The sequence below is a fragment of the Protopterus annectens genome, chromosome 9.part0, assembly GCF_019279795.1.
Source record: "Protopterus annectens isolate FY-2018-M chromosome 9.part0, PAN1.0, whole genome shotgun sequence".
In the NCBI taxonomy this organism is placed as follows: Eukaryota; Metazoa; Chordata; order Ceratodontiformes; family Protopteridae; genus Protopterus; species Protopterus annectens.
Window position 1 is genome coordinate 408,120,391 of NC_056743.1, and position 72,089 is coordinate 408,192,479.

The window sequence follows — 72,089 nt, forward strand, 5'->3', positions numbered from 1 at the left end:
GAACAAACACTTCCCATAATGTAGCGTCACTGCATAAGTGCGGAGTCGACATATTCACATTCACGCTTATGTACATTTGCTATTCTAAAGTTTTTGCTTCGTGCACTCAAAATGCTGAAATTCGAGATTTCAGTATTTCGAGTATATGAAGTGAAACCATGTGTGTGTGTGTGTGTATATATATATATATATATATATATATATATATATATATATATATAGGATATATTATATACAAAAACACACACACCACCATACCTCCTCATCCCTCTCATCAAAAGGAAGCCACGTTCTGTATACCCCTCTGATGTCAGACTGGGACAAAACTGAAACAGAAGATAAAACGTAGTAACGTATTTCAACCTGCTGCTGTTAGATATTTACAAACAGAATGCCTACTTACCCCTACTACCAAAAGATAGCCATTTGTGTACACATCCAATTTGTGTGAGGAAAGTGAAAAATATAATGATCATAATAATGTATTCCAGCATGTTAATGCTAGACGGTATATTGCTCCCCATCCAAGCTATTGTGACCTTCTTTGCACATATCTGAAGTCTGTAAGAGAAGTAAAATAATCATCCCACTGTCTGCAGCCCCAGCACAAGCTACAGAGACCTTTTATACACATCTCTGAGATTGTGTGGAAAGTTAGCAAAGTAATGACCATACTCTCCTCGGGCCCTACTCAAGCTATAAGCAGCTTTTGCACACAGCTGAGGTTTGTAAAGAAAATTAATGAAATAATGACCATAGCCATCTCTAGCCCTTACACAAGCTACAGAAATAATTTGTACACACACCTTTGAGCAGGACTGGTTTTAGAATGGGTGGGACTGAGGGCAGAGGCCACCACTAAGTCCGTCAAAATCCATTTATACAGTCTGGGCAGTCGGCAGTGAGGGTCACCAGACACCTAGAAATTTTAAGAATCTAGATGTTATTGATGTATTTTATTCCTTTTTTTTTTTGAAAGATAATGACTTGTCAAAACTACATTTTTTTACTGTTACCTAGAAGAATTATGTATGTACTCAGCATTACTGTGTCTATTCTCAGACAAACGTTTTTAGAAATACTGAACTACCACGCACCACCTAGAATTATCAGAGTCAAAGCCAACCACGCATCATAGCTAACTAAAGAAAATAAATCCATACTCAAGGCCAGGGATACAGCTTGGGAACAATTTCACAAATACAAAACCCAAATAACAAGGCAAAAATTCTTAGAATGCCAAAACAAAGCTAAGAAACTAGTATAATTAGACAAGAAAAACTACTATCTTAACATCCAGACAAAGTATGCTAAAAACCCTCAAAACATATGGACTGCAGTTAATACCATACTACAGCCAGGTAAATCAGCTACTCCCACACCAGCAATGGTAAACAATTCAGATAACATTCCCACCTAATTCAATAAATATTTCACAGAAGTAATTCAAGCACTTGCTGACTCCCAAAGTAATGCAACGTGTTCCAACCAATCTACAATGCAACACAGCACAAACTCCCAAAATAACACTTTCCACTTTTACTTCATACCTGGTATCTGTCAAATCTATTACAAAACTTCTCTAAAAACTCAAACCAACCACCCTGGCCACTGATTGCCTACCCACATGATTTCTACAGTTAGCAGCTGAAGAAATAGCCTATCCTGTAGCCATACTCATAAAGAGATCAATATCTGAGAACAAGGTCCCTGTTATTTGGAAAACATCCCACATTCTACCACTTCACAAGGGAGGTAACTCCACTGAACTCACTAAATTACCATCCAATTGCCATCCTATCTCCCTTATCTAAAATCTTAGAGAGAGTTGTCCATACCCAACTAATGGACTACCTACTCAAAAACAAACTACTAACACCCAACATGGTTTTAGACCCTTCCACAACACCACCACAGCTCTAATGTCCTTTACTAACACAGTTAACCACTACAGAAATAGTGGACAATTTGTCTCTACCATATTTCTGGACTTATCCAAAGCCTTTGATATGGTTAACCATAATAAACTTATCAATATTCTCTCCAGTCTAAACCTTAGTTCCGCCACTATCACATTGTTCCAAAGCTACCTATCAGGACGTCAGCATGCAGTCCAATGGCAACACCAACTTTCTCCTCTTCTTCCAGTTGCCTTAGGGGTTCCTCAAGGCTCCATCCTTGGGCCATTACTATTCTCTCTTTTCACTAACCAGCTCTCTACCTCCACACCAAATGCCTCAGCAGTACAATATGCTGATGACTCCACCCTAATATGTGCAGCTCCTACACTAAAAGACCTCTACATCTTAACCCAAGACTCCTTTCTGTCGAAACATGGCTCACAAACTTCCAACTCATTCTTAACCCCAACAAAACAAAACTACTTCTCTTCAAGCCCATCAAAATTTCCCCCACTATACCACTCCTTTAACATCTTGTCTAAAAATAAAACAGTGATCACTCCAGCAACCCACACCAAACTACTAGGAGTCGAAATTGACAGTAACCTGAAATTCGATATTCACACAGCACAAACTATCAAGAAGGTCCACAAAAAACTAGGTCTCCTGTATTGGAACAAGCAATTTCTCACAAAACACACAAAAACCACAATAGCTCAGACACACCTCTTATCAACCCTTCTCTATGCCTCCCCAGTTCTAACCAATCTCCGCAAGACAGACTTCAACTGGAATCTTGCTACAATAAAATGGCCAGGTTCGCAACATAGGCCCCATGTAGGACTCCTCACTGTACATCTCTCAAACAGCTAAACGGCCTTGAACTTCCTCACTTGCTACAATTTAATTAACTAACTTTGCACATAAAATATTCTATCACCCTGAGAAAATTCCAGCTCTCCAAAATATAATTCAACCATACACCATTAATAGAACTTTACGCTCCAGTAATCAAAACCTTCCAAATACCACAAAAACCAATAATGATGCTAGAAAGTCTTTCTTCTACAATTCTATCTCTAAAATATGGAATAAGCTATAAACCCCCACTGACCTCCAACTGTTCTACTACACAATTTAAAAAACTCCTTAAGTCACACTTTGTGGCCACTTGGTTATGCTCTAGTTACTCTCCTGTGTACGCACTTCCATCAATTCACTAAAATTGATCTTATAAGAATATTAAAATTCACAATGAATCTATCATCATCTGCATTAAGCTAACTTGTTAGTATCTTGTACTGTATATTACACCTTTACTTAACTGGCCTTCTCACTCAATTATGCTTGTTACTAATTTGTTGATTTGTTATTCACGTAATCGTTGTCACTATATATATATATATATATATATATATATATATATATATATAACATTTGTAACTTAATCTCGGTGTACTCACAGAATGCTGTAACACTGAAATGTTTGTTAATTTTGATATGTCTGTAATCTGGAGCTTTTCTCTCCGGGCCTCCGTGGAAAATGGACAAGTGTCCAGTTGGACTTTCCCAGTAAACAAATGAAAAATAAATCAAACAGTTATATTCTACACTTACACACACACAGCCAATAAAAAGCCAGGCTATCACAAGATACACAAAAACAAACACATAGTGCTCTTCACTATATTTGTTCTGGATTTATCAAGAAGCATGGAGAACATGGTTAACTTTTTTTGTTGCTAACAGAAAAGTACAGAGTTGAAGATCCATTCTAAATGAAATGGAAAAGAATAGAGGAGTGGTCTACAAAATGGCAACTTAAACATCAACCAGTTTAGGGTACTCCACAAGTGAATGCTATAAAAAAAGATCTGAGTAAGAGCCTGTGGGTAGTGGTAAGACCTGCATTGTATGACAAGGTAAAGTAAGAAGGCAGCACTGAAAACATATATCCTGAGAAGAGCAGACTATGGGCACCTGGAGGTCCATACACCCATGTTCCAGGGTAATGCTGAGGCCACAGCTGGAGCAGTACATAGAGTTCTTCACACCCTACAGGGACAAGAAGACTGAACTATTAGACAGGACAGAGAGGAAGGGGACAAAAGTGGTAAGGGGAGTAAAATATTTATTGATACAAGGCTAGAAAGATTAGAACCCTGCAGCCTAGAAATGAGGAAGAACAGAAGATGCAAGATTTGTGAACATAAGCATTTAAAGGGGGCATGATTTACTAATCTAAGGAAGTGGGGAGTAGTAAGGCGTGACACCCACAGAATGAGATAATTCACCCTGGATCTGAGAAAGATCAAACAGTTGGTCTAGATGCATGGGTGGGCAGCAGGAGCAGAAAGCACTGAGAATAGCCAGAGAAAATAAGGGAAGTTGGGGCAGAAAGGCCTGCAGGGTCAGCCCAATGGCTTCCTCTTCCTGCACCAAATTGGCCTACCAGTTCCTCCTTTGGGAGGCAGCCAGACATTACTGACCAGAATGAGAATACTATGATGCATTTGCTCTGCACAAGCCTAATCAGACCATTGATTTGCTTAGAAGGAGAAGGACTGGTGCTCAGGAGGACAGTTTGCTCATCCTGCAGATTGTCCAATCTCCTTTCCATTCACTGGCTTGAATGCTCTAAAATGCTGTCTTCCATGAGGCACATGTGTACCATCACACACGTACAGTCTTCTGGCCAAATAGTACATGACTGAGCAGTATGAGCACGTTAGACTGAGGTGTTTCCAGTATAGAAAAATTGAGGAACTTGGCTCCCTCCTTACTCAGGGCAGACAAGTCAATGTTGGCTGATCTTACCATCCTCCCTCACCTGCTCCATCCAGCAGCCTTGCTGCTAACTTAACATGGGTCATCTAGGGGCATCAGGATGTTATCCCTGTACACCATGGGGCCAGGGTGGAGGATTGAATTTTATCTCATCTAGACTTGCTTGTTTGATACTATCACCCTGCTTAGTTCTTCATAGATCCCAAGCCTGATTATTACACTTATTAAGCTAGTCATCAAGTCATTGGAATGAACTAAAAGACAGAAGTCAGTTTTTTTTTTTTTAACTGGAGAGAAGAAAGCCTAAATGTGTTGTGTAATATGAATGCACTCAAAATGAAAATGTGCAAAAAGAAAATAGGCAAGGAATACATACATCTGCCTGCAAATTAACAGTAAAAAAAAAAATACGTATTTAGCTAAATACGGTTTCCAAACATGCATGCATGCTGGGGACATGAAATACAGTCTCCAAAGTGTAGCATATGCTTTTTTTGTATGGAGAGGAAGGTCAAACAACTTTTCACATATACAGGGGAGACTCAAGGACTTGTCTGTTGTTTAAGGAAGGCTCTGTCACTCTGACAGCATGAGAACCTATGATACAAATACAGCTATAAATTTAACCTACATTCAAGAACATAGTCTTTGTCATTTCTGATTATGTTGATACACGAGATGTAAACATTTTTTCTTGGGTTTATAATGGGAAGGACTGACTTAGTTACATTTTGTTATTACCTTGATCCTCTGCTACTGCGCTAGTGATGATTCCAAGGTCAGGCGTCTCACATTAAACAGACAATGTACTTGTATGCTTACAAAGACTTCAAAGTTAGTATATTTAGAATTTGAGTGTGTGGAGACAAAGCCTCCATAATTTGTGGTGCAGGGTGTGCAATTCCCCTCCAAAAATGTTTCTGAATTTCTTATGATGATATGAGGCACAAAACATTTTAGTTATGATGTTTAGACTTTTCTTAAATGAACCTTGGCACAGTGAGACTTACTGTTTTATTCTGAACTTACACATGCATGTTGGTTATAAAGAATATGCATGTGTACTCAGAATATAGGCTGCAGTATGGACTGTGGGATTATTTTCACAGCATTTAACTAGGTAACAATATTTAATTAACAATGAAGGAATTAGCCTAAACGCAGCAAAGCAAGAAGTTAATTCCTCATCAACAGAGCCATCTAAACTGAGACGCTAGAAGTGTGGTATGAGAATTCAGTCTTGGCCAACTTATAGAAAGTGCCTTTGTAAAGACATGATTAAAGAGATTTGTGGTTCGCCAAGAAGAGCCCTACAGCCTTAGACATTTTTTTACAGCAGCTAGCTGTGTGGATTGTGAAATTTGACTGAATATAGTCTCATGTACTGTGAAGTTTTGTTAGATTCTACAAAGCCAGCTATGGCTTTTACTTATGAACCTATAATTAATTATGAACTTGCTTTAATCTCAAAAACTAAGCTTATAGTTTTTACACAGTACTTCCTCAGATGTTTTTTTTAGATTTGTTCTTCTGGTGTTGGCAAGGACAACCGGGCCAGGGGCTTGACAGTGTTTAGTTCCTTTAGTACCTCTTACGGCCAAGTGCAAGAAATATGGTGAGCTACAAATTCCCTACAGCACTGTGAATGTGGTGTTCCTGGCATGGTTAACTGGTGACACAACAAAGCAGCAAGGAAAAAAATTGCAGAATCATAGGTGGGCAGACTAAAAGCCGCAGATAACCACAGCAACAACTACTTGTGTGGACTCTAACCTCGCTGCCAACACCAAGACTATAACATCTATGAATAAAACTAACCAGGGAAGATACTTAGAATCTTATTTAGTGGTACTTGAGCAGTGTGTCACCACAGAGAACTGGAGCTGAACATCTTGGGTAAAAATCCTGTCATCCCAGCTGACAGGAAAGACACTGATAACATACGTGGGCATGGAGGAAACTGCTTGAAAATGACAGACATGAGACCTTTTTCTTATGGCTACATAAATCCATGAGGAGCAAGAAATACAACTTCGTAACTGGATTTGCAATATAGCTAAACTAGTAGGTATACATATTCATGATTTAAAGCACATTTCAAACCTTTGGCTTGAACATGACAGCAACAACAAAGCAAAAAGTGTTAAATTTTAACAGTACACAAGTTTAAAACAGATTGCATAATAAAATAAGAAAATTGTCCCATGATCACTAATAAACTAGTAACTCTAGATGCATGTTTACTAGTTAATGACAAAATGTTTAAAATCAACTGTCTGATTGCAAAGATAACTCTGCAATAAGAAATGTACCTTCTCAGAAAAAAACAGCAAGTTGTATGTTAAACTGTTACAAATATAGGGTGGGGGTGTCGCACTGCTAACACTGAAATGAATTATACTGACAAAAATGGGGAAATCAGGTACCAAGTGCTCTCTACAGAAAACACATGTTTAGCCAAATGGCAGGAACTGTTGGAGGTGATAGAAAGCATAAATGTATCAAACTATAAGATTAGACAGGCAGGAAACAGAAGGGTAGAGCCAATTTATCACATTAACAGAAGGGTAGAGCCAATTTATCACATTACTGTTTTAAGTATTGGAATGAGCAGAGTATTTTGCAGAAACGGATAGAGCATTTCATACACTAAAAAGGATTCTATATTCTGAGCCTGTGTTTATAACTCCTTATTTCAATAAAGTGTTTGTATTAAGTGCTGATATGTCAGAGTAGATCGGTGGAATAATGTTACATCAGGGTAGATCTGTGGGGTAATGCAATGTCAGGGTAGATCTGTGGAGTAATACTACGTCAGGGTAGATCTGTGGGTTAATGCTCCATCGGGGTAGATCTCTGAGTTAATGATACATCGGGGTAGATCTCTGAGTTAATGATACATCAGGGTAGATCTGTGGGGTAATACTACATCAGGGTAGATCTGTGGAGCAATACTACATCAGGGTAGATCTGTGGGTTAATGCTCCATCGGGGTAGATTTCTGAGTTAATACTACGTCAGGGTAGATCTGGTGGGTAATACTACGTCAGAGTAGATCTGTGAGTTAATGCTCCATCGGGGTAGATCTCTGAGTTAAAGATACGTCAGGGTAGATCTGTGGGGTAATGCTATTCCAGGGTAGATCTCTGAGTTAATGATATGTCAGGGTAGATCTGTGGATTAATACTACGTCAGGGTAGATCTGTGGGGTAATGCTCCGTCGGGGTAGATCTCTGAGTTAATGATACGTCAGGGTAGATCTGTGGGGTAATGCTATGTCAGGGTAGATCTGTGGGGTAATCCTACTATAATATATTCAAGGTGAGGAGCGCCCTGTATGCTTTATCAGCAGGAAGCTGAGCAATGCATTAAGGAGATACTCAGCTACTGAAAGTTTGTACCTTGCTATAAAAATGGTCTTTCTATACCTTGAAATACTATGGATTTAGCAAGTACTTCAGTTTGGTTACAGATCATGTCTCATTGAAATGGCTGAATAAGCAAACAGATTGGAATCCAAAGCTGTGGTGGGCAGTATCCTTTTAGTATACAGTGACCAACAAACCCAGCCTAGCAAACAAATACTGGTGTGTTAACTAGGGTCTACAACCCACTTTATGATTCCAACAACCTTGGTTTTGTGCTCGGAGAGGGTGGTTGTGACACAATGGTTATGTAGACTGTAGATGCACCTTTAAATGTGTACTCTGCATGTATACCACAATACCGAGTGTTGAAATATTCTCACGCCATTTGGCTAGATAACGAGGGTTTAATTGGAATATGTAAGGAGGTTGCCTGAAAGTCTGAAACACAAAGTCAATTCCTCATGTACAGGATTATCTGAAGCTGGAATGTCCAACATTTTTGGTAAGGCAGAGCTGGAAGTTGTACCTGGGAGAGGTCTGCAGCCTTGACATTTCATTTACAGAGAGCATGCATCGTGAAAGGAACAGGTAAAGTGTGAAATCTGAGTAGATATCTAAACTACCTTTGCAGTTTTGTTTGCTATGAAAAGGGAAGTGGGCAATGGTTTTGACTTGCTTTCATTTGTGAAAATAGGCTTGTATTTTTGAAATATAGCCCTGCCTCCAGTATCCCTTTAGACTTGCTATATTATCTATAAATCCCCTTGGCAAATCACACCACCTCAGAGGCACTGGACGCTGTTGAAAACTTGGGGGGGTGCAGATGGTGATCTTAAAAGGGCAATTTTTAAAACCATTTACTATCGCAACATAGGTTCACTTGGAGGACATTTTAAGCTTAGCTAATTTCCATTTTGGTGCTTGAATTAACATTTTCTGATTGGTCTTAGCTATCCCCATGGCTGATAACTGTAGATTAGCCCTAGTGAGAATAAATGTGATCATACTATAGATAATTTGAGGGGACCCATGAAAGGGATGCAGCATTTAGGAACTGCCTGTATCCCTTAGTGGTACGAGGGACAATCCTGAAGTACATTTTCTATTACCCATCCTTAGATCCAAGTTGTATTTGAATATGGACAGGGATGAGCTTTGTTTTACTTGAATGGATAGTCTGTTCTGGATATATATCCATCTTTCCACAATATTCAGTTTAGATACCTGAACTGATTACTTCTCATGCCATTGGACTTGCTGATGTTTAGTAGGTCCATCTGTATTAGGTTGGAGGATGCCTTGTATGCCAGACATGTCACCTCTAAGCACTCTGTAGGATACTGAGTATAGTGATAAATCTTTGAGATGGTCCATGCAAGACCTTTTGTTTAGGACTTGTATCCTTTTAGTAAGGTATCTCTATGGGTATTCCAATTGTTGCATGGGTCTGGACAGATACATGCCAAAGTGGGTATTATACAAAATGATTGACCTAATAAGGGATTTCTAAAGTGGGACAATAACATCTCTAGATCTAGTCAAAATCAATTTGTTTATAAGCTCTGCAATACAGAAAGACTTTCTTATGACTCTGGGCACATGTTGGTCAAAGGTTAGGTCACTGTACACACAAGTTCCCAAATGTCAAACAACTGGGTCAGTCCTCATGGCGCATTGTCATTATGGCAGTTCCCTGTAGTAGATGACTTCCCAAAGGATATTATAATGCATTTGTTGGAGTTTAGTTTCAATTCATGATTCTGGCACCAGTTATTGTTTTGGACAAACCTTCCTGCATGATGGTTAAGTAATTTGGGGATTCAATAACTGCTCCTAGCTTGCAGTCATCTCAGACTTAGTCGGCCAAAGCCCTTTGGTATTTCCTTTTACTTTTGAGATGTATATGCCAAACAGAAAAAGTCTCAGCACCGAACCCTGGGAGATACCAATGATGACTGGTTGACTGGTCTCTTTCCGTATTTTGATCTCCTGCATCCTGTGAGGAAACATACATGTAAATGTTATTTTATTCATCTTCCTGATTGTATTAAGTTATATATTCCTTGTATAACACAGCACCACTTGTTAGAATGTGTTTTAAATTTGTAGTTTGGAACAGTCTTCTGGTAAGCAATGAAACTAAATTTATGAACCAATAATGACAAAACTATCCATTTCAGAAAATTTCAGCCATAAAAGGCCACTCAGACTTCTGTCATTACAATCCACCACTATAAGTAAATATACAAAATCGCTGCAGAAGTAAAAGTCATCTAAATAATTCCACATTAAAGAGATCTGTAACTAATGAAGAGGTTGCTGCTAGCAAACAACTTTATACTTCATTGTTTCATCTACAAATAAAGTACCTGTTGCCCTTGAAGAATAAATTGCCTATGCTACATTAAAAAATGATATGCTAGTAATTTCGCAATGGGGAATGGATGGCAAACTGAAAACGGGTTCATAGTTACTAGGTAACATCTGCAGCATCCACCCCCATTAAAGTACAACACAGTACAGTATCAGCAATCCATCTGCCAAACAGCTTAGCATAAGTAGCATTAAACTTCTCTTCCCCTGAATTTCTCAGCTCCGTGTAAAATCCACTTGACGATCAACTAAATCTCTCAACTTTGCAGCACAAGAAATCTGGAAAAAGCCAAAATTTATACCGTGTGGGAAGGGGGTTGGGGGGCAAAGGCCCAAAACTAGGGACACATTTTAAATATTGCATGTTTAATCTTAGAAAGTTAATAAAATAAAGTATTTTATGTTAACATCCGTTTCCTGAAAGATAGGAAGACTGAAACTTAAACAGCTATCATTATTTAGGGAATTCAGTTCTCACGGATTGGCAGAAAAATACAAATTTTAAGAGGAACATCCAAAAGTATGAGCCAAATATTCCGTGAAAATTTGGACAGTGGAGAGCTATGGACTCATCTCCCTGAATCACAAGTGTGGTATGGGTAGTGACTTCAGGCTCTTGTTTGAGCCTGAGTAACACACACACACACACACACACACACACACACACACACACACACACACACACACACACACACAGCATAACTCCCTCAAATAAAAGATCAAAACTCTTCTTACAGGCATGACTCTGGCAGCACCAATGGAACAGCGGCAACATAACTCCTGTAATACAAAGCAATAAGAGAACAAGAACGGCACAGTGATGCAGCGGTGCAGCAGTAGCGTTGTTGCCTCACAGCAAGAGGTTCTCCAGTTCGATTCTCTACTGGGGTGCCTTGTGTGTGGAGTCTGCATGTCCTCCCTGAGTTTGTGTGGGTTTCCTCTGGGTGCTCCGATTTCCTCCCACATTACAAAGACATACGTCCAGAGCATTTCTCCCCAGGTCTCCGCTGAAAATTGGCTTCTTTCCAAGTCGGACTTTCCCGGTTAACAAATGATAAATAAACAGTTAGTTTAACTTCCGTGCACGAATCCACGTTAGCATGAAAACTCCACTTCATTCATTTTTCCCGACAGATCTTGCAGCTGTAAAAGTGGGGGGCCTCCCCCCTCCCCCTGGCTCTATAGTTCCGGCACCCATGCACCAACTTCCATCTTATTTATTTTTTTCTATTCTTATTTAATATCTATTGTCTCCTTTACTGCTTCCTGCCACTGTGACTCTCTCTCTTGAACGTATTACATTTAACCACCATAACACCACACTGTAACCTCTCCATGAATTACCTCCTCCTGTCTGCATCAGTGAATTATCTTGGTAGTATATTCACTGTGCTATGCTCCTTTCCACACACACCACCATCATTTCTTATACTGCATCTGCACCCATGCACCCAGCCAAACCAGGTTCTGGATGTTCTTTCCTATGGAAGGTGCACCCATGCACCCAGCAGACCAGATTCCAGATAGACTGCCATAAGGAAGGAAGTTATCACTATATGACAGCCTACCACAGAGCATTTATGGCTGAAGGTACTGTTACCTCCCAGAATTAAGAAGTATTAAAGTCATTTATAAGAAGGAGCTTCCTCTTTACTCAGCATCTTAACTTTGCCTCTGGAAGCTCAGTTCCTTAGGTGAAGGCCCGCAATTACCTATAAGCTACTCCATTCACATGACTGCCCCTCCCCTCCCACAGTGGTTCAGCCACACCCACTGCCCCCATGGTGGTCCAGCCACATAAAGGCAATATCCTTTTCATTGCTTTACAGCTTTCCTAGTACCTAGTAAAAAGCACAGCCTTTCAGGACACTAACAGTTTGACTTTATACTATGCTTGCGCAGGTAGCCCAGTACCTAGTACTCAGCAGAGTCTTTCAGGACACTAACAATTTGACTTTACACTACATTCACGCAGGTAGCCCAGTACCTAGTACTCAACAGAGCCTTTCAGGACACTAACAGTTTGACTTTATACTATGCTCATGCTGGTAGCCCAGTACCTAGTAATAAGCACAGCTTTTCAGGACACTAACAGTTTGACTTTATACTATGCTTATGCTGGTAGCCCAGTACCTAGTAATAAGCACAGCTTTTCAGGACACTAACAGTTTGACTTTATACTATGCTCATGCTGGTTGCCCAGTACCTAGTGATCAGCAGAGTCTTTCAGGACACTAACAGTTTGACTTTATACTATGCTCATGCTGGTAGCCCAGTACCTAATGATCAGCAGAGCCTTTCAGGACACTAACAGTTTGACTTTATACTATGCTCATGCTGGTAGTAGCCCAGTACCTAGTGATCAGCAGAGTCTTTCAGGACACTAACAGTTTGACTTTATACTATGCTCACACAGGTAGCCCAGTACCTAGTGATCAGCAGAGCGTTTCAGGACACTAACAGTTTGACTTTATACTATGCTCATGCTGGTAGCCCAGTACCTAGTGATCAGCAGAGCGTTTCAGGACACTAACAGTTTGACTTTATACTATGCTCATGCTGGTAGCCCAGTACCTAGTGATCAGCAGAGCGTTTCAGGACACTAACAGTTTGACTTTATACTATGCTCATGCTGGTAGCCCAGTACCTAGTGATCAGCAGAGCGTTTCAGGACACTAACAGTTTGACTTTATACTATGCTCATGCTGGTAGCCCAGTACCTAGTGATCAGCAGAGTCTTTCAGGACACTAACAGTTTGACTTTATACTATGCTCATGCTGGTAGCCCAGTACCTAGTGATCAGCAGAGCGTTTCAGTACACTAACAGTTTGACTTTATACTATGCTCATGCTGGTAGCCCAGTACCTAGTGATCAGCAGAGTCTTTCAGGACAATAACAGTTTGACTTTATACTATGCTCACACAGGTAGCCCAGTACCTAGTGATCAGCAGAGCGTTTCAGGACACTAACAGTTTGACTTTATACTATGCTCATGCTGGTAGCCCAGTACCTAGTGATCAGCAGACTTTCAGGACACTAACAGTTTGACTTTATACTATGCTCATGCTGGTAGCCCAGTACCTAGTAATAAGCACAGCCTTTCAGGACACTAACAGTTTGACTTTATACTATGCTCACGCAGGTAGCCCAGTACCTAGTAATAAGCACAGCCTTTCAGGACACTAACAGTTTGACTTTATACTATGCTCATGCTGGTTGCCCAGTACCTAGTGATAAGCAGAGCTTTTCAGGACACTAACAGTTTGACTTTATACTATGCTCACGCAGGTAGCCCAGTACCTAGTAATAAGCACAGCCTTTCAAGACACTAACAGTTTAACTTTATACTATGCTCCTGCTGGTAGCCCAGTACCTAGTGATCAGCAGAGCCTTTCAGGACACTAACAGTTTGACTTTATACTATGCTCATGCTGGTAGCCCAGTACCTAGTAATAAGCACAGCTTTTCAGGACACTAACAGTTTGACTTTATACTATGCTCATGCTGGTAGCCCAGTACCTAGCAATAAGCACAGCCTTTCAGGACACTAACAGTTTGACTTTATACTATGCACATGCTGGTAGCCCAGTACCCAGTGATCAGCAGAGCCTTTCAGGACACTAACAGTTTGACTTTATACTATGCTCATGCTGGTAGCCCAGTACCTAGTAATAAGCACAGCCTTTCAGGACACTAACAGTTTGACTTTATACTATGCTCATGCTGGTAGCCCAGTACCTAGTGATTAGCACAGCCTTTAGGACACTAACAGTTTGATTTTATACTATGCTAATGCTGGTAGCCCAGTACCTAGTGATCAGCAGAGTCTTTCAGGACACTAACAGTTTGACTTTCTACTATGCTCATGCTGGTAGCCCAGTACCTAATGATTAGCAGAGCCTTTCAGGACACTAACAGTTTGACTTTATACTATGCTCACGCAGGTAGCCCAGTACCTAGTAATAAGCACAGCCTTTCAGGACACTAAGAGTTTGACTTTATACTATGATCATGCTGGTAGCCCAGTACCTAGTGATCAGCAGAGCCTTTCAGGAAACTAACAGTTTGACTTTATACTATGCTCACACAGGTAGCCCAGTACCTAGTGATCAGCAGAGCGTTTCAGGACACTAACAGTTTGACTTTATACTATGCTCATGCTGGTAGCCCAGTACCTAGTGATCAGCAGAGCGTTACAGGGCACTAACAGTTTGACTTTATACTATGCTCACACAGGTAGCCCAGTACCTAGTGATCAGCAGAGCGTTTCAGGACACAAACAGTTTGACTTTATACTATGCTCATGCTGGTAGCCCAGTACCTAGTGATCAGCAGAGCGTTTCAGGACACTAACAGTTTGACTTTATACTATACTATGCTCATGCTGGTAGTCCAGTACCTAGTGATCAGCAGAGTCTTTCAGGACACTAACAGTTTGACTTTATACTATGCTCATGCTGGTAGCCCAGTACCTAGTGATCAGCAGAGTCTTTCAGGACACTAACAGTTTGACTTTATACTATGCTCATGCTGGTAGCCCAGTACCTAGTGATCAGCAGAGACTTTCAGGACACTAACAGTTTGACTTTATACTATGCTCAAGCTGGTAGCCCAGTACCTAGTGATCAGCACAGCCTTTTAGGACACTAACAGTTTGAATTTATACTATGCTCATGCTGGTAGCCCAGTACCTAGTGATCCGCAGAGTCTTTCAGGACACTAACAGTTTGACTTTATACTATGCACATGCTGGTAGCCCAGTACCTAGTGATCAGCAGAGCGTTTCAGGACACTAACAGTTTGACTTTATACTATGCTCATGCTAGTAGCCCAGTACCTAGTGATCAGCAGAGTCTTTCAGGACACTAACAGTTTGACTTTATACTATGCTCATGCTGGTAGCCCAGTACCTAGTGATCAGCAGAGCGTTTCAGTACACTAACAGTTTGACTTTATACTATGCTCATGCTGGTAGCCCAGTACCTAGTGATCAGCAGAGTCTTTCAGGACAATAACAGTTTGACTTTATACTATGCTCACACAGGTAGCCCAGTACCTAGTGATCAGCAGAGCGTTTCAGGACACTAACAGTTTGACTTTATACTATGCTCATGCTGGTAGCCCAGTACCTAGTGATCAGCAGACTTTCAGGACACTAACAGTTTGACTTTATACTATGCTCATGCTGGTAGCCCAGTACCTAGTAATAAGCACAGCCTTTCAGGACACTAACAGTTTGACTTTATACTATGCTCATGCTGGTAGCCCAGTACCTAGTGATTAGCACAGCCTTTTAGGACACTAACAGTTTGATTTTATACTATGCTAATGCTGGTAGCCCAGTACCTAGTGATCAGCAGAGTCTTTCAGGACACTAACAGTTTGACTTTATACTATGCTCACGCAGGTAGCCCAGTACCTAGTAATAAGCACAGCCTTTCAAGACACTAACAGTTTAACTTTATACTATGCTCCTGCTGGTAGCCCAGTACCTAGTGATCAGCAGAGCCTTTCAGGACACTAACAGTTTGACTTTATACTATGCTCATGCTGGTAGCCCAGTACCTAGTAATAAGCACAGCTTTTCAGGACACTAACAGTTTGACTTTATACTATGCTCATGCTGGTAGCCCAGTACCTAGCAATAAGCACAGCCTTTCAGGACACTAACAGTTTGACTTTATACTATGCACATGCTGGTAGCCCAGTACCCAGTGATCAGCAGAGCCTTTCAGGACACTAACAGTTTGACTTTATACTATGCTCATGCTGGTAGCCCAGTACCTAGTAATAAGCACAGCCTTTCAGGACACTAACAGTTTGACTTTATACTATGCTCATGCTGGTAGCCCAGTACCTAGTGATTAGCACAGCCTTTTAGGACACTAACAGTTTGATTTTATACTATGCTAATGCTGGTTGCCCAGTACCTAGTGATCAGCAGAGTCTTTCAGGACACTAACAGTTTGACTTTATACTATGCTCATGCTGGTAGCCCAGTACCTAATGATTAGCAGAGCCTTTCAGGACACTAACAGTATGACTTTATACTATGCTCACGCAGGTAGCCCAGTACCTAGTAATAAGCACAGCCTTTCAGGACACTAAGAGTTTGACTTTATACTATGATCATGCTGGTAGCCCAGTACCTAGTGATCAGCAGAGCCTTTCAGGAAACTAACAGTTTGACTTTATACTATGCTCACACAGGTAGCCCAGTACCTAGTGATCAGCAGAGCGTTTCAGGACACTAACAGTTTGACTTTATACTATGCTCATGCTGGTAGCCCAGTACCTAGTGATCAGCAGAGCGTTTCAGGGCACTAACAGTTTGACTTTATACTATGCTCAGACAGGTAGCCCAGTACCTAGTGATCAGCAGAGCGTTTCAGGACACTAACAGTTTGACTTTATACTATACTATGCTCATGCTGGTAGCCCAGTACCTAGTGATCAGCAGAGTCTTTCAGGACACTAACAGTTTGACTTTATACTATGCTCATGCTGGTAGCCCAGTACCTAGTGATCAGCAGAGTCTTTCAGGACACTAACAGTTTGACTTTATACTATGCTCATGCTGGTAGCCCAGTACCTAGTGATCAGCAGAGACTTTCAGGACACTAACAGTTTGACTTTATACTATGCTCATGCTGGTAGCCCAGTACCTAGTGATCAGCACAGCCTTTTAGGACACTAACAGTTTGAATTTATACTATGCTCATGCTGGTAGCCCAGTACCTAGTGATCCGCAGAGTCTTTCAGGACACTAACAGTTTGACTTTATACTATGCACATGCTGGTAGCCCAGTACCTAGTGATCAGCAGAGCGTTTCAGGACACTAACAGTTTGACTTTATACTATGCTCATGCTAGTAGCCCAGTACCTAGTGATCAGCAGAGTCTTTCAGGACACTAACAGTTTGACTTTATACTATGCTCATGCTGGTAGCCCAGTACCTAGTGATCAGCAGAGCGTTTCAGTACACTAACAGTTTGACTTTATACTATGCTCATGCTGGTAGCCCAGTACCTAGTGATCAGCAGAGTCTTTCAGGACAATAACAGTTTGACTTTATACTATGCTCACACAGGTAGCCCAGTACCTAGTGATCAGCAGAGCGTTTCAGGACACTAACAGTTTGACTTTATACTATGCTCATGCTGGTAGCCCAGTACCTAGTGATCAGCAGACTTTCAGGACACTAACAGTTTGACTTTATACTATGCTCATGCTGGTAGCCCAGTACCTAGTAATAAGCACAGCCTTTCAGGACACTAACAGTTTGACTTTATACTATGCTCATGCTGGTAGCCCAGTACCTAGTGATTAGCACAGCCTTTTAGGACACTAACAGTTTGATTTTATACTATGCTAATGCTGGTAGCCCAGTACCTAGTGATCAGCAGAGTCTTTCAGGACACTAACAGTTTGACTTTATACTATGCTCACACAGGTAGCCCAGTACCTAGTGATCAGCAGAGTCTTTCAGGACACTAACAGTTTGACTTTATACTATGCTCATGCTGGTAGCCCAGTACCTAATGATCAGCAGAGCCTTTCAGGACACTAACAGTTTGACTTTATACTATGCTCACGCAGGTAGCCCAGTACCTAGTAATAAGCACAGCCTTTCAGGACACTAACAGTTTGACTTTATACTATGCTCATGCTGGTAGCCCAGTACCTAGTGATCAGCAGAGCCTTTCAGGAAACTAACAGTTTGACTTTATACTATGCTCACACAGGTAGCCCAGTACCTAGTGATCAGCAGAGCATTTCAGGACACTAACAGTTTGACTTTATACTATGCTCATGCTGGTAGCCCAGTACCTAGTGATCAGCAGAGCGTTTCAGGACACTAACAGTTTGACTTTATACTATGCTCACACAGGTAGCCCAGTACCTAGTGATCAGCAGAGCGTTTCAGGACACAAACAGTCTGACTTTATACTATGCTCATGCTGGTAGCCCAGTACCTAGTGATCAGCAGAGCGTTTCAGGACACTAACAGTTTGACTTTATACTATACTATGCTCATGCTGGTAGCCCAGTACCTAGTGATCAGCAGAGTCTTTCAGGACACTAACAGTTTGACTTTATACTATGCTCATGCTGGTAGCCCAGTACCTAGTGATCAGCAGAGTCTTTCAGGACACTAACAGTTTGACTTTATACTATGCTCATGCTGGTAGCCCAGTACCTAGTGATCAGCAGAGCGTTTCAGGACACTAACAGTTTGACTTTATACTATGCTCATGCTGGTAGCCCAGTACCTAGTGATCAGCAGAGCATTTCAGGACACTAACAGTTTGACTTTATACTATGCTGATGCTGGTAGCCCAGTACCTAGTGATCAGCAGAGCCTTTCAGGAAACTAACAGTTTGACTTTATACTATGCTCACACAGGTAGCCCAGTACCTAGTGATCAGCAGAGTGTTTCAGGACACTAACAATTTGACTTTATACTATGCTCATGCTGGTAGCCCAGTACCTAGTGATCAGCAGAGCGTTTCAGGACACTAACAGTTTGACTTTATACTATGCTCACACAGGTAGCCCAGTACCTAGTGATCAGCAGAGCGTTTCAGGACACAAACAGTTTGACTTTATACTATGCTCATGCTGGTAGCCCAGTACCTAGTGATCAGCACAGCCTTTTAGGACACTAACAGTTTGAATTTATACTATGCTCATGCTGGTAGCCCAGTACCTAGTGATCCGCAGAGTCTTTCAGGACACTAACAGTTTGACTTTATACTATGCACATGCTGGTAGCCCAGTACCTAGTGATCAGCAGAGCGTTTCAGGACACTAACAGTTTGACTTTATACTATGCTCATGCTGGTAGCCCAGTACCTAGTGATCAGCAGAGTCTGTCAGGACACTAACAGTTTGACTTTATACTATGCTCACACAGGTAGCCCAGTACCTAGTGATCAGCAGAGAGTTTCAGGACACTAACAGTTTGACTTTATACTATGCTCATGCTGGTTGCCCAGTACCTAGTGATCAGCAGAGTCTTTCAGGACACTAACAGTTTGACTTTATACTATGCTCATGCTGGTAGCCCAGTACCTAATGATCAGCAGAGCCTTTCAGGACACTAACAGTTTGACTTTATACTATGCTCATGCTGGTAGTAGCCCAGTACCTAGTGATCAGCAGAGTCTTTCAGGACACTAACAGTTTGACTTTATACTATGCTCACACAGGTAGCCCAGTACCTAGTGATCAGCAGAGCGTTTCAGGACACTAACAGTTTGACTTTATACTATGCTCATGCTGGTAGCCCAGTACCTAGTGATCAGCAGAGCGTTTCAGGACACTAACAGTTTGACTTTATACTATGCTCATGCTGGTAGCCCAGTACCTAGTGATCAGCAGAGCGTTTCAGGACACTAACAGTTTGACTTTATACTATGCTCATGCTGGTAGCCCAGTACCTAGTGATCAGCAGAGTCTTTCAGGACACTAACAGTTTGACTTTATACTATGCTCATGCTGGTAGCCCAGTACCTAGTGATCAGCAGAGCGTTTCAGTACACTAACAGTTTGACTTTATACTATGCTCATGCTGGTAGCCCAGTACCTAGTGATCAGCAGAGTCTTTCAGGACAATAACAGTTTGACTTTATACTATGCTCACACAGGTAGCCCAGTACCTAGTGATCAGCAGAGCGTTTCAGGACACTAACAGTTTGACTTTATACTATGCTCATGCTGGTAGCCCAGTACCTAGTGATCAGCAGACTTTCAGGACACTAACAGTTTGACTTTATACTATGCTCATGCTGGTAGCCCAGTACCTAGTAATAAGCACAGCCTTTCAGGACACTAACAGTTTGACTTTATACTATGCTCACGCAGGTAGCCCAGTACCTAGTAATAAGCACAGCCTTTCAGGACACTAACAGTTTGACTTTATACTATGCTCATGCTGGTTGCCCAGTACCTAGTGATAAGCAGAGCTTTTCAGGACACTAACAGTTTGACTTTATACTATGCTCACACAGGTAGCCCAGTACCTAGTAATAAGCACAGCCTTTCAAGACACTAACAGTTTAACTTTATACTATGCTCCTGCTGGTAGCCCAGTACCTAGTGATCAGCAGAGCCTTTCAGGACACTAACAGTTTGACTTTATACTATGCTCATGCTGGTAGCCCAGTACCTAGTAATAAGCACAGCTTTTCAGGACACTAACAGTTTGACTTTATACTATGCTCATGCTGGTAGCCCAGTACCTAGCAATAAGCACAGCCTTTCAGGACACTAACAGTTTGACTTTATACTATGCACATGCTGGTAGCCCAGTACCCAGTGATCAGCAGAGCCTTTCAGGACACTAACAGTTTGACTTTATACTATGCTCATGCTGGTAGCCCATTACCTAGTAATAAGCACAGCCTTTCAGGACACTAACAGTTTGACTTTATACTATGCTCATGCTGGTAGCCCAGTACCTAGTGATTAGCACAGCCTTTTAGGACACTAACAGTTTGATTTTATACTATGCTAATGCTGGTAGCCCAGTACCTAGTGATCAGCAGAGTCTTTCAGACACTAACAGTTTGACTTTATACTATGCTCATGCTGGTAGCCCAGTACCTAATGATTAGCAGAGCCTGTCAGGACACTAACAGTTTGACTTTATACTATGCTCACGCAGGTAGCCCAGTACCTAGTAATAAGCACAGCCTTTCAGGACACTAAGAGTTTGACTTTATACTATGATCATGCTGGTAGCCCAGTACCTAGTGATCAGCAGAGCCTTTCAGGAAACTAACAGTTTGACTTTATACTATGCTCACACAGGTAGCCCAGTACCTAGTGATCAGCAGAGCGTTTCAGGACACTAACAGTTTGACTTTATACTATGCTCATGCTGGTAGCCCAGTACCTAGTGATCAGCAGAGCGTTTCAGGGCACTAACAGTTTGACTTTATACTATGCTCACACAGGTAGCCCAGTACCTAGTGATCAGCAGAGCGTTTCAGGACACAAACAGTTTGACTTTATACTATGCTCATGCTGGTAGCCCAGTACCTAGTGATCAGCAGAGCGTTTCAGGACACTAACAGTTTGACTTTATACTATACTATGCTCATGCTGGTAGCCCAGTACCTAGTGATCAGCAGAGTCTTTCAGGACACTAACAGTTTGACTTTATACTATGCTCATGCTGGTAGCCCAGTACCTAGTGATCAGCAGAGTCTTTCAGGACACTAACAGTTTGACTTTATACTATGCTCATGCTGGTAGCCCAGTACCTAGTGATCAGCAGAGACTTTCAGGACACTAACAGTTTGACTTTATACTATGCTCAAGCTGGTAGCCCAGTACCTAGTGATCAGCACAGCCTTTTAGGACACTAACAGTTTGAATTTATACTATGCTCATGCTGGTAGCCCAGTACCTAGTGATCCGCAGAGTCTTTCAGGACACTAACAGTTTGACTTTATACTATGCACATGCTGGTAGCCCAGTACCTAGTGATCAGCAGAGCGTTTCAGGACACTAACAGTTTGACTTTATACTATGCTCATGCTGGTAGCCCAGTACCTAGTGATCAGCAGAGTCTTTCAGGACAATAACAGTTTGACTTTATACTATGCTCACACAGGTAGCCCAGTACCTAGTGATCAGCAGAGCGTTTCAGGACACTAACAGTTTGACTTTATACTATGCTCATGCTGGTAGCCCAGTACCTAGTGATCAGCAGACTTTCAGGACACTAACAGTTTGACTTTATACTATGCTCATGCTGGTAGCCCAGTACCTAGTAATAAGCACAGCCTTTCAGGACACTAACAGTTTGACTTTATACTATGCTCATGCTGGTAGCCCAGTACCTAGTGATTAGCACAGCCTTTTAGGACACTAACAGTTTGATTTTATACTATGCTAATGCTGGTAGCCCAGTACCTAGTGATCAGCAGAGTCTTTCAGGACACTAACAGTTTGACTTTATACTATGCTCACGCAGGTAGCCCAGTACCTAGTAATAAGCACAGCCTTTCAAGACACTAACAGTTTAACTTTATACTATGCTCCTGCTGGTAGCCCAGTACATAGTGATCAGCAGAGCCTTTCAGGACACTAACAGTTTGACTTTATACTATGCTCATGCTGGTAGCCCAGTACCTAGTAATAAGCACAGCTTTTCAGGACACTAACAGTTTGACTTTATACTATGCTCATGCTGGTAGCCCAGTACCTAGCAATAAGCACAGCCTTTCAGGACACTAACAGTTTGACTTTATACTATGCACATGCTGGTAGCCCAGTACCCAGTGATCAGCAGAGCCTTTCAGGACACTAACAGTTTGACTTTATACTATGCTCATGCTGGTAGCCCAGTACCTAGTAATAAGCACAGCCTTTCAGGACACTAACAGTTTGACTTTATACTATGCTCATGCTGGTAGCCCAGTACCTAGTGATTAGCACAGCCTTTTAGGACACTAACAGTTTGATTTTATACTATGCTAATGCTGGTAGCCCAGTACCTAGTGATCAGCAGAGTCTTTCAGGACACTAACAGTTTGACTTTATACTATGCTCATGCTGGTAGCCCAGTACCTAATGATTAGCAGAGCCTTTCAGGACACTAACAGTTTGACTTTATACTATGCTCACGCAGGTAGCCCAGTACCTAGTAATAAGCACAGCCTTTCAGGACACTAAGAGTTTGACTTTATACTATGATCATGCTGGTAGCCCAGTACCTAGTGATCAGCAGAGCCTTTCAGGAAACTAACAGTTTGACTTTATACTATGCTCACACAGGTAGCCCAGTACCTAGTGATCAGCAGAGCGTTTCAGGACACTAACAGTTTGACTTTATACTATGCTCATGCTGGTAGCCCAGTACCTAGTGATCAGCAGAGCGTTTCAGGGCACTAACAGTTTGACTTTATACTATGCTCACACAGGTAGCCCAGTACCTAGTGATCAGCAGAGCGTTTCAGGACACTAACAGTTTGACTTTATACTATACTATGCTCATGCTGGTAGCCCAGTACCTAGTGATCAGCAGAGTCTTTCAGGACACTAACAGTTTGACTTTATACTATGCTCATGCTGGTAGCCCAGTACCTAGTGATCAGCAGAGTCTTTCAGGACACTAACAGTTTGACTTTATACTATGCTCATGCTGGTAGCCCAGTACCTAGTGATCCGCAGAGTCTTTCAGGACACTAACAGTTTGACTTTATACTATGCACATGCTGGTAGCCCAGTACCTAGTGATCAGCAGAGCGTTTCAGGACACTAACAGTTTGACTTTATACTATGCTCATGCTAGTAGCCCAGTACCTAGTGATCAGCAGAGTCTTTCAGGACACTAACAGTTTGACTTTATACTATGCTCATGCTGGTAGCCCAGTACCTAGTGATCAGCAGAGCGTTTCAGTACACTAACAGTTTGACTTTATACTATGCTCATGCTGGTAGCCCAGTACCTAGTGATCAGCAGAGTCTTTCAGGACAATAACAGTTTGACTTTATACTATGCTCACACAGGTAGCCCAGTACCTAGTGATCAGCAGAGCGTTTCAGGACACTAACAGTTTGACTTTATACTATGCTCATGCTGGTAGCCCAGTACCTAGTGATCAGCAGACTTTCAGGACACTAACAGTTTGACTTTATACTATGCTCATGCTGGTAGCCCAGTACCTAGTAATAAGCACAGCCTTTCAGGACACTAACAGTTTGACTTTATACTATGCTCATGCTGGTAGCCCAGTACCTAGTGATTAGCACAGCCTTTTAGGACACTAACAGTTTGATTTTATACTATGCTAATGCTGGTAGCCCAGTACCTAGTGATCAGCAGAGTCTTTCAGGACACTAACAGTTTGACTTTATACTATGCTCACACAGGTAGCCCAGTACCTAGTGATCAGCAGAGTCTTTCAGGACACTAACAGTTTGACTTTATACTATGCTCATGCTGGTAGCCCAGTACCAAATGATCAGCAGAGCCTTTCAGGACACTAACAGTTTGACTTTATACTATGCTCACGCAGGTAGCCCAGTACCTAGTAATAAGCACAGCCTTTCAGGACACTAACAGTTTGACTTTATACTATGCTCATGCTGGTATCCCAGTACCTAGTGATCAGCAGAGCCTTTCAGGAAACTAACAGTTTGACTTTATACTATGCTCACACAGGTAGCCCAGTACCTAGTGATCAGCAGAGCGTTTCAGGACACTAACAGTTTGACTTTATACTATGCTCATGCTGGTAGCCCAGTACCTAGTGATCAGCAGAGCGTTTCAGGACACTAACAGTTTGACTTTATACTATGCTCACACAGGTAGCCCAGTACCTAGTGATCAGCAGAGCGTTTCAGGACACAAACAGTCTGACTTTATACTATGCTCATGCTGGTAGCCCAGTACCTAGTGATCAGCAGAGCGTTTCAGGACACTAACAGTTTGACTTTATACTATACTATGCTCATGCTGGTAGCCCAGTACCTAGTGATCAGCAGAGTCTTTCAGGACACTAACAGTTTGACTTTATACTATGCTCATGCTGGTAGCCCAGTACCTAGTGATCAGCAGAGTCTTTCAGGACACTAACAGTTTGACTTTATACTATGCTCATGCTGGTAGCCCAGTACCTAGTGATCAGCAGAGCGTTTCAGGACACTAACAGTTTGACTTTATACTATGCTCATGCTGGTAGCCCAGTACCTAGTGATCAGCAGAGCATTTCAGGACACTAACAGTTTGACTTTATACTATGCTGATGCTGGTAGCCCAGTACCTAGTGATCAGCAGAGCCTTTCAGGAAACTAACAGTTTGACTTTATACTATGCTCACACAGGTAGCCCAGTACCTAGTGATCAGCAGAGTGTTTCAGGACACTAACAGTTTGACTTTATACTATGCTCATGCTGGTAGCCCAGTACCTAGTGATCAGCAGAGCGTTTCAGGACACTAACAGTTTGACTTTATACTATGCTCACACAGGTAGCCCAGTACCTAGTGATCAGCAGAGCATTTCAGGACACAAACAGTTTGACTTTATACTATGCTCATGCTGGTAGCCCAGTACCTAGTGATCAGCACAGCCTTTTAGGACACTAACAGTTTGAATTTATACTATGCTCATGCTGGTAGCCCAGTACCTAGTGATCCGCAGAGTCTTTCAGGACACTAACAGTTTGACTTTATACTATGCACATGCTGGTAGCCCAGTACCTAGTGATCAGCAGAGCGTTTCAGGACACTAACAGTTTGACTTTATACTATGCTCATGCTGGTAGCCCAGTACCTAGTGATCAGCAGAGTCTGTCAGGACACTAACAGTTTGACTTTATACTATGCTCACACAGGTAGCCCAGTACCTAGTGATCAGCAGAGAGTTTCAGGACACTAACAGTTTGACTTTATACTATGCTCATGCTGGTAGCCCAGTACCTAGTGATCAGCAGAGCATTTCAGGACACTAAGAGTTTGACTTTATACTATGCTCATGCTGGTAGCCCAGTACCTAGTGATCAGCGGAGTCTTTCAGGACACTAACAGTTTGACTTTATACTATGCTCACACAGGTAGCCCAGTACCTAGTGATCATCAGAGCATTTCAGGACACTAACAGTTTGACTTTATACTATGCTCATGCTGGTAGCCCAGTACCTAGCAATAAGCACAGCCTTTCAGGACACTAACAGTTTGACTTTATACTATGCTCATGCTGGTAGCCCAGTACCTAGTGATCAGCAGAGCGTTTCAGGACACTAACAGTTTGACTTTATACTATGCTCATGCTGGTAGCCCAGTACCTAGTGATCAGCAGAGCCTTTCAGGAAACTAACAGTTTGACTTTATACTATGCTCACACAGGTAGCCCAGTACCTAGTGATCAGCAGAGCGTTTCAGGACACTAACAGTTTGACTTTATACTATGCTCATGCTGATAGCCCAGTACCTAGTGATCAGCAGAGCGTTTCAGGACACTAACAGTTTGACTTTATACTATGCTCACACAGGTAGCCCAGTACCTAGTGATCAGCAGAGCGTTTCAGGACACAAACAGTTTGACTTTATACTATGCTCATGCTGGTAGCCCAGTACCTAGTGATCAGCAGAGCGTTTCAGGACACTAACAGTTTGACTTTATACTATACTATGCTCATGCTGGTAGCCCAGTACCTAGTGATCAGCAGAGTCTTTCAGGACACTAACAGTTTGACTTTATACTATGCTCATGCTGGTAGCCCAGTACCTAGTGATCAGCAGAGTCTTTCAGGACACTAACAGTTTGACTTTATACTATGCTCATGCTGGTAGCCCAGTACCTAGTGATCAGCAGAGCGTTTCAGGACACTAACAGTTTGACTTTTTACTATGCTCATGCTGGTAGCCCAGTACCTAGTGATCAGCAGAGCATTTCAGGACACTAACAGTTTGACTTTATACTATGCTCATACTGGTAGCCCAGTACCTAGTGATCAGCAGAGCCTTTCAGGAAACTAACAGTTTGACTTTATACTATGCTCACACAGGTAGCCCAGTACCTAGTGATCAGCAGAGTGTTTCAGGACACTAACAGTTTGACTTTATACTATGCTCATGCTGGTAGCCCAGTACCTAGTGATCAGCAGAGCGTTTCAGGACACTAACAGTTTGACTTTATACTATGCTCACACAGGTAGCCCAGTACCTAGTGATCAGCAGAGCGTTTCAGGACACAAACAGTTTGACTTTATACTATGCTCATGCTGGTAGCCCAGTACCTAGTGATCAGCACAGCCTTTTAGGACACTAACAGTTTGAGTTTATACTATGCTCATGCTGGTAGCCCAGTACCTAGTGATCCGCAGAGTCTTTCAGGACACTAACAGTTTGACTTTATACTATGCACATGCTGGTAGCCCAGTACCTAGTGATCAGCAGAGCGTTTCAGGACACTAACAGTTTGACTTTATACTATGCTCATGCTGGTAGCCCAGTACCTAGTGATCAGCAGAGTCTTTCAGGACACTAACAGTTTGACTTTATACTATGCTCACACAGGTAGCCCAGTACCTAGTGATCAGCAGAGAGTTTCAGGACACTAACAGTTTGACTTTATACTATGCTCATGCTGGTAGCCCAGTACCTAGTGATCAGCAGAGCGTTTCAGGACACTAACAGTTTGACTTTATACTATGCTCATGCTGGTAGCCCAGTACCTAGTGATCAGCGGAGTCTTTCAGGTGACTAACAGTTTGACTTTATACTATGCACATGCTGGTAGCCCAGTACCTAGTGATCAGCAGAGCGTTTCAGGACACTAACAGTTTGACTTTATACTATGCTCATGCTGGTAGCCCAGTACCTAGTGATCAGCAGGGCGTTTCAGGACACTAAGAGTTTGACTTTATACTATGCTCATGCTGGTAGCCCAGTACCTAGTGATCAGCAGAGCATTTCAGGACACTAACAGTTTGACTTTATACTATGCTCACACAGGTAGCCCAGTACCTAGTGATCATCAGAGCGTTTCAGGACACTAACAGTTTGACTTTATACTATGCTCATGCTGGTAGCCCAGTACCTAGCAATAAGCACAGCCTTTCAGGACACTAACAGTTTGACTTTATACTATGCTCATGCTGGTAGCCCAGTACCTAGTGATCAGCAGAGCGTTTCAGGACACTAACAGTTTGACTTTATACTATGCTCATGCTGGTAGCCCAGTACCTAGTGATCAGCAGAGCCTTTCAGGAAACTAACAGTTTGACTTTATACTATGCTCACACAGGTAGCCCAGTACCTAGTGATCAGCAGAGCGTTTCAGGACACTAACAGTTTGACTTTATACTATGCTCATGCTGGTAGCCCAGTACCTAGTGATCAGCAGAGCGTTTCAGGACACTAACAGTTTGACTTTATACTATGCTCACACAGGTAGCCCAGTACCTAGTGATCAGCAGAGCGTTTCAGGACACTAACAGTTTGACTTTATACTATACTATGCTCATGCTGGTAGCCCAGTACCTAGTGATCAGCAGAGTCTTTCAGGACACTAACAGTTTGACTTTATACTATGCTCATGCTGGTAGCCCAGTACCTAGTGATCAGCAGAGTCTTTCAGGACACTAACAGTTTGACTTTATACTATGCTCATGCTGGTAGCCCAGTACCTAGTGATCAGCAGAGCGTTTCAGGACACTAACAGTTTGACTTTATACTATGCTCATGCTGGTAGCCCAGTACCTAGTGATCAGCAGAGCATTTCAGGACACTAACAGTTTGACTTTATACTATGCTCATGCTGGTAGCCCAGTACCTAGTGATCAGCAGAGTGTTTCAGGACACTAACAGTTTGACTTTATACTATGCTCATGCTGGTAGCCCAGTACCTAGTTATCAGCAGAGCGTTTCAGGACACTAACAGTTTGACTTTATACTATGCTCACACAGGTAGCCCAGTACCTAGTGATCAGCAGAGCGTTTCAGGACACAAACAGTTTGACTTTATACTATGCTCATGCTGGTAGCCGAGTACCTAGTGATCAGCACAGCCTTTTAGGACACTAACAGTTTGAATTTATACTATGCTCATGCTGGTAGCCCAGTACCTAGTGATCCGCAGAGTCTTTCAGGACACTAACAGTTTGACTTTATACCATGCACATGCTGGTGGCCCAGTACCTAGTGATCAGCGGAGTCTTTCAGGACACTAACAGTTTGACTTTATACTATGCACATGCTGGTAGCCCAGTACCTAGTGATCAGCAGAGCGTTTCAGGACACTAACAGTTTGACTTTATACTATGCTCATGCTGGTAGCCCAGTACCTAGTGATCAGCAGGGCGTTTCAGGACACTAAGAGTTTGACTTTATACTATGCACATGCTGGTGGCCCAGTACCTAGTGATCAGCGGAGTCTTTCAGGACACTAACAGTTTGACTTTATACTATGCTCATGCTGGTAGCCCAGTACCTAGTAATAAGCACAGCTTTTCAGGACACTAACAGTTTGACTTTATTCTATGCTCATGCTGGTAGCATGCAGCAAAAGAAGCAGACGAATGAAGGAAATGAATGCTGAGATTTAAATTCCCATATGGCAGTTACCTTATTTAACAGAAGTATCACAACTCCCTTGCTCTAAAGCCATTATGTAATGCAGTGCAGCTTAAAATACTTGCTCAGATGTGCCAATATGGGTGCACCACCTAGCCTGGAGATTTTGATATTTATGAAGCAAAACAAAAATCTTCGTTCACTTCTAGCCTTGGCTAAAGGGACTGTTTTATGAAACAGGGACTTTTACTCAGTGGTCTGCAGGAGGGATAACATGACTACAGAGCTACATTCAGGAGAAGCTGAGTGTGGTAACCTGGCACACTGGCTGAATCAGTTAGTTTCCCTAGGGTTTCCTGTAGGCTAAAACATGAAGTCACATAACTGTTCAACGTGACATGACAGTAAGTGCAATCAAAGCAGAAAGCCTTTACATGCAGTTTCAATGGAGCAAACTCACAAGATTAAGGGAAGAGTTGATTGATTATGGATAGACATATTAAGATCAATGAAAGAAACAAATTATAGAAAGTCAATAAGACCCAAAATGTTAGAAGTCTGATAAAACAAATGAACACAGTAATCAAGACTATTAACAGATATTTACATGATACAGTAGAAATAAATTGGAGATATTATTGTGCAGCAAAATTAATAACCAGTAACGTGTTACCACAAAAATACAGAGCAATAAGGGAAAGGAAGGGGAGAAATGAAAGTCCATCGTGGAAGTATCAGAGAGTCAGCTATAAAGCAAATAAGACAAGAAGTCTTAATCAACAAAAATACTTAGAAAGATAGATGTGATAAAAGCAATGACTATTAGAACATATGGATCTATCGCGCACTATTGCAAATAGATCCTGATCTGTTCTCATACTCATTTTTTATTATCGCGCACTATTGCAAATAATAAAAAAGAATTTATGTACTCACCATAATGTTCCATGTGAGTTGATCATCTCACCTTCATTCTCACTGATGGGTTAGCATCCCAAGCACCATCTTTCTCGGGTGGCTCATGGGAGTACATTCCTCAGTACATTGGAACGAAAGGAGGCCCTGTCCCTGGAGGTCTTGTCCAATTTGTAATGATTGATAAAGGTATGAGGTCTAGACCATGTGGCCGCTGCACAAATGGAATCTGTTGGTAGTTTGGCCATAAAGGCTGAAGATGTGGAAACAGCTCTAGTTGAATGGGCCTTTATTTTTTTTTTTGTGATGGTGAATGGACAGAATCATATGCAAAAGAGATGCAATGTGATAACCATTTTGACAAGGTGGTTTTTACCACTGGAGCACCTTTCTTTGAGTCTGAAAACAAAACAAAGAGCTGTTCTGATTTTCTATAGTCCTTAGTCCTGTGTAAATAGAACTGAAGCTGCCTATGGACGTCCAACATGTGCAGCGTATGTTCGATCTTAGAATAATTAGGGAAAAAAAACAGGTAATTCTATAGTCTGATTGAGATATGTCTCCGAACATACCCAAGGTAAAAAAGATGGATTTGTCCTAAGAGAAACTCTGTCATTATGAAATATTAAATATGGAGGTTTTATGGACAAGGCGTGTAACTCTGAAACCCTCCGAGCTGATGTAATAGCTACTAGAAAAATGGTTTTCCATTCTAGATGTTTCAGGTCACAAGATGAGGCAGGTTCAAATGGGGGTAAAATGATACGAGAAAGGACAAAATTTAGATTCCATGGTGCAAATGGGGACTGAATTGGGGGGTCTCAAATGAAAGGTGCCCTTAAGAAAGGCTTTGGAGAGTCTGTAGGACATATTAGACCCCTGATCACCAAGTTGAAAGTTAGAGATTGCCGCTAACTTGAACCCTAATGGTTGCAGCAGCTGCTCCTTCATTGAAAAGTTTGGTCAAAAACTCTAAAATGGATGAAACTAAGGCTAGATATGGGTCAATATTGTTTTGAGATGACCATATAGAAAATCTCTTCCATTTGCTAAGGTAGATGATTTATGGGAGGATATTATAATGTGCTGTGCTGCAGCGGAGAGATTTTGAATCCTGGCTATTCTGGGAAATGGAGCAGCCAAGCTGTCAATTTGAGGGTGTGAAGTGTGGGATGAAGAACCCCTGCTGAATGAGTCAGAAGATCTGGAACTGGGTCCAGGATCCAAGGTTCTTCCAATAGATGAGGCTGGAGAAGGGGGAACCAAATCTGATGAGTCCAGTAAGGGGCCATTAGAATAATGGTCCTTCCCAAAGTCTTTGCTTTCTGTAAAACTTTGGGTATCAGTGGAAAAGGTGGAAATGCATAAAGGAGACCCGGGGGCCAACTGTGTATAAGCACACCCCTTGGGGAATCCCCCGTAGGGGAGATTAGGGCAAAATAGCTGCTGCATTTCATGTTTATTGGGTTTGCAAAGAGGTCGCAGCAAGGCTGGCCCCATATGCGGAATATCTTTTCCACCACTTCTTGTTTCGGGGACCACTCATGAGGCAACAGAATTGCTCTGCTCAGTTTGTCTGCTATCACACTGGACTTTCCTGGGATGTGTGTTGTTATCAGAAAGAGCTGGGTGGAATTCGCCCATTGCCATACTCTCAGGGCCTCTCAATATAGGGGGTAAGATCTGGTTCCTCCTTGTTTGTTTATGTACCAGTCCATTGACATGTTGTCCGTCTGGATTGTAATAGTTCCAAGAGGAAGAGTCTTGAAAGGACTGTGATTCTAGAAGTACCACTCTCATCTCTAGGACACTGTGATGCTAGAAGTACCACTCTCATCTCTAGGACACTGTGATGCTAGAAGTACCACTCTCATCTCTAGGACACTGTGATGCTAGAAGTACCACTCTCATCTCTAGGACACTGTGATGCTAGAAGTACCACTCTCATCTCTAGGACACTGATATGCAGATGAGCCTCGTTTTGTTTCCACGTGCTTTGGCTGATTTTCCATGATAATGCCTCCCCACCCTATCAGGGAGGCATCCGTGGTCACAGTGGCAATGGGAGCAGGTAGAACATAGAGGCGACCTATTGTTACTTGACAAGATGTTAGCCACCAGTGAAGGTCATTCTTGCATGACTTCGTTATCAGGATTTGATGAGACATTGGAAGTTCCTGAAAGATCATTGTGTGTACAGAAGCCATTGTAGTATACGCATGTGCATTCGACCTAAAGGTCTCATAAAACACAAACCCTTTCCGGTGGAAGTTTTACAGTCATGGAAATGATGTCTATATCTGCTCCTATAAAGACTGCATGTTTGGATAGCGATAAGGCAGATTTTTCTGAGTTTATGGTAATACCCAACTGGCTGCAGAGGTTTAATGCTGTGTCCCTTGCTAGTATGAGTTGATGGCTGCTGGTGGCGGTGAGGGGCCAGTCGTTTAGGTATGGAAACACCTGGAATCCTAAATGTCTCAGGTGAGCCGTGACTACTGCCATGCATTTGCTGAACATTCTGGGGCTGTAGTGAGACCAAAGGGCAGAGCTCAAAACTTTTAGTGACTGGCTCCCATCTGAAAGCGCAGATGATCTTTGGATGGCCTGGTCATTTTGATGTTATAGTACGCATCTTGGAGATCTATCAAGCACATCCAAATGACATTCCCAAGAAAGCGAAGTATCAACTGTAGCATGACCATCTGAAACTTTGTCTTTTTGACAGATTTGTTTAGTCTGCTGAGGTCCAAAAGGAGTCTCCAGTCCCCTGTTTTCTTTGGAACTAAAAAGAACCTTGAGTAAGTTCCGGATACTCTCTGGTCTGCAGGGACTGGTTGGATGACTCCTTTTTCTAGCAACCTTTGAATTTCTATGGTTGCTTGTTCCCTGTGACTGGGTGGGACGTCCGGGATTTTTCTTACAAGGGGTGGTGGGGTGGCAAAGGGAATGGAGTATCCTCTGGATATTATGCTTTGTATCCAGTGATCTTTTGTTATGTTTTGCCAGGTGTCTGGGTACAGATAAGCATCTCCCGACTGCCTCCAGAGATGGACAGGCAAGCCTCATTTCAGGAGCGCTAATAGGGCTTTCCAAAGAACTGATCTCTGTCGCTCTGATTCTGCAGACCCCTCTGCCGCTTGGGTGGCGTCTTCCATTATTATCCCCTCCTCTTCCTCTAGAGGGGGGTTCACCATGAGTGTCCTGAAAAGCTCCTTGAATTTTATGGAACCACGTCTTCCCTCCCTTCTGATCTTTGGGGTAAGGTATGGTTTGTTTGTGTCTTTCGGCCAGAGCTGGTGAAACACCCGATCTGTTACAGCGGCAAACGAGATCTGAGGGAAGCACCAATGCATTATGGGATATGGAGTAAGCCATAAGCTGGTTGAAGACCTCGAGCTTTAGCATTTGGCCGAGTTGGAGCTGAGGATCGGCTCCGAGCCCATCAGTGAGAATGCAGGCAAGACAGAACAACTTCACATGTAAAGGTATCTGCACAAGCAGAAAAACTTAGAAAATAGGCAGATAAATATAAAGAAAAAGTACAAAATAAAAAGTACAGAATAAGCAAATCAATATCAACCATAATGCATTAGTGCTTCCCTCAGATCTCGTTTGCCGCTGTAACAGATCGGGTGTTTCACCAGCTCTGGCCAGTGAATATAAGTATTTTTCTCAAGTTTAATACCTTTTTCTAAATATTTCATCTTTTATATAGTTGTTAAAGGTTAGTTTAACCAAGTTAGTGAATAGCATACCTTTCTCTCTCTTTTGTGGCCATTTTTATTAGGCCTAGTTTAACTCCTTTTTCCCATTTATTCTAACATTGATAGTTATATCTTTCACTTATATGCAAATATATCTGTTTGTGGTGTGTTTATTGTTAGTAATATAAAAATCTTAGATATAGTTTTTTGTGAGCCCGTTTTTTATTTAGGGCTATTTCTTCTTTAAAATATAGCCTGTTTAAATTAGAAGGCTTTATGGATTGTTTATAGTGTGATTATTGTTTTTTGTAGGATTGTTAATATGTCTCAGAAGAAATCTAAGTCGAATTTCATAAAATGCCCTAAGTCTGGGCAGAAGATGTCCATCACTGATGGACACTTGGACTGTGTATATTGTTTGGGGGAGGTTCACCTCCAAGAAAATTGTTCTGTATGTCACTCGTTTAGTACTAGGGTACTGCATGAGAGAGAAAGTAAACTGATAGCTAGAGGACTGGTCAAGTCTTTCTTTCAGGACTCATTATATAAGGGCAAGACCCAAGACAAGCATTCAAAATATTCCAAGTCTTCTTCTGGATTGGAGCTGAAGACAAGCTCATTGACTGCAAAAAAACTGGACAAACCATCTACCTTAGTGCCACAAGTTTTGGAGCTGACGGTTGTGCTTGTTGGTAGTAGCTGGTCCCTGGTTCTGGAGCCGGTATCTTCTACCCTTAAGTCTCCTATTTTACAGTCAGTGGCTCCTTCCATAGCCTCTTCTCAGTCCTCAAGACTCTCTGATAAGGATGTAGATCATGTGGTGTAGAGGCTTCTGCTGACACCGGCACTAGCTAAGATTTTGTTGGGGCCTAAGTGATCATCCCCACCTTTCTACTCCACAAACACTCCAATCACCCCAAACCAGTAGTCTACAAACTCGTACGAGATGACTGTAACCTTACCCCACAATACCTAAATACTGTCCTAAGCCACTGCAACTGGGAACCACTACAGACACTTGGGTTAGACCAGGCAGTAGACTACTTCAATGCTACCTTCCCTCATATCCTTAACAGTCTGGCTCCCAGCAGAAAGATCAGAGTCAAAGCAAACTACGCACCCTGGCTAAATAGGGACAACAGAGCCTTACTAAAAGCCAGAGATAAAGCCTGGAAAATCTGGAAAACTGACAAAACCCCTAGATCCAGGCAATACTATCAACAGCTTAGAAACAAGGCCAAGGCTGAATCCAAAATAAACAAACAAAACTATTTTCTTAGCACCCAAAGGAAATGAATAATTCAAATAATCTACAAAAATTCTGACATACCATTAACTCCCTACTAAAGCTAGGCTAAACCACTACTCCACCACCCAGCTCTACTAACAATACCCTAAACATAGCTTCTCTATTTAATAACCATTTTACTAAATCCATCTTAGCCTTGTCCAGTCAAATAACCAAAAACAGTCTACCTCAATCACAACCCAACCTATCCCACATCACTCGCTCTTTCAGCCTATCACCAGTGCCCACTTCAACTATTAAAAAATTCCTCTTAAAACTAAAGCCAACCACATTGGCAGCTGATAACATACCTGCTGCATACCTAAAAATGGCTAGTGACTCCCTATCATATCCTGTCTCCATCCTAATCAACCGCTCCATACTAGAATCCTACATACTCAAAATCTGGCAAGTATCTCACATCATTTCTCTCCATAAAGGAGGTAACTCCTACGAATTCTCCAACTACCAACCTATTGCCATCCTTTGCCCCCTATCCAGAATTCTTGAGAAATGCATCCACTTGCAAGTGATGGCATTTCTTAACACACACAATCTACTATCTACCACACAACACTGTTTCCGTCCACATCACAGCACTACCACAGCCCTTCTATCCTTCACTAATTATATAAACCTTCACAGGAATGATAACAAATATGTATCAGCCATTTTCCTAGACCTCTCAAAAGCATTTGATATGGTCTCCCACTCCATTCTACTAGACTCACTAACATCATTATCCTTCACCTCCTCTACTATAGCCTGGTTCAGAAGCTACTTGTCTGACAGGCAGCAATCAGTCCAGTGGAAAGGAACTCTGTCTACACAACTTCCAGCCACCATAGGAGTCCCACAGGGCTCTATACTGGGCCCACTATTGTTCTCTATTTTCACAAATAACCTCAATAGCTCTACACAACATGCCACACTCATACAATATGCAGATGACTCAAACCTGATCTGCTCCGCCTCATCCTCCCACCACCCTACATACACTCACTCAAGATACCTTTAACTCAGTAGAAAAATGGATATCAGGTATCCAACTAATTCTAAATCCCAAAAAGACAAAACTGCCAGTATTTACCCCTAATAGACAAAAAAAAAACCTCTCCTTTACCATAACATCTAAGGACGGCACAGCCATCTCCCCTTCTAACCACACCAAACTTCTGGGCATTGAACTAGACAATAATCTCCACTTTGATGTTCACAACTCATACACCATAAAACTAGTACACAAAAAGCTAGGCTCCCTATACAGGCACAAGTCCTTTCTCTCACAAAAAGCAAGAGTCACTCTTGCACAAAGCCACCTCCTCTCAACTCTATTATACGCAGCACCATCTTTACTCAAATCAAACAATGTGACCTAGACAAACTAGAATCATGCTACAATAAAATAGCCAAGTTTGCTACTAACTCAACCTAAAGAACCCATCACTGTACTGCACTAAAAGAACTAAAATGGCTTGAGCTACCACAGCTACTTAACTATCACCAGCTGGGCACAGCCTACAATTTTCTCAAATATCCTTAAAAAAACCCTCATTATCCAACCTACTTACTGTCTATACTGCAAACCGGTACCTAAGATCTAGTGAAAAATCTCTCCTCTCCATCATCAAGGCTAACAATAATGCAGGGAAAGCGCTCTACTCCCACACCATTGCCAGGAATTGGAATTCTCCTCCCCTATCCATGTCCACTGCTCCCTCCACATCCATTTTCAAAAACTCCCTCAAATCGCATCTTCTTAGTACCTGGTTATGCCCTTGTATCACATAACCCTACCCACAATTAACTCCCCAAACTCCTCTCTGATCACTTGCTGGAGCTCTGATCCCCCTGTAGGCTTGGTCATCTGAAAGGGTACTTTTAACTGTAGAATCTTCCTTGATATATTTTCTTCTCTTACCAATGTATAACTGGCATTGTCTTTTTACCTATGTTCTATATCTTCTTTTACCTGGAGTGTTTTATTAATTTCTTGTTATATTACTATGCTCAGCATACATGCCTGGAGTGTTTTATTAATTTCTTGTTATATTACTATGCTCAACATACACGATGTAGCCTGTTTTGTGCATTATGCTGGATGTACTGTATTTGTATAACTTGATGCTGGAGCTTTTCTCCCCGGGCCTCTGCTGAAAATGGACCTGGTCCAGTCGGAATTTCATGGTAAACAAATGTAAAATAAATAAATTAATAACTGATTGACTATAATTTGGCTCCCGGACAACAGCAAAATGTAAAGACTTCTCATATTCTTTTTGTGGATGATTTAAAACTGTATAACTCATCAAATGTGGAGCTGAAAGAACAACTGGGATGGCCCAAACTTTCTCAGATTATATAAGAATGTCATTTGGTCTTAAATGTGCAAAAACATCATCTATTACAGGAAAGCTGCAGCACCAAGAAATATCAGTCTGGGACAGGAATGTGATATAAAGGAACCTAAGCAGGAGGGAGTACATACATATTTGGGAATTGATGAAGGATTGACAATAAAACATGAATAAAAGCAAACAAAATTTGGTAAAAAACATTTCAGAAGACTAAAATTAATACTGAAAACAGCCCTCGAATCTAGAAACAAAGTCTGTGCTAGAAACCAATTTGTTCTTCCTGTTCTAACTTACAGTTTTGGGGTGAGTGACTGATCCCAAAACATAGTGGATCAGTTGGACAGGAAAACAAACAAAAATGTGTCATGCTTATTAAATGACGTATAGAAATCAGTATGTACCAAGATTATATATATCCCTCATTCTGAAGCAGGCAGAGGCATCCTCAAAATTGATTACATGTACACATCTGCAATTGTAGGACTACATACATATCAACTGACCGCATCATTTCAAAGATAATGAAAGTTTAGAAACATGAACAGAATAAATCTAATATGACTTCCTTGCTTAGTTTAATGAAAGTTTAGAAACATGATCAGAATAAATCTAACATGACTTCCTTGCTTAGTTTAGCAGAAGCATATCGGTGTCAAGCGGGAGTAGAAACCAGAAGTAGACAAAAATCAGGCAGCAACTGAATGTGCCAAAAACAAAAGAAATAATATAAGGAGAAGGAACAGATGAGAAGGCAGGAAACATATAAAAAGCATAAATATAGTTGCAAGTACAGAAAACACTCTTAACAGCCTCAAGTTGATCTGGATCTGAAACAGGAATGGTTAACTTAACACGAAAGAGCAAACGGTGGAGGTGTAACTATCTACATAAAGGATAAGCACACCTCAAGGCTTGTCAAACAATATGACATGCTTGGGCTACTCCATGTCCAGTTAACCATGGGAAAAATCCATTACCATGTCCTTGGTAGCTACAGGTTGCCCACCATGAACCAGGAAACCCATACATCATACCTGAAATTACTAGAATCATTCACCATCCACCACAATACCATACTCATGGGTGATTTTAACTACCACTCCATTAATTGGGAGGCATACATGACCACAAACATGCAGGCCCAAAGATGATGTGACTTTGTAAATTCAAATGTCCTGGAGCAGCTAGTCTGCACTCCCACTAGGGGAACAAATATCCAAGACCTGGTTCTCACAAATATGGGAGAGTGCTGCACTCCCCTAGTGTTATGTCCTCACTGGTAAGATCAGATCACAAAGTGATCTCCCTTGAAATTAAGGTAAAACTAGTCCCCCCACCTAACCCCCAAAACTTTAAGAATTTCTCTAAAGTGAATTACCCCTATTAATGGAAAGAATAGCTAGTTTCCAAGCTCCCTGAAATCCTGAAAACACAGAAACCTATGCAGAGGCATACACAAAAGCCCTGTATGATCATAGAAACAACTGCATAGAAACGGCAGTACCACACTAAAATAAACCCAGGTCAAACTGCAAAAACAAGCCACCCTAGTGGACCCCTAGTATTAACAGGTTGTATAACAAAAGAAAGAAAATCCTGTTGAGAAGTAAGAGGGGATGTGCACAACAGAACAAAAAGTCCCTCATTAGTCTAAACAAGTGAAATCAGGGAACTAGTCAAGTCTCCAAAATTATTCTTTGATGTAAACACAGCCTCCAAAGCTAAGAATAACCATAAACCATTTTTCAGTTATGTCCAGAATCTTAAAGGCAACACCTAACAATGTGCAGAATTCACTGTAGATGACTATACTCTATACACCTATACTCAGCCAGAACATATATAAAAAAATCTGCTGGCTGGCTAATACTGCTCAAATTTCACCTCCCCATCACCCCTAGTTTTTCCCCAAGAAATACCCTCCACCACTCCACCGTCTATTATCATCGAAGAACAGGTTGTCACTGTGCTCTCTAAAGCTAATAACATGGCTTCAATGGGGCCTGATGATATATCAAGTTGCCTCTTAAACAGCTTAAATCAGGACTTATCAGGCCCATTAGGATCTCTATTTAACCACAGCCTTCAGACTGGCTATATCTCGAAAGAGTGGAGGACAGCAACAGTCATCCCTCTGCATACTGATCCAGGAAATTAAAGACTCATAAGTCTGAATGGTCTTATATGTAAGGCTACCAAAAGAATAATCATGGACCTGATAAATAATGACATAGGAAACCTACAAACACTGGACCCAACCCAATTCAGCTTTGTCAAAGGCAGGTCATGCCTACTGAATCTGGTGGATTCTTTGAGAAAGTCACCAAGGCCACGAATGAGGGTAAACCAGTGCATACTTTCTACCTTGATCTGGCCAAGGCATTTGACACAATTCCACACTTGGGTATTCTAAATAAACTCACAAAACTGAGCATAAATCTCTATGTCACCAGATGAATAGCCAACTGGCTCATAGGTAGGCCACATGTATAATTTGGATCAATGGATGGGGAATCACAAATTCAGACATGGGTTAGTGCTTCTGTACCTTATGAACAGGGCAATCTGTAAGATACTCAAGGCATAGACAAATCCATACCATCCTCTTATCCTTAGGGGGGCATATACTGGGTAAATTCAGATTATATTGGATAGGTTTGAAAGGACTCTTAAGCCGTTAGACAAGTACTCTCCTATGAACCTATGAGGGGTGAATTTAAATAAAAAGATGAAAGTTTAACATTAGTGGCCCAGGATAGTGGACTGCGCACATATTGGTTTACAAAGTCCACTGAACATGGGGAAGAAACAGAAAAATGCAGGTTCTGTAAAGCTGCACTGGAAACAGTCACACATCTTGTTGCTGGGTGTGATAAACTAATGGCAGAAGTCCTGTATAGTGAAAGGCATAATAATGTGGCAAGACTGCTGCATTGGGGATTATGCAAATATGATACTGAAATAGCTGAAAAGCATTGCAAACATGATCCACAAAGTATTACAGAGAATGATGAAGTTTATATGTCACATGGGATCACCCACTACCAACAGTCCAAAAAACAGATGTAAGAAAACCAGATATAGTAGACCGTGAAAAGAAGACAAAGGTATCATTGAAATTGCTACACCTACTGACTACAGTGTCTTATGTAGAGAGAGGCACAAGGTCATAAAGTGCCATGATTTGCAGGCAGGAACGAAGGCATTGTGGAAGGAGGCTACCCAGACAGTTCCAGTAGTAGTAGGAGTAACAGGTGTTATAAAAAAAATTACAATTGTACCTAAATATGTTACCGATACAATTAACTCCATATGAATTTCAGGAGTCATTACTGGGCACATTGTGGGTGCTGTAGCACTTCTGGTTAAAATCAAAGATTGAAACAATACTAATTTCATGAACTTTAATCATACTTTGATTAAGGAATGGGGTCCATTCCCATCATGGTATTAGAAAGCCAAAAGACTTGGAGAAATTAAAAAGGGAAATAGGCCGAGTAGTACCATACAGGGGGACTGCAAACATATCTTGTGACCTTACCAGATGTAGCAAAGTGAAAGTTTTAAAACAGAAGGAGAAGTCCAAGATGACATCTTTGCGTAGTTTAACAGAAGCATTTTGGAATAAAGTAGGAATGGAAATCAAACCAGAAGTAGACACAAATTAGACAGCAACTGAGTGCACCAAAAACAAAAGAAAAAGGATGAGACAAGAAGGAAAAAAATGGAAAGTCCACAAATTATAGTGGCAAGCGATCTTCTGGAAAATCATGTTGACCAAGATTCGACTTGGGAATGGTTAAGGAGAAGTGAAGTGAAATTACTGAGTTACTAATTGCAGAGTATTATACAATAAATACTAGAACTTAACTTGTTTGGTTGTTTACCTTATATGGATGCTTTTTAATACTCGTTAAGTTAAAAAGCTTTATCAAAGTTGTCTGCTGTCTTGGGTCCAGTGTAGTTACTGAAGGCTTTCAAATATCCTAAAATGCTTTTTTCCTTTAATAATTCCACAATGTTCCCAACAGGTTGGTAATTTACAGCCTCATTCTTTCCCAACTGTTGTGAAAGTAAATTATATCTGCTCTGTCTTCAGGAATTTTCCCTTCCTTTCCTAGAACTTATTATAGTTGCATTTATCTTTGTTGACCAGGTTACTCCTTCTAAGCTAGCAGGCTCTTTTCAGGGGAGACAAGATCTGGCAATTTATAGTGACATGGGGAAATTGGTCCAGAACACTAGCAAAGTTCCCCTACTTTTATCAATAAGCTCCACGGGATCTCTTACATCCACTTGAGATACCTGCATCTCCCCTGAAAAGAGGTTGCTACCCTAGTAAGAGTAACCTGCTCTCAACAGTCACTGACGGACCTTCTACAGTCATAAAACAGTCACTTGACGGGCCTTCTACAGTTAGAAACCAGCTAGCTGAACTGGGAAGAATCCAGCTGCTACTTCCAAAAAGTCTGAAAACTTTCTTGTAGTGGACTCTTTTGTGAATATCTCAATGGGGGCACGATAAACTCAAAATTAGTGCTGTACATAACCACCACAGGTATCATTCAAAACACAAAGCTCATCCTTGATACAACAGCACCCATGATATCCAAGTATAGCTGACATTCTGGGTGATTTGAGCACTCATTTGTGACTTCCTACTATGAAGCTACTAAGAATATACTTTTTTGAAATATTCTCTTAGCCAGAAAAGTGACTTCAGCTACAAAACACAGTCCCAAATCTGGCAGACGCACCATATTCTAGGGTCTCATCACAAATAAACCACTGGAAATTTCATTGACGACAGCTGTTACCACTTTTTAACGAACTCCTACAACATGGTAACTACATTTTCTGCTAAGAGCTATAGAAATACCGGGCATACTAGCATTTCACTCAGCTTTTAGAAATAACTTGGAGTATCTCTAAATATGGTTGTCTTTTGTTTAAAGTAATAGGAAAGCACAACCGAACTAAAGACAGTTCTCCAGACCCACCAATGTCTAGATCCAGAAAAAGCAGCCAAAACATTGTAACCCCTGAACTCACAGGAGATGTGTGAAATCAAAGAATCCCACTAATCAGAAAAGATTTTTCTTGTTACTTGACCAATTAAAAAAACATTAGGATACAATGCCAAATACATAAAATCTGAACAAAGCAACTGTATGCCCCCCCCCCCCCCCAAAAAAAAAAAAATTCTGGAAACAAGTTAACAGCCTCACAGGAAATCACAACAGCACATGCTTAGAATCCCTTTACTCTTTGCCCAGAAATAGTGGGCCTCTTTACTACAATGATATTCATCAAGAATATTCTAGCATACACCAATCCGCAGAATCTACCAGCAGTGACACTATTCCCATCTGAATTCATTCTCCTCTTCTACTTCCGTTACATACAGAGGAAAGAAATCTTGTCTATCATCGCAGATGATTTGTTTGACACTCAGCACAGAGGATTAAAGCAATGAGCTGTTAATAAGTTACTTCCTATATCCAGAGTTTGATTCTGTCGGTCTTCATTTGCCTAACTGTGGGATCTGAGCAAGTCACTTCAGCAGGCAGTGCTCCTGGACTGAGTCAGGAAAAGGTCCATGTGAATCAGTGTTTTGTCCTGGTTAACAAATAGATTAGTAAAATAGTAAAACAAATTCTTAAGAAAAGTTTCTACAGAATGCCACAACAAGCTCAGATAAGTTTCACCCCTACTTTCTTTCACTGTGCAAAAAGTAAATCCTAATTCCCCTGCATATCCGTAATACATATTTTCCTCTACATCAATCACTTGGCCTCTTTGTTCTTCAAATGTTAGCCAAAATCTTTGGAAAAACTACTTCACATACAGATTACTTCATACACCCAGAACTGCTCTCTACTGTCCAGACTGCAGCAGGGTTTCTTGACAGCCATCCGACACCGATAATCAAAATTCTGTTAAACAGAGACAAAGGAAGTACTGCAGGAGAAGTTTTTATAGTCCTTACAAAGACCTCAGATCTTGTAGACCACAACCTGTTCTTTAATACCCTTCTAGCATCTAGGAATCAGTAACTAAACAAGTCACTGTCAAGGGCTTTTTGTTCCCAGGAGATACTTCCAATTTAGAATAGGGTCCTCCATCTCCAACCCCACTCCTTTACATCAAGTATCTCGAGGCTCCATTCACTCCTCTCTTCCTATTCACTCACTCTTCATTAATAAAATCCCATCCAACCTCCCCTTTTTACCAGTTGTTCTTTATGCTAATGATATGGAAATATTTGAGTCAAACTCCTGTCCTACAGTTAACAAAAAAAACTTCTTGAACAAGCCTCTCCAGTCGCATAGAGGGATAAAGCCCCAACTATGGTCCAGCCAACCTGGGTTTGATTAGCAGCACTGACAACTAACAGTGTAGCAAGGAAGGGATGGACACCCCCCTCCTGGGTGGGAGGATGCTCACTGATACACTCCTTAAGAGAAGGGGTGGTCCAACAGAGAGGAGTTGCCCTTAGATGCAATCACTGAGTATGGGGGTGGGGTGGGGAAAGGGAGTTGTTAATGCATAAACAGAAAAAAATACCCCCCAGACGGAAGCAGAGATGAGTCACACCCTGAGCCCCAGCACGGGTGGGGGTAGGGGATGGCTGGTAAGTAGGCATGGACATGGGGGGCAGGCCAGTATACATGACGACAGAGGGAATCCAAAAAAAAAAAAAACTCCTTGGCTCCTTTGGGCTAAACAAAATGCAATTAATACTGAAAAAAAATTGTTACACAAGAATAACTAGCCCTAGCCTCAGAAAAGTGCAACAAAAACTAATACAAATTACACAAACCTTTGCATACCTAGGGATCCAATTAGGGCATAAGCAGAATTTCTAACAGTACACTGAAGAAGCAAAATCCAAACTCTAAAAACAACAAACATGTTTTCTGATCCTGGACACATCACAACTTTTACCATCAGAAGACAGCATCCACGAATACTTCTAGCAGTGCTTGAATATGGTCTTCCCCCTCATAGCTGCTGTTTCAAGGAAAACCCTTTCATCCTTGTAAACAACTATAAAGTAGATGTTATTTTATGATGAGAGCATCACTGCTTTATTCAGGAAAAAAAGCTAAATGGTTTCCAGTCCAATAAACAGCTGATTGATCTGCTCCTAAGATCATTTCCTTTTAAACATCCCAAACTACATACAATTTCCATTCTTAACAGGTAGATTCATGGTCAGAAAATTATATTACTGTCTGAGATCCCTTTTCTCCAATGGTTTTTCCATTTCTACTCCATAAAAGAAACAAACCAGTAAAACTATGATCATTACTAGTGAATCACAAAATATGTGAGGCACTTGCATCAGCAGTTAGAAACTCTCTGCTACCCACTTTATGCATTGTCCTAGAAGAACTCCTATAGAGCTGCGAAATGCAGATGCTATTTTCATAATAACCCCCACCGCCAAATAATCAAACAAATGTAAACACTGCTCCATCCAATTACTGATCTCATAACAATCTGTTGAAATCTCATCTTCACCTGTATCCAACTCTCCATCCCTACCAGTTTCCACATTTCCTACTTGCTACTCTAAGTAGCTTCATCCCAGTGTATAAATGCCCAAACTTAAGTTCTCTACCATTCCAAGGGCACACTTTGTTCTCTGCTTTGGGATGTTAATAGCAGCTGCAGCCCAATTTCTAGGCACTTCCACACTACCAGAAAAATATTTTCTACCTTTAATCTCCTCAATCACTCTAAAATCAGTCGTGTCATTTTTCTACTGTTTTACTGTCTATTTCATGTTAGTTCTTCTGTTTTCTATGTACGTATATCTAGTACATTTCTGCATTTTCACACAAAATCCAATTATTTTTTCCTTTGTACTGGAAGCATATTGCATACATCTTTGCAATATTACACATATACCTGCCATTAATACTAAAATATATTCTCTATTTAATGAGCAGGTCAGGCAGGGTCTGAAAATGGTCTTTGAGGATAGCAACCTTCCCCAGTTAAACTGAAATAAATAAGTGATATTGTATTTCAAATTCCTACATAATCCACTTCAACTGTAACAGAAATACTTACCCCTTACAATTAGAAGCGCACAGCCCCAGGTAGCAGGATATGCAGGGGAATTAGGATTTACTTTTTACACAGTGAAAGAAAGTAGGGGTGAAACTTATCTGAGCCTGTTGTGGCATTCTGTAGAAACTTTTCTTAAGAATTTGTTTTACTATTTTATTAATCTATTTGTTAACCAGGACAAAACACTGATTCACATGGACCTTTTCAGCAGCTCCTTCACAATTGCTGGACAAGACTGGAGCAGTCTGCAAAAGACTCCTTTCAATAAATGACTCTCTTTCTCAGCAGGACAAATACTGCGGTCAACATACAGTTTATTTAAACAACCTCTTATAAAGCCAAAGCTCTTGGTTTCAGAGTCCAACTCTTCAAATAAAATAAATTATCTCACAGAAATGTGCAAAATGAGCGAGCCATTTACAACTTAAATCTGAAGATTTAAAGGCTCTGTTTCTGCTGATACAGGTATCACAAGTGAAACAGTTCTGCAAACCCTGATTACCCAAGAACAGTCAAATTAACATGGATTTTCCCATTCCTGTTCCTGTCAAGATATTATACTCTAATATAATATATATAATATAAGATATTATATATATTATTATATTATAAGATATTGGGCGGCGCAGTGGTGCAGTGGTTAATGCTGTCGCCTCACAGCAAGAGGTTCTCCGGTTCGATTTTCGGCTGGGGTGCCTTCTGTGTGGAGTTTGCATGTTCTCCCTGGGCCTCCGCTGAAAACAGGATCTGTGGAACCTTGTCGGACTTTCACGGTCAACAAATGTTAAATAAATAAAAAATAAATAAATAAATAAAAATACTCATTAATGCCAATAAACGGTTAGCACAAAATCTTACTTTGCAAGGCCCAGAGCTCATAGTCTCTCTCCAAAGTTTGTTCCCTTTCGCTGACCCAAATTTTCAGTCTGTTCATTTCCACAGGCCAGGTCTTCTGTTTTTGGAGATCAATATTTATTCCTTTATTTAAAATGGGCTTTGATGCTAGTTTGTCCAATCTGCAACCAGTTTCTTACATTCCCAATTCAGGAAAATTGCTTAAAAAAGGTTTGTTCAGCGCAAGTCTTCAAACATCCTGATTTCTTTGGGGTTATGACCCATAAAACCTCTGAAATGGGTTCCATACCCACATTGCCCATCACTCTCTCTACAATGAAATGCAGGAAAGACAGTTACTTGGGTCATCTGGAGACCAGAAGAAGACCTTTATCTCAGTGCCCAAATCCCTTCTGCTCATTGAGCCTGATTTTCATGATTCAGACTTATTAGTACAATGTTTTTTTTTTAACAACAGTATCCACACAAAAACTCTCCAGAACATTCTTTCATCAAAGTGGTACATCGTAAGGGTCTAACTTTGACCTTTTCCATTTTAATAAAATAATCTAAATTCAAGATATAGCTTGAAAACATTTTACCGTGTGCCAATAAGTGTGTTTTCCTCATATGCTGGAAGACCCAACATACTTCTTTGACTGTTCCACAAAGCATAAACTTAGTAGTGACTTCACAAAGAAAACAGAATTCTTTACAGAACATCTGTAGGAAGAAGCAAGGCACCTGCAAAGTGCTCTGCCCTCTCTTTTGCCACACAGGAAGTTGTCAGGAAGCTGTACAGTGTGGCACGTTCCTTGACACCATGCCTTCCTTATCCTTACTCTCTTTTGCCACACAGGAAGTTGTCAGGAAGCTGTACAGCGTGGCACGTTCCTTGACACCATGCCTTTCTTACCCTTACGCATTGACAAAGTGCAAGAAAATGTTTTTTTATAACAGGAGTATGATAAACACTTCTGAATGGTTTAAACTCAAATTAATCTTGGTAGGAGAGTGCTTACACCAAATATTAAACACGCATTCTATCTCAAAACCTGTAGAGCACTTTAATGCCCTGGGCAATTAGTTCTGCTTGATAACTCCCCTCTCCCACTGTCTATAAGTAAATAATCCCGTCAAGGTCACTTAATGACAGCATGTAAGCTGTCATTATTGTCTTTTTAAGGGCAGCAATGAGCCATTATGTATAAACTTAATAACTAAGTGCCAACTTTAGAAGAAAACAGTTTGACAGTTTGTAAACTGTACAACTTTTGACACCTAGGACAGCTGCCTCCTTCCTATGACACTGCTCCCTCCACTTGTTAACTCTAAATCTGTCTCATCTGTGTTATAAACCTCTTTAATAAAGCCTGTCAGTTTAAAGCAGAAGCATTAAGGAAAGCAGATCCCTACTCCAAAGTGCAGAGATGAGACTGTATCCCACTCTGTCTAGGTTCTGCTCTGTTCACTTGTACCCTCAACTATAAACTGGTTCCATTTTGAATAACACTCCTTTCTCAAACGGACCTCAGATGGGATTCAAAAACATGAGCTGCTCTGCTGTGTAAGCCTTGGTCTGTAAGTTGCATATCCCTCAACCTCCTAGTGCAAGAATTCTGGACTGAGTCATAAATAACAGGGGACAAGAGCTCAAACTCAGAATAGGTATTAAATATTGTTTTTATAGAAACTTCAGTCCTCAATGACTTGCCAGAAAGAGACAAATTGTATGAGAACACACCAACATTATGAGGTAAAAATCTGGACGTTCCATGAAATTCTGGCCTGTTGAGTTGTATGATAAGGAGTTAGGTGTGGAGTCTGCAAAGGTGTTTTTCAGAATGTTGCAGGCAGACCAAGTTTCAAAGATAGCAAACTGCAACCAAACGTAGCAGTGAAGTGAGGCCAAGAAACTGTGAGACTACAGACGAATTACAAGTGCAGGTGATAGGCACAGGGCAAAGGTTCATAAGTTCATAGGTGTGTACTACGCTATTGGCCCTGGAGGCCTTACAAGCCTATCCCATTACCCTGGCATCATGCTACCTGACCTTAGTTCCCCCCAATGCCTTTATCGGGAAGAGCCACTGGAGTGATCCCAGGGGTGAATTTTCTATTTCCCATCCACTCATCAAGATTTCTCTTGAAGAGGGCCAGTAAGGTGCTCTGTTTGACATGTATGGGGAAGTCTATTCCATAGCATGGGCAGTCTCTGGGTTATGAAGCTGTCCCTCCAGCACATTCTATTGATTGTGGTAATGAGGTTGAGGTCTATGGAGCATGTGGTGTGGAGGGATTGGGATTTCTTTAGATGTAGCATTTCTAACACAGCTGGGTCAGACAAGCAGAGATTGCCTCTAAGTAGGCGATATGAGACAGAGAATAGTTGGAGTTTTTTGAGTCTGTCCATATGGGACAAGTGTTTAAGGCCTAGGATCCTCTTTGTGAGGTACGTTTGTAGCCTCTCCAGTTGTTACAGGTGTCTAGTGAGGTACATGCCAAATGGGGCATTTTACTCGATGACTGGCCTAATGAGGGAAGAGTAGAGGGAGACAATGACCTCTTTCTTCCTGGATGCAAAACCCTTAGTAATAAGATGTGCCACATAGAAGGACTTTCTGACCACCGCGGCAATGTAGTGGTCAAAAGAGAGGTTGCTGTCAACCGGTGTTCCCAGATCTCTTATAATGCCTTCTGTGTTCAGTGGACTACCATCGTTGTGGTAATTCATGGGAACTGGGTTTTTCCCAAAGGGGATGACTGCACATTTTCTGGCCATGGTTCTGACACCAGTCATTGGTCTTAGTGAGGCCTTTCTGTAGGATGTCAACATCACTTGGGGAGTTAATAATGGCTCCCAACTTGCAATCGTCTGTGAACTTTGTCAGCCAGAGTCCCTTCGTGTTGGCCTGGACTTCTGAGAAGTAAATATCAAACAGGAGAGGATCCAGGACCGATCCCTGTGGGACTCCACTTGTGACTGGTCAGCAGTCTGACTTGGAGTCAGCTACTTTCACATTGTGGGTTCTATCTGTGAGCCAGTTTGCAACCCACCTAGTGATATAGGGGTTGATGCCAGGCTTAGTGAGGTTTTCTATGATTCCTGAGTGGGGAATGGTATCAAAGGCCTTGGCCAGATCAAGGTAGGCTGCATTAACCACCTTGCCTTCATCCACAGCTCTGGTGATTGACTCAAAGAAGTCAACCAAGTTGAGCAGGCATGATCTACCCTTCACAAAACCAAACTGTGTGGGAACCAGAGTTTGGAGATTTCCTATATCCTTGTTTATTAGGTCCACGATGATGCGTTCCATAGCTTTGCATATCAGACTTGTCAGGCTAATGGGGCAACAGTTCCTAGAGTCTGTAGTCACTCCTCCTTTGTGGGGAGGGATGACTGTAGCAGTGCGCCATTCAGTAGGGACAAAGCCTGAGGTGAGGCTGTGATTGAACAAAGCACACAGGTGAGGTGTCAGCTCATTCTGTAAATCATGTTGAACACAGCCAGGGATATTGTCAGATCCCATAGAAGCTGTATTCCTGGCCTTGGACAGTGCTGTTTTAACCTGTACAGCAGTAATACTGGGTGCCTGGCAATCTACTGCTATTGTGAGTGGTCCTTTGGGGGGGGTAAAGTTGGCACTGAATCTGTCGGCCAGTATATTGGCAATATCTGTTGGCTCTGTATAGGAGGTACCATTGTGTAGTAGCTCAGAGCAAATCTGGGTATTGCTGTGGAGATTGTTTACATAACTATAGAAGGCCTTGTGGTTGTCTTTACTATCTGCTGCAATTCTGTTTTCATAGCTAGCTTTAAAGGATTTGATGAGGGATCTCAACTTTTTGTTGAGGCTGATAAGGGAGTTTTTTCCAGTCTTGGGACTTCACCTTATTCCGCATCAGTTTCCTCCTTCTGTTGTAGAGTTTATTTATGGCAGGGGACCACCAGATTGGCTTCCTTTTTTTTTGGAGGAAAGCATATTGGTTCTATTGGGTATGGCATGATCCATGCATTTGTGTATGTGTTCGTACAGTGCATTGGTGTATGATTCGGCGGTCATGCAACTATTTGCATGGGTGCCGTGAAGTTAGCCACCTCTGTTTTTAGGAGGCCAAAGTTAGCTTTGGAGAAGGTTTTCATGGTGGTTACCTTTGCGGGGTGAGGGGGCTGTGGATATCCAAGGTGATTAGTTTGTGGTCAGACCTAACCAGGGAGGAGTTAACTATTGCTGTAGAGCAAGGGTTGCCTATGTTAGTAATGCCCAGGTCAAGGATGTTGCTACCTCTAGTGGGGGAAAGAACAAGCTGGTCCAGGGCATTGGAATTAATGAATTCCAGGAAACATTGGGCGAGTGTACTGGTACAGGAGTAGTATTCCCAGTTAATGGAGGGGTAGTTGAAGTTGCCCAGTATGAGAGCATTAGGTTGGAGCATAATATTCTGCAGGGTGCTTAGTAACGTGGAGTGTGAGTCTTGGGACATGGTTGGGGACCTATAACAGGCTACAACCTGAATCGTCTTACCCAGTGTTAGCTGCACCTGAAGTACCTCTGATTAAAAAAAAAAAAAAAAAAAAAAAAGGTCACACAAGCTGTACCAGAATGCATAAAGAATAGGAGTAGGAAATGAAGCACTTAAAAAAAAGCACCATATGAATTGGATCATATATAAATAATTGCCCACCTGTGACTGTCTCCAAAATGTGTTCTGAATGGATAAGTGTGGATACTAGCATAAATGAACCCACTGGGCTGGAATGATCTGTGAACTATGCAGTTGCAAGGCTACATACAGCAATTAAAACAGAGGACACATCCAGATTTTTGTCCAGACCAGAGATGTAGAAAGGCATTGAAATGTCTTCCTTGGCCAAAGCCAGAAGCACAAGGAAGGAACAGACTTGTGGAAAGTACAGATGGCATACCAACAACAAATACACGCATTACAAAATTAAATGTCCCTACCCCATGCATTATACCGTAATACATGCATGCAGTCCTAAAAGAACTCACAAATGCATATGTATAATTAGAAATTGTTTACTAATGAGAAACAATAATTTCAGAAACACACAAACCATAAAATAAGAGGAAAGAACACTTGTCTAAAATGTCTGTGTAAATCAATATTTTTGTTATGGGCAGGGCAATAAATTTGATACTTGGAAGTGATTACTTCATTCATATACTTTTGTTTAGTGTTGTTCAAAATCAGCCATGCATTTCATAACTTAAAGATCGTACTTTTCTAGTGCTTTTAGTGAAAAAAGTAAGGTATGATTATTAAGAAAAGAATTCCTCTGAGTTATCACACACTATACCACTGGTGTATCATTCCACCAAAAGTCTGTTCTGCATACCAAAAATGATGTCATCTACAAGCCAGACAATTTTGCTAAAGAGGCATTTAAGCATGTTTGTGTACGTCTTTTTATGGATAAAGAAAGTAACTGCTAAACATAGGTTTGTAGGTGATTACTGGACTAACGGCACAAGAGCCTTTACAAGCCAAGCCAATAATACTTGGGGTATGACAATATTGTATCTCAATTCCTCTCACACATCCCCAAGCCTTTCCAGTCATGTGCATCCCTAACTCAAGCTTAACTAACAGTATCCTACTTATTATATTTACCCTACTCACCCCCTCTTTCTTAGCTCCTCCGCCACCCCTTATTTATGCACTCGCCCACCAAACTACTCTTCTCCTACCATTACCTCTCACCTGTCCACTCCCTGACATAATTATTTTTCCCCTATAGCCCCATCTCTCTTTATTCATTCCATCTCTGCCATATATAAAATCAAACCTTTCCCTGTCTATACACTCCCACTCAAAACTAAAACAAACCACCACCTCCAAATAAACTACTTTACTTCCCATACATTACATCCTTAAATTTGTTGCTATCAAGTGACACTAAACTACTTTACTTCCCATACATTACTTCCTTAAATTTGTTGCTATCAAGTGACATCAAACTACTTTACTTCCCATACATTACTTCCTTAAATTTGTTGCTATCAAGTGACACTAAACTACTTTACTTCCCATACATTACTTCCTTAAATTTGTTGCTATCAAGTGACATCAAACTACTTTACTTCCCATACATTACTTCCTTAAATTTGTTGCTATCAAGTGACACTAAACTACTTTACTTCCCATACATTACTTCCTTAAATTTGTTGCTATCAAGTGACATCAAACTACTTTACTTCCCATACATTACTTCCTTAAATTTGTTGCTATCAAGTAACACTAAACTACTTTACTTCCCATACATTACTTCCTTAAATTTGATGCTATCAAGTGACATTAAACAACTTTACTTCCCATACATTACTTTTCTTAAATTTATCAAGTGACATACATCCAAACCTTAGGCCTATCCGTAGTTCCTCTCTCCCAGCTTATTCCTCTCACCTCCAAAACTCTACCACTAATACGCCTTCCCAGTCACAGTCTTCTACACCCACTAAACATCTTTCATTGCTATCTATGAACAGTCAAAGCATCTTAAAGAAAGTCTCTCTCTTCCATGCCTGGGTGTCCACACATACCACTTTTAGAAACCTGGCCTAAGCCGTATATATGTAACACTAAAATACTACTTCCACCTGGCTATAACAGCCTCCACTATGACCTCCTTAATAAGAAAGGTGGTGGTGTCGCAATTCTCTACTCTGAGCAGCTCACCCTTCGCCCTCTCTCAATTAGAACTTCAGATTTTCTCCCAGCTGAAATTCTCATAGCCAACTGTCAAATAAACACTCACAAGAAGCTAGCTATATCCCCCAGGCAATAATATCCCTGTTCTGGAAAACTTCCTCTCTTGGTACTCTCAAAACATTTCTCATGAAACCATTATTATGGGTGCTGTAAACATTGATTGGAATACCCTTGATACTGACTCTCCACATTCCTCAATTAACCTCTTTGGATTCTCCCAGCTAATCACTGACCCAACTAATTTTAACAAACACACCAACTTCAGCTCCACTCTTGACTGGGTCCTCACCTCCAATCCTAAGCTCTATCACAACCCTTCTACCCTGCCTGACACCCTCGGTGATCACCATCCCACCATCATTATTAGACATTCTCCCAAGCTACAAAATCCCCAGTTTTACAGACTGTCGAAAACTTTCCAGCTTTAACCCAGACACTTTTAACCATCTGCTCGCTTCAATTAACTGGTCCTTCCTCTACAACATCCCCCTAGAGGAGGCTGTCCTATCTTTTAACATCTTTGTAGAAATACTCAGCTCTTTAGCCCCCATTAGGAAACTTAGGAGCAAAACCCACTTTGCCACCTGGTTAACAAAAAACACTCAAAATCTTATGACCAAGAGAGACAGTGCATGGAAAAAAACAGAAGAAATCCAATTCCTCCACTGATCTTCAAACCTAAAGAGAATTCCGTAACTTAAGAAAAAGCCCACCCTTGATAAACAAAACTTTTTCCATAAGCCACTAGATAGGCCACATTCTAACCTCCATAAATTCTGGCAATCTGTAAACAAGCTGCTAAATCCTGGGTGCCCATCTCATGCCCTAATAGCTCTCCCACAGACACTGCTACTCTACTCAATACCTCCTTCACTGACTATATCTGTACCCTGGCCAAAAATGACACTACCCACAACCTGACCCCCCCCCCCCATCTCCAACCATTCTACTGTCTTTTCTCTTAAACCGGTCTCCACATCCTACAACAAGTCCTCTCTAAACTTAAAAATTGCTTTCCATCAGTTGACAATTTACCTCCTCAGTTCCTAAGAACAGCTGCTAATTCTATCACCTTCACCATCTCCATATTAATCAGTAGATCCATTATCAATAGATCCATTCTTGAAAATACTGTCCTTAATATCTGGAAAAAATGATATGTCATTCCCCTTCACAAAGGCAGTAATGCAACCGATCTGTCTAATTTTAGACCAATTGCTATCCTATCTCCCTTGTCAAAAATGTTGGAAAAATGCTTTCACAAACAGCTCATTAACCACCTCCTCCAAGAAAATCTCCTTACTCCCTCATGGTTTCCATCCAAAACACAGTATTGCTACTCCTCTCATATCTTTCATAAATACCATTGCACATTCCTGTGACAATAGGTTAGTCTCCTATTACTACATCGATCAAAACTAGCTTCTCTAAACCTATCCAGCTCGCCCCTATCCTGGTTCTCCAGCTACCTATCCAGCTCGCCCCTATCCTGGTTCTCCAGCTACCTCTCAAATAGACTCTGGACTGTAAAATGGCAATCTACCTTCTCCCCCTTCCTATCCGTTCAAACTGGGGTGCCCAAGACTATATCCTCAGACCCCTACTTTTCAATATCTTTATTAATTACCCCTACTCTTCTTGTCCACCCTCTACCATTATTCAATATCCTAATGATTCCACAATTATCTCTTGGTCTGACATTTCTCATCTTCATACCTTCACTCAGTTGAAAGATGGCTTACATCTAACCAAAAACTAAACTTCTCTTTTTCCTCCCTACAACCCTTCAGCATCATAAAGCTACCTTTTTTGTCTCCTCACTGGACAATACAGCCATCTCTACTGAACCCCACACAAAACTCCTTGGAGTTGCTATCAATGACCATCTAAAGTTTGGTCGCCACACTCAGCTATACATTAAAAAGACTAATCAAAAACTTGGACTCTTCTACAGACATAAAAAATTCCTCACTCAGTCCTCCAGACTTTCCTTTACTCAAGGCTTCCTACTCCCCACATTACTCTACGCAGCCCCTATACTCACAAAACTTCAATCTAATCTTCTGTCTAAACTAGAAAGTACCTATAACAAAACAGCAAGATTTGTTTCTAACCTTCCCTATCGCACTAATACTAATACTCTATTGTTACTCTGTCACAAATCCTTGGAACAAACTTTCAACACGTCAGATCTATCACTAACTCCATCTCCTTCAAAATATCACTAAAAGATACCTACCGTTAGGAGTGGTCATTTCTTTGCTATGAGCCAACATAAACTACCTTCCTGTCATCTTCTATCTCTGCCTGCTCCGCCCCCCCCAAGCTGCACCTTCTATAAAATGAACTTACTCATCAAACAGGACTGTTTGTCCCCCTAGCTTCCATTTTTCTAGCCTCTCATTCATTCCCTAAACTGCTGTCTCTCCTACTTAGTACCGGGGGGGGTTTGTCCTCTAACCCCCCCCCCTCAATTTCAGCTGTCTTACAAGCTTGGTTACAAATATCTACACTCTTTTATTTTCCTATTGCATTATGCAGTTTTTTCTGGCTGTCTTACCTTTAGCAAATTCAGACTATGTACATTTTAAATTTACCTTAATATTATTGTCTCGCAAAAAAAAAAGCAATCTACCTTTTTACTTTACTGTAAGCTATCTTATGTTCTTTGTACCATTCTTTTCTGTTATATACATTTTCAATTAATTACTATTTTTTGTAATGTTGGAGCTTTTCTCATTGGGTCTCCACTGAAAAAAGGTATCTACCCAGTCGGACCAACCCAGTTAACAAATGTCAAATAAATAAATAAAATTCCCTAGATATTGGACGGGGTAGTATCAGGGTAGTGGGTCTTTGGGTGTTGGAGCCCTGAGATATTTTACAGACTGCCTCAGTCCATAAGGAACATGGGTGGCGCATGAGAAGTGTAACTAATCACATTTTATTGCGGCCTGAGCAGGGCTTACAGAACTTCAGTTTATTCCAGCCATACATTCTCCCTTTTTGATCATCCCCCTATTCTATGCCACCTTCAGTGCCTCTGTGGACTGCCTCTTCAACACCCATTTTGAAAGTCTATATTCCATGAGTCCATAATCCTCTCAAAAAAAAAAAAAAAAAAAAAAAAAAGAAATAAAATTATTTTTTTAATCCATCCATCACCCCCTTTTTCACATGGGATTGGGGTGTCACATCAACAATAACCATTATCTAGAGCCACTGATCGTACCACCCAATAGCTAGCCCTGACACAGAAAAACTTTTAATGACAATTTATATATTTGTATTAAAAATTACTAACAATGATAGAAGTTTGCAGGATTTGAAAATCAATCTATTATAATAATTCAGTAACAAGGTGAAAACACAAGGCAGGACCACCAGGCTCAAAAAATCAGTTAAATTTATTGTATATTCAACGGATAAGTGCTTTCACATGTAAAAACATGCTTCATCAGATATCAAAAAACAGTCAATCAGCTTAATTTAAACAAATTTAAAATATTACTTCAGTAACCTAAAATAAAAGCTGCAGAAAGAGCTTCCGCAGTGACTTTCAGTTGAGTCACTGCAGGGTGCAAACGTGTTTTTTTACATTCCCCAAGTAGGACACTTTTTTTCAAAAGCATACATTTAGTTCTCAACGCTTATTATTTTCTAAGATAAGATTTCTCAGTACTTATTTTAGTTCAGCAAATGCTCATCTCTGTATCACCCATTAACTAGAATGTCACCCAAACAACCAGCAATACATGAAACACCGTGTAATAAACTTTTGATCATTGCGTGAAATACAGCTGGTATAGATGGCACTGCAAAAAGATAATTAAATGAAAACAATCCTTTATGAGCATTTATGCTGTACTATCTGTTAGACTGATCATCCAAAGCCCCTTGTTGATAAGAATGACTAATAGGTTCATAGGTTGGTACTAGGCTATTGGCCCTAGGGCATATACAAGCCTAGCCATAACAATTCCCTGGATATTTCTTCCTACAATATTTACTTCTCTGGACCCCTGTCTAGCAGGGTGAATGACATGATCCCCGGGGTGAATTTCCGATCTCCCATCCAATATAGGTTCATAGGTTGGTACTAGGCTATCGGCCCTAGGGCCTATACAAGCCTAGCCATAACAATTCCCTGGATATTTCTTCCCACACTTTCTTACTTAGAAAACTGCTCGACACCCTACCAACAATACAAACATGTCTTCCACGTTAGGCTGTAAAGATGCTGCTTGGATATCAATTAACTTCAAACCTACGATTTACTAGTTGCATCAGCTCTCAGTATCATAACAACATTGCATTCTAATGATTTTAAGTGGAGGTGCCAGAAGCTGCTGATGGCTGGGGTAGCACAAAGCAAAAGTGGCACTTTGTGATCTTAAAGGGCATTTTTTAGCAGTCTGCCAGCATAACAAAATCATTATCTATGACACAAGATGTATATCGTGTAACTATGAGTTACATTAGGAATGACTGCAAAGACATTTCACAGAAACATACAAATGAAGCTAATGTTGCTCCTGCATGGTATCTGATCCAGGTAGCATATATTCAAAAGTTAGAGAAAACAAGTGCAGCAGCACCGTAACACACTTATCTGTCCCACCCACACAGAGACCACCACAGAAGAACACTTCACTCATTCTGTTAAACACTGCAGACTTTAGAAAAAAGTCCAAATGAAGTGTATAGCAGCTTTCCACGGCTCTTTTGTGGTGACTGCTGAATGCTATTAGTGCTCCAGTGTGCTAGAGCTTAACAGTAGTAACAGGCACTTAACAGCTTGTTAAGAACCTTTATGATGTTAGAAAGGTGCTTAACAAGCATGCCTTTTCCCCAAATTCAGAGGATGATTATAGTGATCCATACACTACAAGTCATCTTTCAAAAATAAGACATAAAATTCAACACAGAACATTTATATCCTGGCAGAGTCCACAACTCAGGTTGTAGAAGTGGGGTTTGACATGGCTTACTTAGGACTTCTGCCCTGGACCCACCTGTTCTACAAACGGCCATGCTAAGTGTGCACAGAAGTTAATTATAGCTTGTATGTGTGTGTGGACGGTGGGGGCTGGGAATAGTGAGATTATTATTTTTAAATTCTCTCAATCAAACCTCAGAAGTGTGCACAGAATTCACTATAACTTCTTTGGTATTGGGGAAAGTGTGCTAATCATTCCTCTAATTTTCCACGCAATTAAACTTCAGAATTATGCACAGAAGGTCACTGCGGTTTTTGTGGGGCTGTGCCAGTGTAGTCATTGTTTCTTTAACATTTTACACAATCATACCTCACAAGTAAGAACACAATATCATTATAGCTAGTGTAGGGGAAGTGTATTGTCTAGGAGCAACAGGCTGGAATGCGTAACTGTGATAACTTTTCTTCTTGTTCTCCACAATTACATATCATACAGGTGGGTAACTTTTGGAGCTAGGGGAAAGATGCATATTGTAAATATATATCTGTGATCAGCAAGTTAAAACATGTCACTATATTCTGACTGTCATATGGATGCACAGATGGGGGAAGCTGTGTTTTAGGAGTGGGAAGAAGACGCAACCTGTATGATGTGCTGCACCTGTAACTTGAAATATACAATTCAGGCCATTTATTCATTCAAATAAAACTAAACAAAAAAAGCCACTGGCAGCCAATAAAACAGCCCAAGCTTTTAATAATTGTTAAACACTAAGCACTTTCACCCAATAACATCCTGGGCTTCCTCAGAGTGTGTAACTGCTAACAATCACCCCATTTAAATACACACTAATCACATGATCTTACAATTAAAGCATTAAAACAAAATCTCATAATAAAAACTTTTTCTTACAAGATTAAAATATATTGTTAAAGCACATTAAATAACGATGGAGAGCTGCTGCAAACTTACCATAGAAAAATATATACAAGTAAACATGAATAATAATTGCATTTACATAAATCACAATTACAGTGACTTCAGTTTCAAGACACTAATCACAGTGCAACGGTCATTAATGCCCGGCTTGTTGGTAACATTTAATCTAAGCTGCCATTCCAACTCAAGTCTCTCAACATTCATTTTTACATCACCTCCTCTCTGGGAAGGAATGACACAGTCTAAAATATAAATTTCCTAAAGTTTTCACAAACTGTACTGTGCATATTTACGGGAATTTTTTTTATTCTTGTTTTTTATGTCCCTTATGTGTTCGGCTATTCTTTCCTTTAATTTCCTAGTAGTCTTGCCTACATAGAAAGCTGAAAATGATGTACATGTTGCAATATAAACAAAGTACAGTTGTTCACTTACCATAAATGTAGATGTTCGAGTGTATTCACTGTTGCAGTCTTCACATTTGGGCTATCTGCTTGCAGTAGCCCTCAGGCGGCCTGAATATCAAAGTCTTGGGTCCTGCGTCAGATGCTGTCTCATCTTCCATGACGTCAGGTAGTCAGGGGTATAAAGCATGCAGCCAACGCCACTACATCAGTTTTTCTTGCCCCAGATGTCAGGTGCCCCCATAATGGGAAGCAATTGTATACAAGGTTACACCTCCAACAAAAAGCAAATACACCAGAAAGCTGAAAAACACTAAACAAGAAGAAAGGTATAGCCAAGAGAAGTCAGGGGGCTGGAGGGAGGGTAACCAGGACTGCAACAGTGAATACACTCAAACATCAACATTTATGGTAAGTGTACACAACTGTACTATGTTCTTCGTGTTTCATTGTTGCAGTCATTACATTTAGGTAGATTCCCAAAGCTTAGGTAGGGACGAGGAATTAGAGAGCATTAGGTCCAGCTATTAAGCCCCACAAGACTGCAGTGGCAAAACCAGCTCTGGATTTAGAAAACATAGGCAAGTGATAATGCTTGGTGAAGGTATGTACAGAGCTCCAGGTAACAGCTTCTAGGATGTCCTTTATATGGACACCTCTGAGAAAGGCTGTAGAGGTAGATGCAGCCCTGGTGGAATGTGATCTTATCCCCTGAGGGGTAGGTTTTCCATATTGCTTATAGCAGAAAAGAATGCAATGGCCTATCCACTTAGAAATGGTTTGCTTTGAAATGGCCTTCCCCTCTGCCCCTGCAGCAAAGACAACCAGAAGCTGTTCAATTTTTCTGACAGGCTTAGTCCTCTCCAAATAAAATCTTACTTGTTTGTGCATGTCCAAAGACTGCAGTATTCGTTCTCCTTTGTTCTGTGAATTAGGAAAAAAGGTACGCAAATGAATGGACTGATTAAGGGCCACAATGGATACCACCTTGGGCACAAAAGGATTGGTCCTGAGGGACACCCTGTCAGCATGGAAGATGATGAAGGGCTCCACTACCATGAGGGCCTGAAGTTCAGACACTCTTCTTGCTGAAGTGATGGTTAGAAGGAAAGCAGTTTTCCAAGAAAGGAATTTCAACTCTGCGGTTGCAGCTGTCTCACAAGGAGGTAGAGTGAGCTTTTCCAATAGAAAGTTAAGGTCCCAGGATGGAGTAGGGGCTCTCCTGGGTGCTCTTAAATTTTTGGCCTCTCTGAGGAATTGTTTCAGCAGGGGGTGAGAAAAGAGGTGTGGCTTAGTATTATAATGTGTTGAAATGGCTGAGGCATGAATTTTAATTGATGAGAAGGAAAGGCCCTTGTGGAGCAACTCTGTTAAGTATTGAAGAATATGCGGTAAGCTGGGCACGGTTGTACCCATCCTTTGAGTCTGGCTCCAGGAACAGTATCTTTTCCATTTTTCAGCATAGAATTTTCCAGTACTATGCCTCCTGGCCTCCAGAATGACATCTAGCACCTGCTTACTGAGGGATGTTATTGGACAGCTCAGGGAATTATCCAGGCTGCAAGGTTCAGGGTTTGAAGCTGGGGGTGCAGAACCTGGCCCTCCTGCTGGGACAGCAGGGATGGGATCTGAGGCAGGTGCCATGGATCCAGCAGTGACACACTGTGCAAGAAGGGGTACCAGTATTGCCGTGGCCAGTCTGGAGCAATCAGTATTGTCCTTGGTTTGTCTTGTTTGATCTTTAGCAGTACTTTTGAGAGGAGAGGCAGAGGGGGGAAAAGCAAAACTTGAGAGGCTTTCCCAGGTGAAGGACAGGGCATCCACTTTCCAAGCTTGGCTGTGGGAAGTCCTTGTGCAGAATTTGTCCAATTGGTAGTTCTGTGGGGAGGCAAACAGGTCTATCTCTGGGTTCCCTCACTTGTTTCTCAAAATGTTGAATATCTTTGGTTCCAATTTCCACTCATGTGGGTCCATGAGATTTCTACTTAGGTCGTTTGCCAGTGAATTTAGCTTGCCTGGCAGGAATTGAGCTTGTATGTGCACTTGGTAGCTCAAGGCTGTGTTCCACAGAGCCATGGCTAGACTGCAGAGAAGGTATGAGTGGGTTCCCCCATGCTTGCTTATGTACCACATGACAGTGGTGTTGTCTGTTTTTACCAATAACTGTCCTGGAAGAATGTGGTCCTTGAAGGCTGTCAGGGAATTCTGTACAGCTAACATTTCTTTTTGATTGATATGCAGATGCATCTGACTCTGGTTCAATTTACCCTGAATGCACTGCCTTGCCAAGTGAGCCCCCCATGCATAGTCTGATGCATCTGTTGTTAGGGTTTGGGCGGCAGGGGGTAGAATGAATGGCAGTCCCTTGTTGTGGTGGCAGGCCTCTGCCCACCAAAGGAACTCTGTCTTTAAGCAAGGAATGATAGGAATCATTGATTCCAGGTCCTGTGAATGTTGACACCATAAGCTTTTTAGATACCATTGTAGTTTCCTCATATGCAGTCTTGCATATGGAATTAGTAGAATGCAAGAGGCCATGAACCCCAGGGCTTGCAAGATTTTCCTTGCAGATAGCTGGGTCTTTGTGGCCAGTAGCTTGAAGTAGGCTGTCAAATAAACTTGTTTCTCTGGTGTGAGGTAAGCCATCTGGGCAGTTGTGTTCAAGCTTGCTCCCAGGAATACAATTTGTTGGCAGGGTACTAGATGAGATTTCTTTTCGTTTATGGTGTACCCCAGAGAGGTTAGAAGTTACTTTACAAATGCCAGATGATTTAGTAGCATATCCTGGCTTTCTGCCTGAATTAGAAAATCATCCAGGTATGGATATATTTGAATATTTCTTTGCCTGCAAAATGCAATGACTGGAGCTAGGCACTCTGTGAATACCCTGAGCACAGTAGACAAGCCAAAAGGAAGTGCAGAGAACTTGGAGCCAGCTCTGAAGCGTAGGTATTGTCTGCAAGATACCCTTACTGGAATGTGCAGGTAAGCTTCCTTTAAGTCTAAGGTTGCCAACCAGGCATCTTTGCCTAGCATAGGAAGCAGCTGCTGAAGTGTTAGCATTTTGAATTTTGGGATTACCAAAAAGGTGTTTAGAATAGAGAGGTCCAGGATAGGTCACCAGGAGCTGTCTTTTCTGGGTACCAGGAATAGTCTTGAGTAAAAACCTTGTACCCTTTCTTCTGCTTGGACAGGTTGAATAGCCCTGATACTTAGAAGAGAGAGAACCTGCTGTTGAGCCTCTGCCCACTGATTTGGGGGTAGGTCTGGCCAACCATTTGGGGTTGGTAAGCTGTGGAAGTGGAATCTGTATCCTTGGGAAACTATATTTAAAGCCCATTTGTCCTGGGTAATGAGTTCCCAGTTCTTTGCATGCAGTGCGATCTTTCCCCCCAAAGGAGCAGGCAGTCGAGCAGGGCTGAGAAGGTTTAAGGTTAAGTCATTGTGACAGTTTTCCATAGTGGGGAGTCTTACTACTTCCAGCTTTGGAAGTGGAAGCCCCCCACTGCTTAGGCCTGTGAGTACCTTGAGACTGTTGCCTAGGTGGTCTGCTGTTCCTGGGCTTGGACTGAGAAGGCCTGGAAGAGGCAGGAAAGGGCCAATTCTTAGAAGGCCAATGCCTACTGAATCTGGGAGGCTGTACTTGCAGGAAATCTTTAACAGTATGCATAGAGTTAGCTTTTTTTCTCCATCTTTTTGAGGACGACTTCTGCTCTGTTGCCAAACAGGTGATCTCGGTTTAAGGGAGTATCCAGTAATTTAGCTTTAACATGATCTGGCAAAATTTGCTCCTTAAGCCAAGCATGCCTTCTAAAAACAGACACAGTGACAGCAGCCCTGCAATATGCTTCTAAAGAGTCAAAATCACATTGCAAAGTATGTTTACCAACTTGTTCAGTAGAATGCATTAAATCCTGTAATTCTTTATTTTCACCACAGTCAGGAATCAACATCATTTTCTGTTTACGTAATCGCATAATATGTTGTTGATACTTTAACATATGAAACTGGCAGTTTGTGGCCCTAATTGCCAAAGTAGCAGAAGTGTATACCTTCTTACCCATCTGTCCAAGGCCCTGGAATCTCTGTCAGAGGGGATAGGGTCTTTGGCAGTAGTAGCCTTAATGCCTTTAGTTCCCTGTGAAATGGCCTCTGGGTCTGCAGTAGGATTCTTGAAAAAGAACTTGTGAGAGTCAGGTACTTTGTAATACTTATAAAACAACAAGCAAGAAGTGATAATTATAAGCAGCAACAACAAAGACCAACAGTGAGTCCCAGCTCTACTTTCCAAAAGGATAAAATTTATTCCGAACAAATCTTGTCTCTAGCGCCTCGGCCAACAGCCTTTACAGAGTAAAACAGTCAGACATATAAAAAACTTCCCAATATATACAAAATGAAATAAAACAATTAATTAATTATACAATCAAGTAATTAAGTCTCATTAATAATACATCTTTAAAGCTACATTTCTTAAATAAGACTTTGCCAATTGCATTCCTTATTCATACCATATGGTTGTAAAGTCCCATATTTCATGATCAAGATAGATTCTTTTTGTCTTAATATATTTTTCTGCCACTCTATATTATTATAGTAAAGAGGAACATGTTCCAATATGGAAACTTTTATATGATCTATATTACCAAAATGTACAGAATTGAAGTGTTCAGCAATAGGGCTGTTTATTTTATTATTCCTTACATCCCTAATATGTTCTTTAATTCTTTCTGCTAACGTTCTTTTTGTTTCCCCTATATAATATTTATTACAACTACAAAATATGGTATAAATAACACCCTTGCTCATGCATGAGTATCTAGTTCTTGTAGTGAAATTCTTTCCATTTATTTTAACTACTTCATTTACTATATGTTTGCACACAGAACACTTTCCACAGGGATGGGTTCCTACAACCTTCATATTATCTAAACTGTTAGTGCAAGGTTTTTTATAAATGCTGTGTACTAGAAAGTCCTGAATACTTTTACCTTTTTTATACGATGTAATTAATTTGGTATCTTTCAGAGATAAAATATCTTTCTTCATGAAATTCCAATAGTCCATAATTAATTTATTAAAAATAGAAGAAAAGTTAGTGTATTTAGTAACAAAAAACATTCTATCCTGACTAGGTTTCACATTATTACGACTATTATACTTATAGTTGTTATCAAGTATATTACTACTTTTTTTATTTCCAAATACTCTATATAGACTATTTTCTACACTTACTGGATTATAGCCTCTAGCATTAAATATTTCAGCTATTTTTAATGCCTCATTATAAGCTACTTCCATATCAGAGTTTAGTCGCTTTATTCTAAGAAATTCCCCATAAGGAATAGATGTTAAAGTATGGCAGGGGTGACAACTGTTACCCCACATCTTCCAGCTGACTTCATCAAACTTTCTGTGTATACCCGTGTGTATTGGAGAACCTTTATTGCCCTTTAGAGAGATGTCCAAAAAGTTAACTTGGCAACCTCGTTGTACATCACTAAATTTAATCCCAAATTTATTATTATTTATTATATCAACAAAGTCTGTAGATGCATCAAAATTATCTTTACAAATAAAGATAAGGTCGTCGATAAATCTAAAATATTTCAGAACATTATTTTTAAAGAATGGTACTCTATACAGAAATTCATTCTCAAACATTCCCATAAATAGGTTCGCATAAGCCGGCGCAAATGCGGCCCCCATAGCTGTACCTGTCAGCTGTTTATAGAGAATGCCATTGAATTCAAAGATATTATTAGTTAAACAAAATTCAACTAATTCTAAAATGTAATGAGTTTTAGGACTATCCCCAAAAAAGAATTTAATGGCTTCCAGGCCCAATGCATGGGATATATTAGTGTATAAACTCACTACATCCACAGTGATAAAGTACATTCCCTCAGACCAGTATATGTCCTTAATCTTTTGAAGGAAATCATAAGAGTCTTGCATATATGAGGGTAACGTCAGAACTTGTTTCATTAAAATTTCATGCAGTGAAGTACAAAGGTTATAAGTGAAATAACCAAAAGCTGAGACAATAGGCCGGCCAGGTGGTCGGTCTAAGTTCTTGTGAATCTTAGGTAAGCAGAAAAACTTGGCAACTTTATTGTTCTTAATAATTATTTTTCGATCTACATCTGTTTGAGTTAGATAGTGTAACCTAATACCTTTTTGTAGTAGAGCATTAAGCTCTGCTTCTGCCTTTTTCAAAAAGGTTATATTGGTTTCACAATACACAGTTTTGTTGTCAAGGTGTTGCATACACATGCTATAATAATCACATGAATTTAGTATGACCAGTTTTCCCCCTTTATCCGAGGGTTTAAAAATTATATTACTATTCTTGCTTAGTAACTGTAGCTTTTCCCATTCCATTTTTGTCAAATTATAAACATGCTTTTTACTTATAAATCCTTCTAGTTCTTTATCTAGTAATATATTTAACATTGATTCAAACTTCAATATATTAGCATTTTTACGTGGTGGAAGAAAACAACTAGTACTTTTCAACATATGGGTATCTAATAAATCATATGCATTATTTCCACCTTCCTCATCCGATAAGCATGAGTAAAAGCTGTCGTTACTCTCTAAGTCACTATCAAATATTGAAGTTATCTCATAGTTAACATTACTAACAGAAGTATTGTCTAACCTAAAAAAGTATTCCCTTAAGTACATTTTACGGCATAACTGAAACAGTTCAATTTTAAGCTCATATTTCTTAGGTATACAGGTAGGTACAAACTTGAGGCCTTTTTCTAAAATAGCTATCTCAATGTCATCAAGTTTGTAATTTGATAGATTAACCACATAGTTACTATACAGATTATGTCCATCTACCTTTCTTATAGTGTCCATCGCCCGAGTCTCTATGGCGTTCTGAGTTGGTCCAACCCCTTTTCCTCGTATTGACATAATGTCCATTTGATTCAGGATAGGTTTTTCGAAAAGCTTCCGAATTGGCTGCCCCTGGTAATTCCGGAAAATTGTCCCTTTCGTCTTCTTCCCATGACGAGGCCCCGCTTTCACCTGACAGGAAGTTCTTGTTTGAATGCTGTTCTGAAACCGGATTTCCCTTCTGAAAGGAGACACTCTTTTTTCGGCTTCTCTGATGACTCGGGAATACGAACGCCCTCTTGTGTTCGTAATCCCGTATGTCTCTTGTCAGTTTAGATTTTTTTCTATCCACTAATTCTTTCTCATAATTTATTAGCTTCATGTTGATATTTAAAAGGAAATTCTCTAAAGTAGAGTTGGATGTAATATTCACTAACTGTTCACAAACTTGTTTAGTTTCCACAACAAGTTTGTCTTTTTTCATATTGTCCCTTTCAATCAAAATTGACACCCATTCTAAGCTGCACCGATGTGCAGCCGCTATCCATCTTTCATGAAATTTAAGCTCCATCTCATTGGTTGCTACTTTGTAATACTTGTCAGGTTTCCTGGGAGCTGGAGGTAAAGTGTCTGGGCTAGGCTAGATTCCAAGAAGGCATCATTTACAATGTCCAGGACAGGAGAGATAGCCAAAGGCCTGTGTTGAGGTAGGAGTAAGAATTTCCTAAGCCTCTTTTTGCAGTGAGAGTAATCCTGACTTTCCCAGCGGAAATGCTCCCTAAGAGTGTGCAAGGTTTCATCAAAGGAAAAATCTGCTGGAGGGGAAGCAGAGGGAATGGAGTCCTCTGCATCAGAATCCTCATAGGTAGATAAGGGCAAATCCTGGTAATCAGAAGAAGCAGAAATTGCAGCATCCTGATCAGAAGAATCAGAATGAAAAAAAATTCTAGGTCTCAGAGAGGGAAGGCTGGCTTCCCCTAATTAAAGTAATACGATCTTCAGCCATTCTTATCATTTGTTTTTTAGGCATATGGGCCTGACCATGCAGTTTGGACATCAGTTTTCTAGGTGTGGGTCGAGTTTTAGGCCTTGAAGAAGAAGATGGCGTCGGTTTGAAATGCAAGTCCATAGGCCTGAATATACCTTCAGAAGCCAATGCCTGCACAGCAGCTCCGGACCCATCCAAGGCAGAGACATCCGCAGGTTCCATAGTTGAAGAAGCATCTCGCGGCATACCGGACTCTGAATGGTTCTCAGTACAGGCCTGCGAATCTGAAGTAGCGGGTATCAGGGGCTGCGAAAGCACCTCACTGAGTACCGGTGAACTGGTGACTAGCGTAAGGGAAGTGTTGTCGGCAGATTTGGACTTATGCGGTCTGTCTCTGTCTTTATCTTTATGTTTTTTCGGAATGTCGGTAGTCAGATGGCTTACCGAAGTGATTTCTGGATAATTAAACCGAGTACCGAAATAGTTTGCTGCAAAAATGGACCACCGACGAATAGTTTGAGGATTGAATAAGGCACAAAACCGACAGCGAGGGATGTCGTGGTCTGGGCTTAAGCAAGGAATGCAGTACAGATGAAAATCTTTAAGAGGTATTTGCTTTCCACAGGTAATACAATTATTAACTTTTACTGACATCGGTTTAGAGCAAGAAAAAGGATCCCCAACAGGGTACTTCACTTTTTTGAAAACTTCGGTTCTGAAACTTGAAAAAAAAATTTCAGGAGTTGGCCAACCGTCACTTCCGAACTGCTTCTGCTTCGGACACCGTGCGGCAAGGAAGACTGATGTAATGACGTTGGCTGCATGCTTTATACCGCTGACTACCTGACGTCATGGAAGATGAGAGAGCATCCAACGCAGGACCCAAGACTTTGATATTCAGGCCAGCTGAGGGCTACCTGCAGACAGATAACCCAAATGTAATGACTGCAACAGTGAAACACGAAGAACATCTAAGTTTGTATTGTAATTACAATGCCCTGGGCATGAAATACTTCGGCCACAACTCTCTACCGCCACATAGGGTCCTTCATTTATATATTTACATATCTTGCACATGTTACATTTTGTCATCCTAGAACATTACTTTTGACTCTTTGCAACTGTTGTTATGCCCCATATTGTAAGTAACTTTTGGGGACTCAAAACTTCTTTCAAACCTTCACCAAAGTACAGGTCCCAATATTTATTCAGCAATTCTCTAAAGTTTTCTGTCTCATGGTTGTATGGAAGTATTAATTTTCTATCATTTTCCACTGTATTTTTGCCAGTTAGGGATGTCCCTTTTGGGGTCAAGAGAATGGGAATAAATTTCTCTGCTCTCTTTTTAAAAACTTCATTTTTGACTTTGACTAAAATTCTAGTCGGGTATCCCCTTTCTCTGAACATCCCTATTAGTTTATACATTTCTTGCCTAAAAATATCATCACTAATTAATCTAGAGATCCTCACCATTTACCCCTTAATCACACTTCGCTTCTGATGTGGGGGATAACTATTGTAATGAAGTAGGGCATGTGAATAAGTTTCTTTCCTGTATATAGTGGAGCCTATTTTTAAACTGTCTTTGTTCTTGTATAAAGAAATGTCTAAAATAATCAATTGTCTACATTCACTTTTCACATGAACTTCAAAAATGTGGTAGTATTGCTCAAATAATCAATAAAACTGACCACTTCTTCCTCACTACTCCTCCAAAGCAGCAGTATATCATCAAGGTACCTGTTCCATGCACTCACTCTGCCATAAATGTGGAAGAAAAAACATACTTTTTCTCCCACTCTGACAGAACAAGATCCACATATATGGGGGCACACTTAGATCCCATTGTCACCCCAGTAGTCTGATGAAAGAAGAATTCCCCTTCAAAGTACAGGTAATTATTTTGCAGGACCACTTCGGTCAGTTCCATCAACAAATTCCTTTTCACATTGTGTATGCCTTCTATATTCATTACGGCATCATCAAATAACTCACTTCCTTCACAATGTAGAATAACCGAAAACAAATCAATGACATCAATTGTCACAAACATGAAATCTTCGTTTATACACAACTCCATCAAAACCTCCAAACAATGCCACGAGTCCCTAAGAATCTGTTTTTGTAACTTATAGCTTTCTTACAGTGCAAGTCTATGTATGCTGCTATGGGCTCTGTCTTTGAATTCCTTGCTGCCACAATAGGGCGCAACGGGGGGGGTGATTAAATCCTTGTGGATTTTGGGTATACCGAAAAGTACAGGAATTACTGGTGTTTCAATGGTCAAAAATGCAAACTCTTTTTCATCTATTACTCCGTGTCAATAGATCATATAGAAACCAATCAATTTTTAAGCCCTATTGATCTCTGTGAGGGTAGCTACCTCATATGTGCTTTGGTCATTCAAAAGATCTAGCATTTTTCCAGCATAATCCACTTGACTCATTATAACAACCTCCCTGCCTTTGTCAGGTTTCATAAATCTATACTCTGTTAACTCACGTAAATTGTTCAAAAACTTCCTTTCATTCTTCGATATACTGTCTTCTTTTATTACCTGAGTTTTTAACATCGTGCGTATTTCTTTTTCGCAAATCTTTTCAAACTGCTCTATTGCTGAGTTTATAGGTGGCATGAATGAGCTTCTCCTTTTAATCAAATCAGTTTTAACTACATTATTGTTGTTTCTAGTAGAAAAGAACATGGCCAAATTTAATTGCCTAGTATACAGTTTGAGGTTAATAAGCATTTTTGCTATATCAATTTTGAAATTTGGAACAAATGAAAAGCTTTTTCTTAACAAGCTCATGTGAAAGTCATCAATAACAAAATCAGAAAAATTGTATACTGAAAAACCATCAATGGTAGTCACAGACAACACATTGCTGTCTTCCCCAGAATAATTAATATCAAAAATGTCTGTTGTTGATATATCTTTCCCTATGGTCTCACATTGTTCCTCCTCCCAAATTGTTGGGGTGGGTACCAGTTCTTGTTTTGATTCTGGTAACCTTGATGCCCCTGTTTCCTGTTCTGTAATCTCTGAGATCTCCTCAAATATGGTGCCTCTTCTAAAACATTATTTTCTCTAGGAGTATTTATTCTCCTATTAGTATTCACATTATTCTTTCCATTCTTATTATTTTGCACAATGTCATTAAATTCATTAAATAAAATAAGTTGGAGCAGGCAATGGATACACAGTCTTGTTCACATAGTCATTAGTGTCTCTTAAAGGATTCCTTTGCTTTTTCTCTAAGCTGGTTTTAACAAGTTTATCTGCCTCTAAAATTATTTTGTCACACTGAGATCTATTACAGTCAAATAAAAGATTGTTTGTAATACTGTCATTTAATTCTGTAAGCTGTTTCTCAATATCAACCGACTTACGTTCATTTTCTTTGATTATAATCCTCATTATGTGCATTCCAGTTCGGGCAAACAACTCCAACAGTTCTAGGTGCATTACAGTCTTTTACAGTTCCATTTGAAAATTTCCCTATCATTAAGCCCTAGGGAACATGTTGCAGCTCTAATGATCTTTTTAAAAAATAAATTGTCCATTTGAACATTTTTCAGCTTCCTGGTTAACTTCTCAAAACCATTCAACTGCTCCTGAAATGTACCAAGCCCTTCATTCCTTCCAGGGGAGTCAAAAATGACATTTCACGCATAAGTAGCATTGATCAAAAATCTGACACCACTGAATGAACTTCATTTGATCTTACATTCACTGTTGAATTAATCAATATGTTACTCACTTCTAAGCCATTCTGAGAATTGTTGTAAGAAGTGTGTAATATAAATAGCTCCATCTGGCTTGATGTTAGAGTAGTTCTGCCCACAGCACCAGCAGCAGAACCACGAATTTGCTGTTTTAATATCGCTACCAGCTCACTCAGCTCTCCAATAAGCTTCTCCATAGCCAGACTGATAAATGGGTCGGCAGGGCGATAACATAACCAAACCAAGTTATAAAAACACCCAGAGTATTAAAATACGAATTAAACCAAACAAAATATGCCACTGCCAGCCAATAAAACAGTCCAAGCTTTTAATAATTGTTAAACACTAAGCGCTTTCACCCAAAAACATCCTGGGCTTCTTCAGAGTGTGTAACTTAACAGTCAGCCCATTTAAATACACACTAATCACATGATCTTACAATTAAAGCATTAAAACAAAATCTCATAATAAAAACTTTTTCTAACAATATTAAAATGTACTGTTAAAGCACATTAAATAACGATGGAGAGCTGCTGCAAACTTATCATAGAAAAATATATGTAAACATGAATAATAATTGCATTTACATAAATCACAATTACAGTGACTTTAGTTTCAAGACACTAATCACATAGCAACTTGGTGGTAGCATTTAATCTAAGCTGCCACTCCAACTCAAGTCTCTCAAAATTAATTTTTATATCACATCCTCTCTGGGAAGGTCTATAATAAAAAATGTGAATTTCCTAAAGTTTTCATAAATATGTGCTAGACAATGAATACAAACTGTGTTTCCTTTAAAAAAACAATATTTTCTTTAAAGACAGTTTCATATTTAATAAGCATTTTCTTTATAGA